We start from the raw sequence: 72,089 nt of genomic DNA, 5'->3' as shown, positions 1-72,089 counted from the left end.
CTACAAAATAACTTTTAAACAATACATTATAATCTCAATGTTTATATAACAAGAAATCAAAATAATGTAGAAATAAAGTTAACTAGTATTTATTGTATGAAATAATATTACAACCACTCACAGAATAACCCTCAAAAATGAACCGAGTCCAAAGCTAAGGATGAGTCAGTGAGGCTTTATGGTACTCTGTCTCTCCACTTCTGTGCATATTTGAACATATTTTTGGAAAGTTTTTAGAAGATGTGGGGCAGAATATAGGCCCCAGAAAGGTGTCCACATTCTACTGTGAGAACCTATGAATATGTCAGATTACATGGCATAAAAGAATGAACACTGCTGACCACTTGATCTTGAGATGGTAGATTATCCTGGATTATCTGGCTAAGTGTAATGTCATCGCAAACGTCCTTAAGCACAACAGGGAAGCCAAAGAGTGAGAGTCAGGGAAGGATATGTGAAGCTGGAAGGAGGGTTATAATGATTCAGTGTGAGAACAATTCGATCACACATTTCTGGCTTTGAAAATGTAGGAAGGAACCATGAGCCAAGGAATGCAGGTGGCCTCTAGAAGAGGCAAAGAAATGGATTTTGTGCTGGCACCTCCAAAGGAATGTAGCCTTCCTGACATCTTGGTTTTAGCCATTTCAGACTTTTGGCCTACAGAACTGTAAGATGATAAATTTGTGCTGTTTAAGCCACAAAGTTTTTTGTCAATGTGTTATATCAACAATGGGAAACTGGGACTTTCCTGGCAGTCCAGTGGTTAAGACTATGCACTTCCAATGCAGGGGATGCAGGTTCGATCCCAGGTTGGGAAACTAAAAGCTTACATGTTGCATGGTGTGGCCAAAAAAGAAAAAAAAAAACAATGGGAAACTAACACAGGGAGAAACATGTGTCCTTTTCCTTCCCATTTGGACAGAAGTACAGTAGGCCCCTCCAAAGATGTACATATTCTAATCCTCAGAAACTGTTACTACGTTAATGTTACACAGCAAAGGGGACTTACAGTTGTTTCATCAACTGACCTTGCAAAGGGGAGACTACCCTAGATTATCTGGATGGGCCCACTGTCATCATAAGGGTCTTTAAAAGTGAAAGAGAGTGGCAAAGAGAGGGCAGAATCAGCCAAGTTTGAAGATGCTCTGCTGTTGGCTTTGAAGATGGAAGATGGGGTGACAAGCCAAGGAATGCAGGTGGCCTCTAAAGGCTGGGAGAGAGAAGGCAGTGGATTCTCCCTTAGACCCATCAGAAGGAACATGGACCTACTGACATCTTGATTTTAGCCCAGTGAGCCTCATTTCAGACTTTCTGTAAGATAATACATTTGTATTGTTTGAAGTGACTCCATTTTAGTTATATATTATAGCTGCATGAAAAAACTGATCTATGAAAATATTTTTGTTGTTGTTGAATATCTCTCTGTGCTTAGCACTGTGATGCTCACTTAGATGCCAAAATGATTTGGTCCATGCCTTTAAGTTGCTTTCCATCAGCTCAAGGCTTACACAAGGAATGCCTAGGGGGTAATAAAAGATGACAGAGTGTTTAGAGATAAAATGAAGGATGAAGAGGATAAATCCTCCTGGAATTCTGACCACATAAACAGACAGAAATCACAGGACCTAGCTTGCTCATAACAGAGAGTTCTGTAGGTGCAGGAGGATGGTGTTGGAGAACTGCTGACACAGCTGGGTTATCTGTACAAGCACACATTGTACTGTGTGCTTCAGGCCTGTCATGTTACAGCTGAGATCCCTGGGCATCTCAAGGGAGCAAGGGGTGATGGGTGACTCTCACCTCCCCACTGATGTGCTGCCATACACCATGACAAAAATAGTCTGTTAGCCTATGCTTTCCTGGCATTCTTAAGAATCCCTTCCACCCCCTAGACATCCCCAGCTAACACTGCCACACCACCTGTGGAATGTGTCTGTCCTTATGCCCTCATTCCAGCCCACTGCTCCTTATTTTCAACCTAACTGGTACTTCCGTTCACCTTTTCCAAGCCCCTGCAATTTGTTTCTGCCAATGGGAACTTAGCCATGGGAACTTGGGTGACTTCCCTTTTTTGTGCCTCCAATTCCTAATCTGTAAAATCTGGAGGCTAACAGCACTGATATGGTAGGGGAGGCAGCTCTGAGGATTAAATGACACACTGTAACTAAAGTGCTTAGTCTCCATCAAAGTGTAGAAAGGTTATTAGTATCATTCATTAGGACCATGTACTACTTGATCATAAATAGAGAGATCAAATGTCCAGTTTGCACAGGGCAGCCCAGGTTTATACCTGCTTTCCCAGATTAGTTATTAATAGCATCCCTTTTTGCTCACAAAAATGTCCCCACATGGCACCTTAATCATAAGGAATGAGGCAAGAAGTCAATTATTAGAATTCAGCCATCAGATCAGCATCAACAAAAAAGCTAATTTATAGTCAAACGTCTGGCTCATAGCTTCTCCATCTTCCCTGCCGAAGGAACAGCATTGGTGCTGGGACTCCAGAACAGGTCAAGGGCAGAGAAGCGGCTATGGACAGAAGGCTTCAGAGAGATGCTATACTTTTCTTCTCCTTGAACAATTTCTTCTTCATCTTCCCTAATCCAGGGAGAAAGCAGGGATTAGAAAGATCCAACTATGCAGCCATTTGATTATTTCAAGCAGGCGTTTTTGTCTGTCTCCCTAGAAAGAACAAAGTCAAATCCTTTTGATATCAAAATGCTATGATAGTTTAAAGCTCCAGAGCTGTGATTATGGCCTGAAAATAGCTCTTGACATAAAACACAGATTAAAGATTCAGGTGAGTTTAAAGATGAGTTTTCCTTAGTTCGAAGGAGGCTAAAACCAGAGTTAGACCAAACAACAATCTATTACAGAGATAAGATAAGGAGCTGTATCCAAGTGTTCCTCCTTTATAATAGCTTTTCTTTTAGAATGACCTCTCTTTCAACCTTTCCATTCATGATTTTATATGTATATGGATGTGTGTGTGTGTATATATATATATATATTCATATCTAAATCATCTTTATGTATTTATGTATTGTCAACTTTACCTCCCTGGAGAATTCCATGGACAGAGGAGCCTGTATGTATGTGTGTGTGTATATATATATATATATATACACACATATATATATATATATATATATATACACATACACACACACATACACACAAGACTTTGACTCAATTTCTGCAAGAACCTGTGCCCCTCAACTCCCTCTATGACTCCACCTGTAGCTGAAGGTCTGTTCATGCTCTGACTCACCTTGTCTCCAGCCGCCTGACCACCTTTCTCTTCCACATGAATCCTAGTCAGCTTCTCAGGCTATAGTGCTGCCTAACACTGGACATCCAACTCCAGGGGCTTCCTAGTGAGGAGTTGGAAGGTACTGGGAGCAGGAGAGTCATAAGCCACTAGAGCCACCCCTTTCTCAAATCACACCAAGTTACTAGCTCAATTCTGTGCCACTGTGCATATGACGAAGTGAAAACAAGGTCCCTCCAGGGGCTCATGTGAGCTTGCACTCCACTCTTGTAATCAACCAACTTTTTTTTTGAATGGCTGTAAATATTTCTCCTAATTTTAGTAAAAGCCAATTGACTTTTCCTGCCAGGCATTTTCCACTTACACTTGAGTGCATTTCTGCATTTAACCATCTAGTTGGTTAAGAAAGAAGAAAAGAAAACATAAGTGTGAAGCCCTCCAAAGGAAAAAAGCAACCCACTCCAGTATTCTTGGAAAATCCCATGGATGGAGGACCCTGGAAGGCTACAGTCCATGGGGTCACAAAGAGTCAGACATGACTGAGCAACTTCACTTCTCCAGAGTAAAACAGTAAAAAAAAAAAAAAAAGAAAAAGAAAGAAAAGAAAAGCAGCAGACTCAGTAACTGTAACATTGCTCACCATTAAGAGCTGTTCTGACTTTATTATCCATTACTAATGTAGCCCGTCATTTTTGCTGCAGTTTTTCATTAGTAAGCCTGTCTACAGTGTACTGTACATAATAGCAACACTTTACTCACTCTAGGACATGGCAATCAAATGTGAATCATGATGCTCATGAGTAAATACCAGTAACTTGTGGTCATTTAATACTGGTGGGAGGGGGGTTCAGGATGGGGAACACATGTACACCCATGGTTGATTCACGTCAATGTATGGTAAAATCACTACAATATTGTAAAGTAATTAGCCTCCAATTAAAATAAATTAATAAAAAAATACTAGAATGTTAAACTCAATGTTCTCAGTATTACTTTGTATCATGATTCAAAACAAAATATGTGATTATAAAAAATAAACATTGACATTAACTGCAAAACTCTTCCACTAGATATTCTCAGCATAACTCTTACTCTTAATACTCTGGATTCACATACATATTTCCACGTTCTTCCTGGAAATGAACACTCTTGATAGATAATTCATTAAAGTTTTATTGTCATCTGACTACCAAATGTCACCAGTTCATATTAACTGCAAAGAAGATTAGTAAGAATTAATTTTAAAAAGGTAAAGAAAAATACTTTCATTACAATAACATAGAATAAGACAAATTTCCAATTATAATATTTCTAAGCATTTGCCTCCCTGGTAATGAAAATAATGCTGCCTTTCAGGTGTTATGAGCAATACATGAGATCATGTGTATCAACTGTTTTACACAGGTGCTAGAGTAGATATTGGCAATGGCACCCCACTCCAGTACTCTTGCCTGGAAAATCCCACGGATGGAGGAGCCTGGTAGGCTGCAGTTCATGGGATCGCTAGGAGTCGGACACGAATGAGCGACTTCACTTTCACTTTTCACTTTTATGCATTGGAGAAGGAAATGGCAACCTACTCCAGTATTCTTGCCTGGAGAATCCCAGGGACGGGGGAGCCTGGTGGGCTGCTGTCTCTGGGGTTGCACAGAGTCGGACACAATTGAAGTGACTTAGCAGTAGCAATAAATATTCAAGAGAAACAGTATTTATATTATTATGAAACCCTAGTGCTCCCACTTTTCTAGCCTTCTAAGCATCATCTTTCTTGAATGTCTAAATAAAAAATAACTTGAGAACTCATCCTGGGTAAGACAGAGTCCTCCTGTGTATTTCAAATCATTCCTGGGGAGTATAAATCTATCTCTCCTGAGCCAACTAAAAATTGGCACTTGCCATCTGCCTCTACAAGGACTTATTGACAAGCCACTGCAACTACAGGCTTCAACACCCACTGAAAAGAGTTCAAGGTGGAGATAAGGAATGAGGCCCTCTGCGCTAGGAAAAACTGGCAGACCAGGTCTTTAGACCGTTGGATATACAGTTGGATATTTTCAGGAGACAATTTTATGAGTCCAATTCTTGCATCTCCCCATATCTAGAAAAACACTAAGATCATTGATGGTGATGTCTGTTCCTCATGACTAGCAGCAAGCCTCTGCCAAAATGTGTGCTTGACTACACATACTCCCCATCTTCACTAAAACCATATGTAACACTGACCTTACTCCCTGCCTCTTTGAAGCAGTTTCTAAGACCTACCTGAAATGGTGTCTCCTGGGTGACAGTCATTTTCCCTCAAATAAAACTTAACTCACACTTCTCACGTTGTGCATTTTGTTTTTCTCAGTAGACACCTGCTTTTTCCTTGTGACACTTGGCTCTAAACTGATGCCTGTGAATTCTCTAATTCACTCTAATTTTGGTTCATCTCTACTTACCACTAAGCCATGCCACTCCAGTTCTCAAAAACCTCTTTCTGAATATAGAAACAGAGCCCCTTCCTCCCCACCCCAAGGAAATACAACACAAGAGGCTGTGGTGGTTAACACATTGTGCTGGAAACGTGATTACAGTGCAGGAAAGGATAATTGAGTTCAGTATCAGACATCAAATATGGAAGGTCTGTAGCAGACCAGCTGCCTGTGTTTCTTCTCCCATCATCTCTCTCTTTCCAGTTTCAAGGTTCTTCAGCTTTTGCCCAGAGCATGCCAGATGAAAGGGAACATCCCTAGATATCCAGGAGGGACTGGGTTCCCATCCCTCCATCCTCATCCCACCAAAAGTAAACTTTTGCATTATTAGAATGTTAGCATTCCTCTCAGAATTATTTACACTTATATTACTTCCAAAATCAGAGAACAAAGAATAAGTACTTAGCTTACTTCTGCATGTCGATAAAGCTCAGGATTAATCCCTTCCAGAACAAAGAGAAAGACTACCTACTCCCAAAGCACATTCCCACTTTCACTCTTCCAGCCCTAGGAAGGAAATTTTCTGCAACTTTAAAAGAGCAGTTTTTTCCCTGCTGCTAGTCATCAAGGAAGCAGAAATATTGAGTTTCAGTTTTGGCCCACCTCGATACAACATGAGTAACAATAATAAGGTCTTGCCAAATTATTTTAGTAAATAAACAATACAATATTGTAAAGTTAAATAAAATAAAATTTAAAAAAATAGATTTTTAAAAATCATTTAAAATTAGCACATTAACTGTTTCTATGCAAACATGAAGCTGCCAACTTTCAATTAGAAAGCAGTTGGTTTCCCCATCTTGAACCCTGTGGTGGATGCATGTTGATGTATGGCAAAACCAATACAATATTGTAAAGTGAAAAATAATAATAATAAAATGTACACACCAAAAAAAAAAAAATCCTAAAGGAAATCAACCCTGAAAAAAAAAAAAAAGAAAGCAGTTGATTTTTAGGTAAGTCAACAATTACCCTGCATATTTGTTGGGGAAATTTTGTGTGTGTTAGTTACTACAAAGATAAACTGCAGCCTAGATTGCACTCAAATCATCCCCACCCCTCAAATCAAATTAATGAGCTTTTGCCAAACTGTAAAGACAGGCTTTGCTTCTTACTAATATTAGTTAAACAATCCAGAGTGGTCATATTTAGATATGGTCACAGAATTCTCTAGTAGACAAAGTTCTTATATATTCTTAAGCTTAGCCTGCTGTTTTGTAGGAAAAAAAAAATCAGGTTTTACACAACTCCCGTGTCAAGGTGTATGGATATTTTTTCTTAAATGGCAAAATTCTTAGGATGGTATTGCTTTGGCTAAATATATCTGTTTGGATTGATATTACCTGGGTATAGATGTTTAATGCTCACATTAAACACACACACATACACACAAATAAACAATTGAGGGCTGGTATGATGGTTCAACATGGTACTTAGGACCTTAACACCTTCTAGGAATCTGTTCTACCACTCCCAGAGGGTTGTTGTGGCTGTTTAGTCACTCAGTCGTGCCTGACACTTTGTGACCTCACAGACCGTAGTCCTCCAGGCTCTTCTGTCCATGGCATTTCCTAGGCAAGAATACTGGAGTGGGTTGCCATACCTCCTCCAGGGGATCATCCAGATTCAGGGATCAAACCCGAGTATCCTGTATCTCCTGCATTGGCAGGCAGGTTCTTTCCCACTGAGCCACCAGGTAACTTTTGTCTTTGTGATCCAAGATGACTGTAGGAACACAATCAAAGTAGGGCAGAATAAGGGGATTCACCTTGCCTCTTAAAGAGATTTTTCAGAACCCCCAAATGACACTTTCCACTCTCACTGACCAGCACTCAGCCAGATGGTCACATGTAGCAGTTCAGTAATGATCATCTTGATTCTGGGAGATAATGTGCAGAAATCAAAAAAAAAAAAAAAAAAGAGTTTCTTAGACTAAGCAAGCAATGGCGAGCAGACACCAAGAGGCTACTAGCAAAATCTGTGGCAGTAGCTTTTGCTTGTTTGAGGTCTGTTTTAAGACTTCCGGGGACAATTTTATCTTCACAAAGAATGACAGCCACTTTTATTCCCAGTGACTCTAGAATTCAAGGGAATAACATGTCCATATGAGGTCTGGTTTCTTGGTAGATTACACTGCACCTATAAGAACCCTGAGCTTAAAGCTTAGCCACATTGGTGATGCAGAATGAGACAGGACTGCATATTTTTAGCTGACCCGAGGAGCAGGCTTGCCAGAAGTCTATTTGTGGGAAGGACTGAGGAGATTCCTGGCAGCAAATTCACCTTAAGAAAGAAGTGATTCATTTGTTGTTTCCATTTATTCACTTATTCAACAAATATTGATGAAGTATACACTGTATGTCAGTCACAAAACATATACACATTGGTGAACAATAGCAATGACAAATACCGTGCCTGCATACACACCTTTCGATCTAATGGGGTACATAGCTATTTTATAAAGTAAATAATGAATAAGATAACTAAATACAATGTTATAAATAGTGTTAGATGCCATGGAAAAAATAAATAGGACGCTGTAATATACGAGAAAAACAAGCACGTACTCATTACAGTGAAAGCAAGGTGACAAGAGAAGGTGTTTATCACAAGGATGTGGCTTGTTTGCATTGGTGAAAAAATTGAAACCAACTTAGATGACTATCACTCTTGTAATTGATAAATATAATTTGATAGATGACTATAGCAGTCAAGCTGAATGAATTAGATTTCTATGCATCCACATAGGAAGATCTAAAAGAAATGTTACATTAAAAAATAAAAAATACTACATACAGTATTTTCTCACAAAACAGGCCTATAGATTGTCCATGTACATATATTTTTTAAATTTATATTTATACATACACACACACACCGATGTCTTTGCCTTTGGGGAGAGGTAAAAAGAATACAACCGGGAATGAGATACAAAAGTGGCTTCACCTGAATCTTCACATATTTTATATTGATAATATTGTTCCTATTTGCTTTAAGTCTCTCCTACATCATCAATTTGGGTAATGGGAACAAAGGTGTTTGCTGTTATATTGTTATTATATTCCATATTACTCCTTTCTCTCTTATTTTCTCTCCTTTTTCAATCTTTCATTCTTTTATTTCTCAAAAAATAAGTGATAAATTTAATTTTTTCGCCCACCCAGAAGAAAGGAAACTACTGCTAATATTTTCCCTTGGAGACATACATTTCTGTTCTGCCACTGACTGTATTTATGTCACAAAGCATAAATGACAATTAAATTCACACACACACACATACACTCAAACACATTTTTACAAATCAGGCTAAGCTGCAACAGGAGCATTGGTCTTGCTACAATAAAAATTATTACCTCATAATGCCTCTAAATTCAGTATCTTTTGATATCTCAGACATTTGCTGAGTTTAAAAAGAACACATACAATGTATGACTAAGCAGAATTGACCTTCAGGAAGCATCAAACAAAGCATTTCCTCTGCTTTGAAGTTGTAAAAAGGATTTCGGTTTTGACAAAGTATAGGCTAAATCATGCTACTCAGATAAAAGAAACCAATGGTCAAGTTTTTCCTCCCAATTAATGAATAAAGATTTAGAACATATAGTAATGTCCCATTAAAAAATGTTCACTAGGTTACAGACATTTCATATTTTGAGTAGACCAAATTACTATGAAAAAATGAAGATGCCATCAAAACCCCCATGAAAACAGTAGCTATAATTTATTGACTCTCTACTCTTAGGGATTTGGGGGTGATAGCTTTTCCCTCCTTTAAATCCACTGTGGGTTCATGACTAACTGAGAATAAATGAAGATACCATATGGATGGGGATCAAAATACCAGCTTCATACTATTAAGCTTGAATTGAATAAGTTGTGGTCTATGGCCACAGCTAGGCTTCACAGAGAAGACTTCTGAAGTGGATAGGGCTGCCCAATCCCAGGCAGTGCTTGGCACACTCTGAGGATAGGCGACCCTGAAAGAGCAAACACAAGATGCATAGAGGTGAGCTTGGTCAGATTCTTCACTCAAGGTCAGTAACAAGGTCACTTCTCTTTCAAGATTGAGTGAGAGAGACAGAAACGCTCTTCCTGTTACTTCCAAGAAGGATAAGAGGATGGTATTCCTTACTCTGTGGACCAACCTAAGGACAGTGGAAGGAGAACATGGTTCCTGCTTCACCTATTAAATGTGCACAGCATGAAACATTTTATATCTATTTTCCATGTTTTTCACAACAGCCCTCACAAAGTCAGCATAATAGGCTTTACAAGAAAGCAAAGTGAGACTTGGAGAATTTAAGCAGCTTGCCCAGTACTCACACTCTTGTTAGATGGTTGAGTTGTGGTTCAAACGTAGGTCTATATGACTCCAAAGCCCATACATTTTCTACTATCCCCACTTCATACCAATGAGATCACCTGATTTTTCTTGAAAATAATTATAGTGATTCAGACAGGGCATAAAAATATTATTAGTCCTTTCAAGTTTTTTAGATAATTGGTGCTTGTTAATCACATGCATTTGATTCTGTATTAGATTAGGACAAATGGAATGTCTCTTCACAAAAATGTATTAATTTCAAGTTAATTCACCTTTTTAATGCTGAGAGGTGAAGTCCTGTTCTGCCTTGGGTGTGTACACACAGTACCTATTAGCAATTAAAATGAGTTACAAATGTGTCAAGAAGAGATCCTGCTGCTGAAATCCAGGTCAGGTTACTTGAAATGGATATATATCTTCCTTTTCTAAATGTTAATTAGATGTTCTATTTTATCTTCAAAAGTTTCTAGCAGAAATTTTCTTGAAGTAGACACTTATAGGTCAAGAGAGCTTCTAGAGTGCATCCTCAGTCCCTAACCTAAAGGGTTTATGTAACTTTACTCAAAAATTTGAAATGAAGGAAAAAGCAAAATGAAACAAACAAACTACTATGGAGTCTGATTTACCTATCATATCCTCAAAATGATTCTAGTATATGATAACATGAAAAGTAAGCTACTTCAGATTCCATTAAATTTGACATTTTAGCATCTCTGTGCCCATAATAAGGTAAATCTTTTCAAACTCTAAACCAAAGTTGGGGCTCATTTTTTTTTTCAATTCAATAAGTATTTATCAACCATTTTATTCCACTCTATATAGTTTATCACCCAAAGTACTAATAAATAGCAATAAACTTTTAGTCCAAAGAGTCTGGAAACAAAATGTTATTTCTTCTTGTGGCTGACCAACAAGCCACTTTTTATGGGCATTTTGTAACATGGTTCATAAGCAGACTGTACTGAGCAGCATTAAATTTTAACACTGATTGTCATTGAAAAATACAATTCTAAAACTAAAGTATCAAAACATTATACAACTTAATATTTGCATGACAGTTGGGAGATCTGAGTTTGGTTCTTGCTTTGTCTGGTTGACTATGAAAAAAGTTACTCAGCTTATCGGATCATTAGTTTCCCTGTCTATAAAATGAAGATGCTGGACTATAATTGGCCCTGCAAATTGCATCAGAATCCCTTGAGAATCCTATAAAAATGCCATTCCTGGACATTTTAACACAATATCACATTCCACCTCCAGAAAGTTTCATTCCATGAGTCTGGGGTGGGACCCAGAAAACTGCGTGTTTTCCAAGGGACCAGGAGGTAGAGGCTGGAGGCACACCCAAACCACACACCAAAGTCCTCTAACTTTAAATCCCTTCTGGATCTACCATCTTCCCAGTCTAAGGAAAATTCAGTAAAAAGAGAACCATGATGGTGTCTTTCTGACCTATGTGGTCAGAAAGCTCTATGTGGTGTTGGGTCAGTTCAAATCATCATTTTCTCAGGATACAGACTGCTGAAATACCTAATTGTGGATGAATGAATTCCCAAATCAGAAAAAAAGGAAGAGAAGAAAGGAATGAAGGAAGGAAAGAAGGAAGGGAGGGAGGGAGGAGGGAAAGCAGGCAAACGTGCAAAATAGAAATTCTTAGGCTATCAAGTACTTTTAGTCAACATCGCTACCCAAAATACTCACTGACATTTGGCAAGTAGAAAATTCTTAAAGATGACTAATTACTTTGGTATTTCAATGAAAGATAACAACTGAACATGCGTGAAAGCAGCTTGGGAAATCTGCAGAGTTTAACTATAGATCACTCATCCTACACCCTTATATTTTGAGGTCTTTCTACAGAGAATTTGGAGAAGGGAAAGGCTACCCACTCCAGTATTCTGGCCTGGAGAATTCCATGGACTGTATAGCCCATGGGGTCACAAAGAGTTGGACAGGACTGAGCAACTTTCATTTTACAGAGAATTATTTGTTATATTAACATATCATGGTAGTTTTAAAAAATGACTTAAGGTGCTATTGCATATTAATATTGAAAACAGATCAAGAAATTGGATAACTTAACTCCATATAGGCATTATGGGTTATTAGCATTCTAGGATTCGTTTTGGACAAACCACTTAAAAAATCAGTGGAGAAGTACAATTTGGTGAAGTCAGGAAGCCTGTGATTAATATCATTACTACAGTTTGAGACTGAATTTGGCTAAGAGCCATAGCAGGGGTAACGAGCAACTCCATTACTGCCTAATACACCCCAATGTTGTCAACATAAATCATAGCAAATCTGTTCTGACCCCTGAGTAAATCATATGCTAGAATTCCAAGCAACTGAAACTGTAAATCAGGGATTGTTCTATACTATTTATTTGCATTTGAGAGTTAGGAGTTATCTTAGATTGAGTGGTTATATTTTATAAAAATTGTAAGAAGGGCATTGATTCATTAATTTGACAATTGTCCTTTCTTGCTGTAAATAATAGCTAACACAATCATTTAGAAATACTGTACACATGTCCTTAATATTAGTATTTCTATTGAAAATAATCTATTAAAATAAACCTATTCAATATGTTTAAATGATGACAAAGAAGTTATCTAGTTCAAATAGTGCTGTTTCCTGACCTGTACCAACTAGGTCAGTATGTAAACAGGTAAGGGTACAGCATACTGAACTCATTATTCTGAAGCAATGATGTGTAGCAAAGAACGAGCTTGCTTTTCCCTCCTTTCAAAATATTAACAAAGTGACACTGACCCTACTACAGTACTTGAGTTGCCGTGGCAATGTCTAGGGTGGGCGACAAATCTGGTGATGATTATGCCTACAATTTTGTCATGGCGTCCTGGAGTTGCCACAGACTGATGTTTTTGAGACACTCCATATGGTTCCTCAACCCCAGATACACATCAGATTATTTTTCTGAGAGGACATCAAAGATATCTAGGTTATCAAAAGTGTCATAAAATTTGAAGGTTTTTTTTTTTCTTTTTAATTAGCCTAAGAACCATGGTATGAACAGACAAGTGCAGAAGTTGTTTGATATATGTCCTGGAGTCATTACGTTTGACTTAAAGGTGACCTCAGCTGCAATAATCAGGTAAATCAGGGTGTGTGCCAGGTGGCATTGTAATATCACTTAGATAACTTCCTGGAAGATGAAAAATAGAAGGAAAATTTAAAAGGAACTGATATCACATATGAGTAATAAATCATCAAGATTCAAGGTAAAAAACAATCCTTTCTCCTCTCATTGATTTGCAATGACGGTTGAATGCTGCATCTAGCTATTACTTGGAAATGATTTTATTTACTTTCTAAATCTTACCTTCCCTCTGAATCCATAATTTCTAAACCCTGTTTCATTTTGTGCAAATCACAAGTTCAGGATAGATTTGGAGTGTGTCATTCTTGCTATTTTTGAATATTAACGGCCTTGTCATCTTCACAAATAATGGCTTTTTAAAAATTTCAGAAATACTTAATGCAAATCCTTAGTAGCTGGTCTTCTGACTGTAACTCTTTAGAACTGGGCAACTTGTGTGCAGACACTTTTGAATGTTCCAGCAGAGTCAGCATTAAACTCTCTGCCACAGCACATACTTTACCATATATTTATACTAGCCAAACATAAATACATAAATAAAATAAACAGAACTTAGTACAGAGGCTCGACTGCATTATACCGCTGCAATAATGTGCAGTGTCAAACCAATAAATTTGGTTTCCTTCTGAGCGCATTAGGTTGTAACTCCAGACCAAAACATAACTTCCAGCTGCAGCGAGATTAATAGGGAAGAATGTGTCAGGATAAATGAAATACTTACTAACGCTGTCCTAAGTCTGATCTGTAAAATCTATGGCTTTTGCAATGTATATTCCCTCCCAAGTCCAGTAAGCTTAAATATGGTTCTAAGTGATGAATCACTCTACTTAGTCACCATGGATGAATGGAGATCTGGGACCCTCAGCGAACAGGTGCCATCACTAAGTGACATTTGATTTGAATACAATCAGTTGAGAGCTCTAAGTTTTACTGTAACTTTGCACCATATGCACTTCTCTTTTCCCTCTATTTCTAGTCTCTCTCTTTTTCTTTACTGCTTCCTTTTCTTTTTTCTGGCTCACTGTTCCTCCTTGGCCCGATCCACTGTATCAGTGTTTTTTAAACTGTGAGATACAACCTATTAGTCCTTTATGAAATCAATTTAGCAGACCATGGCCAGCAGGTTTTAAAATCAGCTACAAGAGAGTATTTCAGGGTGCATGGCTATGACAAGAGGAATACTGCTTCAGAAACTCTGGTTTCAACCCATGACAGTGCCCTGGGTCATGATGGAAAATACCTTTCTTCACAAAGAGCAGCACCAGTATGTGTTGTCTGCCTCCAGTGATAGTACTTGGGGTCATAGAAGTGGCAGGCAGGCTTCAGGGTGAGGCAGACCAAGAAGCAGGGCATCAGGGAGCCTGGGCTCTTGGTCTTGCTCTGTTGCTAAGTCATCATGTACATTATGTTACTCCATTTTGTTTAAGTGTGAAATAAACATATCATACACACATACCATATATATACATATACACATATACATACATAAAACATATGTATATATATAATAGATAGAATGCATATACTACTTAGTTGCTCAGTTGTGTCTGACTTTGTGCAGCCCTATGGACTGTAGCCTGCCAGGCTCCTCTGTTCATGGGGTTCTTAAGGCAAGAATAGTGGAATGGGTTTCCATTCCCTTCTCCGGGGGATCTTCCTGACCCACGGATTGAATCCAGGTCTCCTGCACTGCAGGCATATTCTTTACTGTCTGAGCCACCAGGGAAGGCCAAACATATAGTACATGTATATAAATATATAACATACTGGTGCTACTGGAAATTGGGAGAAGCCAGGGATGCTTCTAAACACATTAAGTACACCAGCCCTCCACAGCAAACACTGATCTGATCCAAGAAGTCAACATCCTGATATACACATAAATCTATGTATTTGGAAAAAAATCTAGGGAAAAGATGAAATGTTTTCAAGTTTTCATTTGAATGCCTGACATCATACAGCTCCAATGAGAAGAGTAAAACATCTTTCAAATCCTGATTCTATTATCCAATTTCAGGTAAAATGATGCTTTCTCACTAAAACCATTGCTTTGCATCAATTACTTTTCTTAAGAAAGGAGTTTAGGGATTTCTCATTTCAATATTTCACCTCACATATGGGTACTCATCCTTACTGACTCCATAGGACAAGTGGTAGTACCCAGTTTTGCACATGGGGAAACTTAGGGACAGGATCTACCCTGGAATTTGAACCCAGGTCATTGGTCTCCAAGGGTTTGGATATGAGTTTGATTAAAAGACAAACTGCTCTGGGTCCTGGCCCAGCACTATTCCAACCAAGCCAACATGCCTGCCAAAATAATCAAAATAATTGCATTGACTTTAAAAATATCCAGACTTTCAATAGCATCAGAGAACCAACGTATACAATATCCTTAAAACTATAATTACCGGTATTAACCACATGTCCTCTGCGTCTCATTTCTTTATTTAGGAATTTGTCTGTCTCCGTCTGAACACTTCTTTGAAACCTTTGGTTTAAAGGGACACTATTTTCAGAAAACACCTCACACTGGTCTTAGATTTACTGACTCTGCATGAGGTCTCTACTTGGTCTTATTTTGTAAAATTTTTAAAAGCTTTCCAGCCCTGGATTGTTGTGTAAAGGTGGAAAAGCAGCATTCTCAGGCAAACTGTGTACTCTCAGTAACTGGGCAACATTTGCATTGTCTTGGTAATGTCTTCACATTTCAAAACTTCATCCTATGTGAAGCTTCTGACTTTCTCCTAAATTTAGCTTGAAATTTCAAAAGCCCAAGCAAAATTTAACAAAATTTTCTCTATTGCCCCACCAGCATTGCAATCAGGGATCTCTAAGCCCTTTGGTGACATAAACTCATCAACTGAGTTCAGCAGACAAACACAGAGATGCATTTACAATGCCACTACAGCAAAGAATCAAGAATGTTATTTTTACTAATTCACACACATACATTAATATGCATGTCTTTGATATTCAATTACATCAGGAATTTTCCCTGTAACACAGAAACTTTTAGAAAAATCAGTATGAAACAGCTTTCCAACAAATTGGTACATTTATATCTTCCACACACTTAAAACTCCCTTCTGTAATTATCTATGCAACAACCCTCACAGAAAGTTCTGTATTGCTCCTGATTTTGTGTGCTTGTGTGCATTCAGGGTATCCTTTGAAATAGCTATTCACCTACTTGAAAATGTTATGCTGACAAAAAGTCTGCTCTTTTTCATCTTACTATCAGTGTGGTCTTGTGCAGAAAGGCAGGCTGCTAAGTGCTTTTCTGAAGGCTGATAAAGATATTAGACTTGCTTACAAGGCTGATTAAAATGAATGCATGCCCATTTTACAAGTTTCTGCTGCTGCTGCTGCTGCTAAGTCGCTTCAGTCGTGTCGGACTCTGTGCAACCCCATAGACGGCAGCCCACCAGGCTCCCCCGTCCCTGGGATTCTCCAAGCAAGAACACTGGAGTGGGTTGCCATTTCCTTCTCCAGTGCATAAAAGTGAAAAGTGAAAGTGAAGTCGCTCCGTCGTGTCTGACTTTTAGCGACCCCATGGACTGTGGCCTACCAGGCTCCTCCGTCCATGGAATTTTCCAGGCAAGAGTGCTGGAGTGGGGTGCCATTGCCTTCTCCGTTACAAGTTTCTACTGGACCAAAATAAAATAGCATGTTCCTCATCTCATCTGTATATGTCATGGCTTTTGTGTGTGTCCCCTATAGCGAGGGATACACCACTCTTCTCAGTAAACTGTGTCTTTTTTTTTTCAGCATGAATGTGTCATTATTTCTGCCTTTGAATAGCCCCTCAGCTCTGTGCCTTGTAGTTGTTTATAGCCCCCATTAAATGACTACACAAAAAGATGACACCGTCCGAAATGAGGTAAAGACAGATGAAGAAACAGTATTAAATGTTCTCAGTAATAATATAATGAGTTCAGGCTGCTGCTATAGTCATAGTGAACAGGTTTTACACGAATAAGGATATTAAAGAAAAGCAATGTTTCTGACTATGTAACTGTAAATAGCCTGCCCATGTGCATATGTGAGAACTCTATTATTCTGAAACTGCTTGTCTGAATGGCAGGGGAATATCAAAAAGGCTTTCTCAGGACTGAAGTCAATAAAAGGAACAGTAATGCTCCTTACAACCTCAGAGACATATGAGAAAATTCTCTGGACTATTACTAAAATAAAGTCTGCCTACGTGCATAAGATTATCAGTAATTTTCTATTAAAGAGGCCCAGAGTGGTCTGCTTAGAAAACCATTAAGAAAAGAAAGCCTAGAAGAGAAGAAAGAAGCACAAAAGATTCCCCAGGGTAAGGACAAGAATGAAGTGGAAGTTTGTGCCAGGAGAAAGTGGTTTAAACGTGCAGGAAATAACCTTGAAACAGACAAATTGCAGTGCAGATTCATTAGCCCAGAGCTAGTTTTTGCTCTGTTGCGTCTGTCTCCTCCCCTCAGCTCTCCTTCTCTGCCACCAAGTGAGTGGATTTCTGAAGAACTGGGGTTTTACAGACCCTGTAGAGAGGGAATGAAAAGGATAGGGGACAGTAATGACTCTCCTTACGGCTGCTCTGCTCCAGGACTGAGGGGAGAAAGTCTCGGTGCCAACGCCATCTACTACCTGCTCCCGTCTTCAGTGAATACAACTGCAACTTTCTCCCGGAGACCCAGGGAAAGCGGGTGTGGAAGGAACCGCGACGCTCTGGGCTTTTGCGCATTTCCCTCTGGGGCTACCATGACCCTCGCCTATAGCATCTTCCCGTGATCAAAACACAACCACCTGGACTACTAATCAGAGAGGAAAGAAAGGAGAAAGCAGAAAGGCGGGTGGCCCCGAGTCCGCTCCAGTCGATCCAGGCAACCTCGTGAAGAATGAAAAGAATCAAACGGAACCAGGGATTGGGCCGTGGCGAAAGGCTGGCTCTGGCGCACGCTGGTGTCGCCCGGCTCCACGTTATATGGAAATGCCGTGTCGACTGCCTCGTCAGGGGTCCTTACACATCTGCTCGCGAACGGCGAGCCCCGGGCGCTCACTAGTTAAGGGGGCAGCCGTCCTGGACGGTGCCGGCTCGAAGAGCTGGCCGCTTTCAGTTGTCCGTAACTTCCACCCTGAGGTCTCAGTGTCCCCTCGCCTACGGTCCGGACCCCGTGCCATCCTGATGTCACTTGACCGTGTCCGCGCCGCAGCCCCCGGTGAAAGCTGCAGGGGCTGGGCAGATTTCCAGGCGAGGGGGGCCGCCGGGAGGCGGGAGCTGCGCTCCGCGGCACAGGTCAGAGAAGCCGAGCCAGGCTCTTTTGTGGGCCGGTCCATTGCCATCCGGGTGTAGCGCAGTGACACCTGATCTGCGGGGTGATTGATAAGCGCGGGCGGGGGTCTGCCGGCCCGCCCTCTACCTCGCCTGCCTCCTCCCCCTCCCGCCTCCTCCCCGCCTCCCTCCCGGTTCCCTCCCTCCTTCCTGCCGGTAGCGCTGCCCGGCGGCGAGCGGCTCCAGTGGGGATCTGCCTGCCCTTGGGGGCGCCGCCCGCGCTCTCCGCCGAGCCTTTGCTCCCGGGCCGCGCCGGGCTGAGGCCGCGCCGCCTCCCGCGCCTCCCCAGCTCGCGGATGCCGGGGGCGCCTCCGGGGGAAGCTCCGGGCGGCGCGTTCGCCGGGTAAGTTCTGAGCATTCGGGGACGCCGCGGCGACGCGGCCGGCCAGCCGGCTCCCCCGGCAGAGGGAACGGGCAGGGAAAGACGGCGCGATCCGCCGGGGACCGCGCTCGGGTGGCCGGCCGTCCCCGCTCCGGCTGCCCGGCCCCGGGACCGTCCGTCCGCGCGGGCGGGCGTGGTCCGGCTCCGGGCGTCGCGCGGCCACCGCTCGGGCGGAGGACGCAGCGACCCGGGCCCGGGAAGGGGGCGGCGCGGCGCGAGCGGCCGTCGCGGCGATGGAGACGCGAGAGCAGGAGAGGGCTGCGTGAGCGGTCGGGCTCGGGGCCCGGCCTCGGGGGACTCGCCGGGTTCCTGGGTCCCGAGAAGAGCTCTCGAGAAAGGCTGGGCCGCGGGAGGCGGAGCGGGGGCCAAAGGCTGCTGGCTGGCGGGCGGCGGAAGCCTCCTCCCCGGGCCGGCCGGGCTCCGTGAAGCCCCTGGCGGCCGGAGAGGAGGAGGGCTGCGCGCACGCTCGCACTTGCCGCCGGCGGCCCCGAAGACCCGAGTCCCGCTTCATTTGGGAAGATGCGAGGGAGACCGAGGCGGCGGAGTCCCAGTTTCTCCCTCCATCGCCCCCGCGGGGACAGGGAGCGTTTGCCCGATTTTAGCGTCCGCCTCTGCCTCCCGCGTGCTCCGCGTTCACTTGGCCCCTTTCCGCCGCCCCGGGAGCCGCTGTCCCCGGCGGGGAGCCGCGGCGGCGCTTCCCGACTCGCGGGGCTGAAGGAAACTTCCTTAAAGTGCTTTCCGGCGTGGAGGCTGATTTGTTCCCCTTCACTGTGTTTGGGGAAGCTGCTGCAGCAGCCCGGGGACCGGCGGGAGATGCGGCAGTGGTGGGAGGGTCCACCGACCCGCGTCTGAAGCCAACCACGGGAGGGGACCGCTGCGGCCCCCGCGGGGTCCCCAGTGCCGCTCCCCTAGGCAGCCTACCGCGTCGTCTCCCTCGCCCCGTGATGTCGAGGACTTCAACCGCCTCCGTCATCCATTGACGACCCCCCGCCCTAATTCCTAGTAGATGCTGTCCTAAAACTGTATTGACAGAGTCATCCGTCTCCTGCAGGAAATTACGATCTTTGGAAACTAAAACTCATATTTGGTATTTCACTTTCAAAATTTTTGTTTTTAAGAACACATTTCAGTAAATCACCACCACCACCACCACCAATTCACGGTAAGCAGGAGTGAGTTTTTTGGAGAACTGCTGGCCTGGGACTCAGAATCCCTGGGTTCTGTTTCTAATTTTATAGATTCTTGAACTTAAGCAAGTCAGCACTTCCCCTGGTTGAGGAAATATCCTCATCTAGAAAATGAATCTGATTGCAAAGGTATTGTCCAGCTCTCATGTTGGCTTCCACTTCAGTGAAATATTAACCTAATTAATAAATGTTTGTTATATGAATGACAGAATAAACCATCTCTCTCTAGGAACTCTATATATTTAACATTTGGAAATATGTAGAAACAAATGCCCCTCTGCTCTGGAAAGCAGTTTAATCGTGCTGGCACTGCACCATTCCACTGGCAATGATGTAGTTGCCAGGGTGGGTGGGAGGCTATGCCCTCCAGCTCTGGGGCAGTTCCTCTACTGTTGCCCTTTAGCAGAGAAGAAGGAAATTTGAGGGCCCAGAAGGAAACAGTGTTGCCCAAGGTGAAGCCAGAATTATTGGATGGGGATGGGCTCTTCCCCAAAAGAAAAGGAGGGGAAAGGCGAAGGCCTGCTACCAATTGTGGAGGAGACTGGCCAAAGCCACAGGTTGCTTGAAAGCTGTTTATAAACTAGAAAGCCCTTCTTGGGGAGGGAAAAACTTGTCTGGGTGGGACAATTCTAGGACATCAGCTTCACAGGAAAGGAGGAGGGGAGAGGCAGGAGGCTTGCTGTTCTCTGAAGGCTGATGACCTCTGCCAGAACCTCTCTGCCACCCTTCACCCAGCCATGGGACCCTGTGTGGACTGTGGCAGGCAGGGCCCAGGAGGCAGGGAAGAATCGCTGAAGTGTCTGGCTGGACTGGCACATAGCTCGGTCAACTCTTCCCATTCTCTTCCATCCATTACTTTTGCTGCCTCATCTCCCCCATTCCCACCAGAGGCAGTCCCTGGCCCTTCTGGGCCATGGGCAGACATTCCCATTTTGCAAATGGACTCCAACTGTGCAACTTAAAAGTTGCCTTAAAAGGGGACCTTAAGATAATTAGGGGAAAACAGAGATACTGAAGGCAAAAAGCCAACACCTGGCCAATAATAATCCTGAGGAAAGGTTATCCGAATGCAATTGATTATCAGACCTGGGAGGGGCCGAATAGTCCACCCCCTTGTGCCAGTGGGAACGGGAAGATCCAGAAACAAAGCGACACACCTGGCTACAGAACTGAACCAGAGGCCAGGTCTCCTGAGTCTCAGGCCAGGACTCTGGTCATCCCTTTTCTTTCTCAGAAGCAAGTCTTCCTGCATCGGCGGCTTCTGTCCCCCTGGGTCCCTGGCTCCTGCAGCCTGGAGGGCTCTGCACCCTTGTGGACTGGACTCCCAGCTAAGGCGCAGCCTGGCCGTGCCTGTCTGACACCCACCCCTCTTCTCCTTCCTTCAGGCTAAGAGTACACGTTTAAACCTCATTATCTAGCTAAGTATAAACCTCAGGGGGAGAAGGGTTTTGTTGTTGTTTATCTCAGTCTATAGGCTAATGTTGGGCTGGCTGTCAGAATCCAGGCAAATATCTGGCCAGTCACCACCCAGAAAGTAATTTTCTGCGCACTGAAACAAAGCTCTGAATGCAAAGCATAGAACCCCCGGGAGAACTCCTCGTCCTCCCACACAGGCTCATTGGTGCACACACAGCCCGCTCTCCGCACCAAGAGCATCTCAGCTAGGAGGCTGGCAGGCGGGCTCAGTTCTGTAGCAAAGAGGCGCGCGAGCGCGGGCACGCGCGCGCGCGCACACACACACACACACGGAAGATGGGACACACTCGGAAGATTTGACACACACACACACACACAGAGTCCTGTAGCAAAGAGGCACACACACACACGGAAGATTTCACACACACGGAAGATGGGACCCCTGCTCCAGAATCTGTAATGAGACACCAACATCCCCGCCCCCCAACCCCAAGTCCCAGTGGAAGGGCCAGGAGGGAGGGGCAGGTGGAAGAAACCACTCGGAAGGGCCCGAGGCGTCCCGGCGGTGCCAACCCCATAGTGGGGCCGCTCCTGGAGAACCCCCTCTCCAGGAGCTCCGCCAGCCACCCGCCACCCGCCGGGCTGGAGGTGGAGGAGTTCAGAAGCAACTGACGCAGCCGGGATTCGAGCTTGGCGAAGCCACTCGCTGGGAAAGGGAAGCGTCTGCCCCTCCCTCCCCCGCCGCGCGCCCTCGCTCCCCGGCCTGCCCCCTCCCCCGTGACGTCACCCCAGCCCTGTCCCGGGGAACCCGCAAAGCCTCTCAAATTCAAACTGCCAGGCGCACTGCTGCCACTGCCGCGGGACTGGAAGTGAGCGCCCAGGCTCGGCCGTCGCCGCCGCCAGCCGACCGGGCCGGCCGGCTTCGCCAGCTCCGTGCGCAGTCGCACCCCCCGGGGTCCCCGGAGACTCAGCTGCCCGCCGCTCGGAGCGTCCTCGGCCTCTCCTGTCGCCTGCCAGATTCCGAATTCGTGCGCACCCCCACCTCCCCACCCCCCAGCAAAATTAAATCAACCAGCAGAAAACAGCATCCCTCCGGAAGCAGCGGCGTCCCCTTTTACCTTGCTCTTCCTCTCTTTCTGAAGATGCTAAACTACCGGCGGACTGCAGAGGAGAGGGGTCCCGTCTTCTCCTGATGCGTGAGTAACAGACCCCCGCCCCAGCACCCCGCGCTGTCTTTGCTCGTCCACCCTCTCCCTTCCCCCCGCCGCCAGTCCCCTGATTTTCCCACCCCCTTTTTGCGCAGTTAAAAAAACAAAACAACAACAAAAAAAAGTAGAGCAATTTCTGCTGCGAGCCCAGGACGGTCAAGCCGCCCGAGATAGCTTCAAGATATCCCCCAGGGGCGGAGGAGGAGGCGATGGGCTGGATTTAGTAGGACAACTCGGTTACTAATGACTTCGTGGCTGGCTGCGACCCGCTGGGAAATCAGGTGCAAGCATGTGGGTGCCGGGACGCGTGGGTGGGTCGGTGGGTGGGTGGGCTGGGAGTGGGGAGGAGAGCAGAAACCGCTGGGGAAAAAAAAAAACGCAGTGATTTCATTCTGCCTCGCTGCCCACTTCCCGCCGTCTTCCTCCCTCCCACGTCGCCCCCTCGCTTTGCCATTTTAATCGGGCCTCCGTGTTTCTTTCTCCCCCGCCTCCCGCTCTCTCTTGCCCCCCCGCCCAAGGTTTGCCTGTAGGTACCTGAGCTGACCCCGACGGCGCCTAAAGATGCTGAGCGGCGTCTGGTTCCTCAGCGTGTTAACCGTGGCCGGGATCTTAGAGACGGAGAGTCGCAAAACTGCCAAAGACATTTGCAAGATCCGCTGCCTGTGTGAAGAGAAGGAGAACGTCCTGAATATTAACTGCGAAAACAAAGGATTTACAACCGTCAGCCTGCTCCAGCCCCCCCAGTACCGAATCTATCAGCTCTTCCTCAATGGCAACCTCCTGACCAGACTGTACCCCAACGAGTTCGTCAACTACTCCAACGCTGTGACTCTCCACCTGGGCAACAACGGGCTGCAGGAGATCCGTACAGGGGCGTTCAGTGGGCTGAAGACCCTGAAGAGGCTGCACCTCAACAACAACAAGCTCGAGGTGCTGAGGGAGGACACCTTCCTGGGCCTAGAGAGCCTGGAGTATCTGCAGGCTGACTACAATTACATCAGCGCCATCGAGGCGGGGGCCTTCAGCAAGCTGAACAAGCTCAAAGTGCTCATCCTGAATGACAACCTCCTTCTGTCGCTGCCCAGCAATGTGTTCCGCTTCGTCCTGCTGACCCACCTAGACCTGCGAGGGAACCGGCTGAAACTGATGCCTTTCGCGGGGGTCCTCGAGCACATCGGGGGCATCATGGAGATCCAGCTGGAGGAGAACCCCTGGAACTGCACATGCGATTTACTTCCACTCAAGGCTTGGCTGGACACCATCACCGTTTTCGTGGGGGAGATTGTCTGTGAAACCCCTTTCCGCTTGCACGGTAAAGATGTCACCCAGCTGACCAGGCAAGACCTCTGCCCCAGAAAAAGTACTGGTGACTCGGCTCAGAGGGGTGGCCACACCGACACACACATCCCGAGGCTGTCACCTACCCTGAATCCTGCTCTCAACCCGACCCGGGCTCCAAAAGCCAGCCGGCCACCCAAAATGAGAAACCGTCCCACCCCCCGGGTCACAGTGTCAAAGGACAGGCAGAGCTTTGGCCCCATCATGGTGTACCAGACCAAGTCCCCAGTGCCCCTCACCTGCCCCAGCAGCTGTGTCTGCACCTCTCAGAGCTCCGACAATGGGCTGAACGTCAACTGCCAAGAACGGAAGTTCACCAACATCTCCGACCTGCAGCCCAAACCCACCAGTCCAAAGAAACTCTACCTGACAGGGAACTATCTTCAAATGGTCTATAAGAATGACCTCTTAGAATACAGTTCTTTGGAGTTGCTGCATCTAGGCAACAATAGGATTGCAGTCATTCAGGAAGGTGCCTTCACAAACCTGACCAGTTTACGCAGACTTTATCTAAATGGCAATTACCTTGAAGTGCTGTTTCCGGCTATGTTTGATGGGCTGCAGAGCTTGCAGTATCTCTATTTAGAGTATAATGTCATTAAGGAAATTAAGCCGCTGACCTTTGATGCTTTGATTAACCTACAGCTGCTGTTTCTGAATAACAACCTGCTACGGTCCCTGCCTGATAACATATTTGGGGGCACGGCCCTCACCAGGCTGAATCTGAGAAACAACCATTTTTCTCACTTGCCAGTGAAAGGAGTTCTAGATCAGCTTCCGGCTTTTATCCAGATTGATCTCCAAGAGAACCCCTGGGACTGCACCTGTGACATCATGGGACTGAAGGATTGGACAGAGCATGCCAATTCCCCTGTCATCATCAACGAGGTGACCTGTGAATCTCCTGCGAAACACGCCGGGGAGATCCTGAAGTTTCTGGGGAGGGAGGCAATCTGTCCAGATGGTCCGAACTTGTCAGACGGAACCGTTTTGTCAATGAATCACAACACAGACACACCTCGCTCGCTCAGTGTGTCTCCCAGTTCCTACCCTGAACTGCACACTGAAGTTCCGCTTTCCGTCTTGATTTTAGGATTGCTGGTTGTCTTTATCTTATCTGTCTGTTTCGGCGCTGGCTTATTTGTCTTTGTCCTGAAACGCCGGAAGCGGGTACCCAGTGTTCCCAGGAGTGCTAACAACTTAGATGTAAGTTCCTTCCAGTTACAGTACGGCTCTTACAACACTGAGACCCAGGATAAAGCAGACGGCCACGTCTATAACTACATCCCTCCACCTGTGGGCCAGATGTGCCAAAACCCCATCTACATGCAGAAGGAAGGAGACCCGGTGGCCTATTACCGAAACCTGCAAGAATTCAGTTACAGCAACCTGGAGGAGAAGAAAGAAGAGCCAGCCACACTTGCTTACACTATCAGTGCCACAGAGCTTCTGGAAAAGCAGGCCCCGAGAGAGCCCGAGCTGCTGTATCAGAATATCGCTGAGCGGGTCAAGGAGCTGCCCAGTGCGGGACTTGTCCACTATAACTTTTGTACCTTACCTAAAAGGCAGTTCACCCCTTCCTATGAATCTCGACGCCAAAACCAAGACAGAATCAATAAAACCGTTTTATATGGAACTCCCAGGAAATGCTTTGTGGGGCAGTCCAAAGCAGACCACCCTTTACTGCAAGCTAAGCCGCAATCAGAACCAGACTACCTCGAAGTTCTGGAAAAACAAACTGCAATCAGTCAGCTGTGAAAGGAAATCATTGACAACCCTCTGGCATCAAAGGATGCTGCTCCAAACTCTTGGAGGCTGGGCGTTTGCTTTTGTGTGTGTCTGTTCTCCGTTTCTCAGCCTCAGTGGGGGACTTTGAAGATGTTTGGGGGATGGGGTGAAGCAATGATACTGCTTTTTCAAGTTTTCCTTTAAATTATTTCTCTCCCACCTTCCCCCCACTTCTCTCCTTAGGAATCATCATTGAACATGAATGTTTCTACAGTGCATTTTTTCATATACTTTATGGTTGTGTTTCCTTTTTCTTCTTTTATTTTTCCAGTGTGGGAATGGGAAGAGGAGATTATAGTGAATGAAGAAACAGTAAGCAAACTTTTAAAATGAAAATGGATATTTAGTGTATTTTGTAGAAGATCTCCAAAGATCTTTTGAGACTATAAATTCTTTTGTAAATAACGATATATGGTATTTCGAACTTCAGTTACCAAGCATAGCCACTGGGCATCACTTCTTCATGTTAAAGTGCCTTTGCACTTTAAGTACATTACTTAAATGTTGCTTTTAGCTTTGATAAATTGAACATATTTTAATGTGTTGTATTTTTGAAATTAAAAACACTGTAAAATAGATTGAAATGTCAGCTATATTAAGTCAACGTACAGTTTGCTTGAGTTATAGAAACCAGCTTGTCATCAAATGATTCTAGTTCTAGGACTTTATAGATTTAACTGTAAAATGTTTCCTTTCCTTTGGGTTTGTTCTAAATGATTTTATTTAAGTCAACTAAGGGGATTTAACAGTGGACTAGAGGTAATAAACCACCTCAGTTGGGATTAGTAATTCATTAATAAAATATATTTAACCCAATATGAGTGAATTGAACAATTAATGCCCTTCCATAAATCATTATTTTACACTAACATGGTCAGTGTTTTAGATTATTTTCCTAATTAAAGAGTACATTACACAACTTGTAATATATTTTTCCTGCATTAAATTAGATATTTTTATATTTAAATGAAAGAGTCTGTATTTCTAACTTTTTAATTGAAATTAATATTTTTTCTGCCTATTGAAACATTTTCTATAAACACACACCAGTAGAGGCCGCCACACACCTCATTTAATAAAGACATACGAGCCATTAAATGCCTTGAAGGAAGACTTCAAAGGTGAGATTTAAACGTCCCAAGTAAGTTCTCTGCAAATTCAAGGCAACAGAGACAAATCTATACATTACTTGCTATTTCTTTTAGGATTAAAGGTTAGACTCAGAATCCATCTCAATTTTCCCATTTTCAGAGAAAGCAGTGTTTTCCTCTTGAGTTTATGGAAGCGTTAACAGGGAGCTATCAAATGATGTACCCTGTGTGTCTCCAACGCAATTAATAAATGCCTAAATGGAGAAAGTAGCCATCTTTTCTTCCCCTGCCTTCTTGAGGCAAGTGTTGCTTGAATTTTTCCTTGGCTTGACCAAGCTTTTCGTTTTGGTGTTAGAATTAAAATGATTTGAACTAACCAAGTCTACATAACATTTATGAAGCCTTATTAGCCTGTAAATAATTTTTAGATGCAAATATTATTGTGTGATTTAAACAAACAGCCCTTCTTTACAACAAAAAATAGTTTTGTTTTGTCTATTGTAAATCCTTATGCAACTGGGGTGGTGATCTGCATATAAAGTAGTCCAGCTTTTCAGTTCCTTATTAAAGCAATTGATGGCATCTGAAAGAAGCACACTGTTTCCTTTTCATAAATAGGTTACTGCACATAATAATCCTTTATTATCATGTGGAGATTGAAGTGGATCCTGATGACTTACTTTTAAAGCTTTAAAATGACTAATAGTTTATTGTCTGTCACTATAAACAATTCATGTGATAGGCTTTCAATTAGAAATTACTTAAATCCAAATTATTTGGATTAATAGCTACTGGTGCAAAATCGTTTTTTTAACAATAGAAGGTAATTGTGTATATATAAATGTAAAGGGCATTCAGGAAAGTAAATGCCTTTAATACCCTAAAATCTCTGAACATCTACAGTGACAAGCTTACGTGTTCATTCTTTGATTAGAGATCATAATTCTTATTTAAATCCATTAGATGGAAGTTTAAAACGGTGGGCTGAAATGATCTACAGGAAGGTTAATGTCCAGAGATTTTACATTTCATAGAAGAGGAACAAGAGTGATATGCCAGTTGAACTTGGAGATAGCTCCCGGAAACCATCTCCTCTTATATATATAAGAATTACAAAAGGACTGTCAGGTCTGCTCTCATTTGGTGCAACGATAAATACAGAACACTGAGGTAGGTATTTGAGGGAATGATTATGAAGGCAAATTAATATCCATCTTCTATTAAGAGAGTTTTTTGGTTTAAACTGTATGCCTAGAACCACTGATGTGGTGATTCCACTTCAATGTTCGTATTCTCCTGAAAATAAAATCATTCCTGTAAAATACTAGTCTCTATAGAAAAACTAATTCATTCATTTTAAGCAGAGATTGCTTACTATTCATTTAGTTACATGATTTTAAAGCGGCCTCCTGGAAGAACTCAGATTCATAAACTCTTTTGCTTAATAACTATGGTTTAATTTTAAATTCTCATGCTTCTTAGATGTGTACTTTATTTTGTTTTAGGTTTTAAGATGAAATTGTTTGAATGTGGTCCAGACTATTTCATTTAAAGGCATAAAACACCATATACTGTGAAGCTTTATTTTTTTAATGCAATCACAAACACTTTGTTTTTTAACTTATTAGCATCCCCACTGATTGTATTGTTTTGCTTTATCCATTCAAGTGCTTTAAACCATATTTTATTTTAGGATTTTTATTTTTATCTCCTACAGCTGGATTTTGCTATTTCACTTTTATTTCACATGCAGCTTGTAATGGGTATGAGCACAAGCACAGCAAAATGGTTCCAGCCAGCAGAATGTGATCTCCCCTGGCCCTGCCTGAAACAGATCTGTATATCTGGCAAATGGTAATTCCCTCTGATTCTAGCTCTTAATTAGTTCCTTCTGCTGTTTCTGAATATACCTGTGTCTAAGTTTGTATCAAAACTCTCAAAAGCACCACTTCTCAGTCTGGACACAATTGCCAAAAGTCTAATTTGCTTCTGGACTTTGGTCAACCTGTGTGCCTTGTTACTTCCCTCCAGCAGTTGGTGAGTAAGGAAATGACCCTTCAGTTTCCTCTGCTTTATCCTCTGGCCTCTAAGGTGATTTAATTTTTCTAAATATTTTCATTTCATCAAGGGCTCAATATTCTATGGATTTTACAAAAAGGGTCTAATGAAAAAGAGGGACATTCTGTGATTTCTCAGACTCTGGAAATTCATTTTAGCTGTACACATTTCAGAAACATAACTGGATTGGAAGCTAGACTGAAGGAAGTCTTCTAGACAATTCTCCTAATCCAGTCATTTCTTCATTCATTCACTAAGTAATTGAGTGTTTGCTTCCTAGGGGCCAGGCTTTGTGCTGTGTGCTAAGAGGGTGCAGAGATACAGTAGTCAGGATCTCTGTCCACCCCCTCACCCTCACACCCTGCAGAGAGCTTAGTACTAAAAAAAGGAGAACCTTATCTGAATGACCATCACCTGAAAAAACAGTGGGGACAGCAGTGAAATGCAGGAAGTTGAGTTTTTGAAGATGATTTTGTGCAGTGAAATATAACACTGACACATCATGTGCTAGTTACTGTGTAACCACCATTAACATCATTTTAGAGTTACACAGTTAAACAGGGAGAACACCCACAAAAATAAAAACAAATTTCTGCAGAATAGGGCCCAATATTATGGCCTGAAAATAGCTATATACTTCTGCTATCTAAAGATGTACATTATAAAAATGAATCCCCAAATTGTAAATACAAAAAATCACAAACATACTTATAATTTTGGAATATCCATGTTTTAAAGGCAGTATTGACTTTCTATTTCAGTGGCTTAAAATATAACATTTGGCTTAAGTGTCTTTTAAAAAGACAATAAGACACCTAAATCCTGAGAGAAAATTAAGTACTGTATATAGGTGTACTTTGCTTCCCACAATGGTTGTGCAAAAAGTCACATATAAATTGAAGTTTTGTAAGTTAAATTGTATTTTAAAAGCATTAGGAGAGCTGCCATTTAGAGGAAACTTGTGAATCAATCTTTTTATAAGGCAGAAAACCATTTTATAATACAAATAATCTGTCTAATTTATCTTTTTTGTATGTTTGGAGTTTCAATATCGACTTTGCTTAAAACACAGCCCACCTGCATAATAAGAGTGTGTTTTTCCAGTGCTGCTTGTGCTACCAGTTTCTTGGTTGCTAAGGGCTTATACTTGAAAATCCGCTGCAGTTTTGTGTGACTGGAGCTATCAAGCAATTCTCTGAGGGCGCAGTAGCATTCCTGAACAGTCCGAGTAGCCAACCCATTTCAACTCCATTGACCACAGGACTTTTCTGCTCCGCAGCATTTTCTCTGTCAGACGTGGCCATGATTCATTAGACGGTAGAGTGACTCCTGTATTCACATCCTATAAAGTGCTTAGAGTCACAGGTTTTATAATAAATATATGTGATCATGTAAACATATTAAACTGCATGCGTGTTGTAATTTTTTAGCAGTATTTTAGCTTGAAAGTACTTGTACAAATACTGTTAGATTTAGTTGCAAATAATTGTTCTCAAATTACTGGAATAAATGGAAAATGAAATGCACTCTCGTGTAAATAGACTTCTGTGCCAAATAGTGACATTGTTTCAAAAAAATGAGTGCCATATTTTGGGCTGTTAATAGGGAAAATGAAATACTGAAAATGTGATCAAATGATACTGTGTTTTATTGGATAAACTTTATATAAAATTATTTTTTATGCTACAGTTAGCTTTCAATTAATAAATATTCACAAAAAATGAACATTTGTATTAGTTAGAAAAATTCTTTAGACTCTGAGAAGAGTTGATGACAAAGTATTGCTGGAACCATTCTCTTTGCCTTGGTCTATACTGTTCAAATATTTACAAATTAAGGTCTTCTTTGTATGATTAGAATTTACATATTAAGGGTAAATGTCCTTTTAAAAACATACTAATACTTTTCTATGAATACCCATTGGTATCAGCCTTAAAAAATTAAAAGTAGAAAGAACAATAAAACAATTAAAATTGAGATCTCTCTAGGAATTGAAAGTCTGATTTCACACTGCCTTCACCACACACACCAACCCACACAACAGCCAACTGTTTTTCATTACAAAATTCTGTCTAATACCATAGGTGATTTAATACTTTTATATCTATAAAATGAGAAAGATTGGCATGCAAATCCAAGAATTAGAAATTATGAATTCATTAAAGAAGATGTTATAACTGTATTCACAGAGACTAGAGTCAAAACGAATGAGAGAGAGATGCATTTGTTGCTGTAATCATGGTAATACTATAGCAAAGTGACTTATTTGGTATTTGCATTGGTTGGACATCAGAATATATCTGCCAGGTATGCTCCATCCACAAATGTACAACAAAGGACTTGAGATTTGTGTGATGAACAAGAGGATTTGCAACTAATTATCCCCTCTTTAGATTATTAATTTACTGTCTTCACCATATATTCAGATTATTCATATGGCCTTCACAAGTCTGTGAAAACAATTGGAATAGTCTCATTCTAGAGTGTTTTAATGAAGAATGAGAGTTGGTGCTTAGTACACGAAATTATCTCATCCAAGTGAAAGCTGCTCAGTCGTGTCTGACTCTTTGTAACCCCATGGACTATATAGTCCATGGAATTCTCCAGGCCAGAATACTGGATTGGGTAGCCTTTTCCTTCTCCAGGGGATCTTCCCAACCCAGGGATTGAATGCAGCTCTCCCACATTGCAGGTGGATTCTTTACCAGCTGAGCCACAAGAAAGATAAGTTGAAATGGAATGGGAATGAAAGGGATATACAGCCCCCCATTCTGAACACATGTCATATCAGACAGCAAATCATATGTGCCTGTTGATCCCAGGAAAAGACCATCAAAATAGATGTTGTCATTACTGAATGGAGGCTGGAAATGCACCTGATCCGTATTTCCCTGGGCAATAGTATGTGATTAGTTATACATCATTTTTATTAATTTGATTTTTCAACCATTATTTTGTGTTTGCTATCAACATTACCCTAAAAAGGAACATTAGAGCTAATTATCTGTCAGATCTAGTTACCTGGCATTTTGGGATACATTTGATCTTAACAGAATGTTGGGTACAACATCAAATATAAGGTAATTTCTGGCTCACAAAAGTGACTGTTGGGCAAATAGGAGAGGTGAATGGGGTGTGCTCTGGGTAATCTTTAGCCAAGTCGCTCACTCCTCAAGCCCCTTTCCCTTTCACAGCATTAACGCCTGCCATAGTGATTTGGAATATATAACCCTTCAATAAATATTTCCATAATGAATGAATGAATAATACTGGCTCTCATGTGAACACTGAAGAAGGGTGAAAAACTGAAGGATCTAAGTTCAAAGCAATTGTAATGGGTTTTTAGCTGTTCCAGGAAGTACTAAACAAATATTTACTGGAACGATTTTCAGAGCTTATGAAGAACACACACATGCACACTGTGATGATGGTAGAGAAGTTACAGTAACACACAGCTAAGATCCAAAGTTTATTACATGCCGGCAGGTCCAATTTTAAGTGATGCCCGAATCTGTCTATTGAACCCAGCGATCGCATTCTACACTTAAAAGAAGCTTTACTGCTGAGTGCTGAGATTTCCTTGTTATTGGCTTTTGGCATCAGGAGATTCCGAGTTGAGAGAAAATAAACTCCCTGACAAAGCTTGAATGATGATTCAGAGCTTATCATTTAGGTCTTCCTAGGACCTGTGTGTCAGAGAAGGCAATGGCACCCCACTCCAGTACTCTTGCCTGGAAAATCCCATGGATGGAGGAGCCTGGTAGGCTGCAATCCATGGGGTCGCTAAGAGTCAGACACGACTGAGCGACTTCACTTTCACTTTTCACTTTCATGCATTGGAGAAGGAAATGGCAACCCTCTCCAGTGTTCTTGCCTGGAGAATCCCAGGGATGGAGGAGCCTAGTGGGCTGCCATCTATGGGGTCGCACAGAGTCGGACACGACTGAAGCGACTTAGCAGCAGCAGCAGGACCTGTGTGTTTGGTTTGTTTCTTAAGTCTTCCATATAGAAGAGAAATTCTTTGTGTTCAGACTACATTAAGTCATATTTCTGTCAGAACACAGTTGTTTCATAAAGTCCGACTTGTCCAGAAAAGAACCTAGAGGTGGTATTTCATAACAGAGTCCCAGGATCTGAGGTTCTGATCTTTGTACAGCTAAGAAGCTATGAGAATAAGTCATAGTTCTCACTGGGTCTCAGTTTTCCTATCTGGAGCAGTGTTGGCCTGTATGAACTCAATGGATATGCTCTGATTCTAGGTTATTTGGGGAGTGACTGCTACACACAAAATGGATAATGCATGAAGTCAATTATTTAGGTACTTCAAGCCTGAAAATCTCTTACCCTTCTCCTTTCCAGTGTCTAATTTGGACACAGCCATCTCTGATTTTATTTTTTACAAGATTCAAATGTAACATTTGTCTCAGGTTAGTTTATCTTCCTAAAGCTTGACTTTTAAAATGCTTAAAACATTTTTCTTCTTTGTAAATCACAACATTCTACTGCTTTGGGGGGAGGGGAGGAAGGTGATGGGATTTTTCATTTAGCTGTTTGGTAGGGGGAGTTTTCTATGGGGCTTATTCTGTGTGATAATTAGGAAAGTTAAACTATGAATCTCTCTAGGAAAATCATATTATCACATTTCAGGGCACAAAGCAGTTTTCCCATTTGGTTTGTTCATCATCCTACCCTTTTATCCAACACTGCCAAGTTTCTTATCATCAAGGAAACTGACAGACCCTTGGACAATTCAGTTGAGCTTCAGAAATTCAACGATTCATTCCAGTTAGCAAAGCTCTTAGCTGACAAGTGTATTTGGCTTCTAACTGATCATAGACTTCAGCCATAGTTTTATTTCTGGGCCACTGTGTCTCTAGTTGGTCAGATTGATTTTAACTGGAAACAAAAAAACAAAGCCCTCAATCCTGTAATATTTGGCTGACATAAATTTTGCAAGGGTAAAAAAGAGAAGCAAACATTTACTCAAAAACTTCCTCTGCTTTCCAGGTGTCTGAAGGGCTTATTAAAAGCCTTAGTGAATGCAAGGAAAACCCATCTACACTTTGCTTTCTGTTTTCTTCTGTCATGTTACAGAAGGTTGTGGAAAAGGACATGTAGACTATCTTGTCTAAGCCATTCTCTTAAAAGATTTAAAAAATAGGATGCCACTGAGATACTCAGGATTTACAGTATAATTACATTTCAAATGTTTAACTCGAAATTTTTGAACAAAAGCTATTTTATGTACTAAATAGATCTCTGCAAAGCAAGTACATTTTAACCATTAATCTGGACAGTTTGAGAGCAGGGCTTGTTGAAGGAATCTTACTCTTTTTAAATTACATTTATTCAGATAGAGACAATCTAATTGTTTTGTGCAAATTTCTCAGAAAGTTGTTCAGTTCTACTACTCAAACAGTTCAAATATTATAAAATTTTAAAAATATGTTTATTATTCTGTTCTTACATATTAAAATGGATAAGGCTCTGACTGTGTTGATGGAGTTTGTGGTTTTCCAGTTGGACTTTCTGAGTGTCTGTATATAGGGATGGATATTTGTACAAAGACAAGGTAAAGTCTTAGGGGTAAATAGACACTTTCTAGAGTGATTTATAACAGATGGCCAGGAAATGGGGAGTTTCACAAAATATTGCCTTGTGTCAGAAATCTTTCCCCAGCTTTGATTCCTTATCAGGAGACAAACATTTTCCTATGGCAGTAAGACTGTGGGTTTTTCTGAGTTCTGCTTTGTTTTGGTCTTCAATCACATTGATTCTTTCTGATTTGCTGATGAAGGAGGATCTGACGACAGTGGGGGAACATTCCCCAAGGACAAGGTGCCCTCAGATTTTGCCTCCATGCCTCTGCTAACTCTCCATGTGACCTTGAACCAGTCCCTTCTCGGAGCCCCAGTTTCCTCATCTGAAAAAGAAAGTAGACAGCCATGCCAGTCAAGAAAACAATTGAATAAAAAGGAGCTTACTACTGAAATCCACTTTGATTTATAAAAAGTAGTAAATCATCTGCAAAGTTGACAGGTTAATGATCATTAATAACAAATTATTTTCAACAATCCTCACACCTGTTCTGTGACACACCAGTGAAAACATTTGAACTAGAAGTTCTATAGTTTCTTTCAGCTTTAAAAAAAAAAAGAAACCAAAAACAGTCTCATGCTTTTCTTCCCCTCATCCTTATTCCAGCTCCTAAACATTTTAATTGTATAAATCCATTTACACAAAGAGTATGAGTAATTTCTGGTAGTCCTTATGTGGTAACAGATTGTCTCTAAAAATACAACTTATGGAGTGCTCATTGTGTGCCGAGCACTTGAGCAGATGCTGTGCACATCTAAAACAAATCCACAAGTTCCTGAAGGCCTAGTGCTAGGAGGAGACTCCGTTGGGGAGAAATGAAAAAACTGGCTCCTGTATGTCGGGGAGACATAACATATACACTAGAAGTAAGACGTGGCTCTTGCCCTCATGGAATATAAAACTAAATTGGGAAGATGAGCTGCTCGTCCTTGAAAAGGAGAGGAGAAATCAGGGTCACAAAAGAAAAAGATCAATGCAGATTAAATTGGACTTAGCTGAGAAGGCTCATGGGAGAAGGCAGGGCACAAAAAAAGAGCCGTAAGTTAGGGAAAGGCTTGGGGAGTCACCAAGCTTGACAATATAAAGACAAATAAGCCTGTGAAGAAAACAAATGGTTACTGCTGTGCTGGAGGGGTGGGGATAAATTGGGAGATTGGGATTGACACATACACACTGATGCTGATAAGTCACTTTAGTCGTGCCCAACTCTGTGCAACCCCAGAGACGGCAGCCCACCAGGCTCCTCCGTCCCTGGGATTCTCCAGGCAAGAACACTGGAGTGGGTTGCCATTTCCTTCTCCAGTGCATGAAAGTGAAAACTGAAAGTGAAGCCGCTCAGTTGTATATGACTCTTAGCAACCCCATGGACTGCAGCCCACCAGGCTCCTCGGTCCATGGGATTTTCCAGGCAAGAGTACTGGAGTGGGGTGCCATTGCTCTCTCCTACATACACACTACTATATATAAAACAGTTATATATATATGTGTATATATATATATATATGTATAATATATATATAGTTATATATACATAACTAATAAGGACCTACTGTACAGCACAGGGAGCTCTACTAAATACTCTGTAATGACCTATATGGGGAAAAGAATCTAAAAAAGAGTGAATATATGTATTGCATTGGCCAAAATGTTTATTTGTATTTTTCCATAAGATGTTATTGAATACATATATGGAAGATATGTATAACTGATTCACTGTGTTGTACACCTGAAACTAACAGAACATGGTAAGACAACGATACTCCAAAAAAAATTAATTTAAAAAAGTAAAAGGCAATGGGATGGGATAAAGATACTGCCCATATTGACATATGATATAGCAATTTATTTGAAAATTCAAGAGAAGTAACAAATGATAAAAACTAATTAAAAAGTGAAAAAGAAAGAAATAGGCCTGTGAAGGATAGTGAAGAAGAGTGTGGAAAGCTGGCTTGATGCACCTTTTGATGACTTTGAAAGCCACAGTAAGAAATTTGGACTTGATTTCACAAATAATGCAAGTTTCTTCAAGCAAAGTAAAAATTGTAGAAGTGTTACTATTTGTATAGGACTTCCCTGGTGGCTTAGACGGTAAAGCATCTGTCTACAATGCGGGAGACCTGGGTTCGATCCCTGGGTCGGGAAGATCCCCTGGAGAAGGAAATGGCAATCCACTCCAGTACTATTGCCTGGAAAATTCCATGGACAGAGGAGCCTGGTAGGCTACAGTCCATGGGGTCTCAAATAGTCAGACACGACTGAGCCACTTCACTTTCCTAATAGGGCTTTATAAAGCATTTAACATGCATTTCCAACATTAATCCCTACATTACCATTTGAAATGATTATATTTGGGCTACAATGATGAAACCTAGATTAGTTTTGGTATTTACCCTGGTGACCCAGTGAGTATAGGCTGAGTCCGTCTACTTCACCGAGTCAGCACAGAGACATGCTCCCAAGCAGGCAGGTACTCTGCAGCCCATGTGCTGAAATTTGAAACCCAGGCCTGCCACTCACCCACTGTGTGACCTTGGGCAAGTTGTGAAACCTCTCTGGGCCTCAGTTTCCTCATCTGAAACAAGGAAAGAAGGATCGTATTTGCCCTAACAGTGTGGTTATGAGAATCAGTGACTTAATATTTGCCAAATAAAGCAAAAGGTGGCAAAGGTGTACTTTGAAATCAGTCCTGACTGACTTGAAACCCATGTCTTGTCCACTCTATCACTCGGTCTCCCTGGATAAACAGAGTGAGTCATCTGGCAGAACAAGTGATCTGAGCATTTGGGGAGAGAGATTAGGGCCCAGGAAGCTGCTCTGGTGACTCAGGATGAAGGAAGCAGACCCTGTGATGAGGGGAATGGAGAGAAGATGAAGCCAAGAGGCCCTGCTCTCTAGTTCAACTGCAGACTGTCCAGGAGCTGGGAGTCCTGGCTGATGGTTTAGAGAGCCAAATTTAGTAACACATCTGTCTTTTATCTTCAGCAGATTCTTAATAATATTTTTATTCTCTAAGGAAAAAGCGTAAGGCAAAAATGGGTTAAAAAAAAAAGTCTGTTTCTTCATGGATCCTGAAGGGATAGAGGCTCAAAAGGCTTGGTTGTGAGTGGAGAAACCTGAGGCCCCTTGGGGAGGCATTTCCGGCTTCCCAGAGCTTCACACAGGCCTCTTGGGTGGGTGGGGGGAGACCTGCACAGTGTCAGGACTAATGGCAATCCTATATGCAAGGCAGCAAAAGAGACACAGATGTAACAAACAGACTTTTGGACTCTGTGGGAGAAGGTAAGGGTGGGATGATTTGAGAGACCACTGTTGAAACATGTATATTATTATATGTAAAATATATGACCAGTGCAAGTTCAATGCATGAAGCAGGGCGCTCAAAACGAGTGCTCTGGGACAACCCAGAGGGATGGGGTGGGGAGGGAGGTGGGGGGGTTTGGATGGGGGACACATGTACACCCGTGGCTGATTCATGTCAATGTATGGCAAAACCCTACAATATTGTACAGTAATTATCCTCCAATTAAAATAAATAAAAATTTTTAAAGTACCTAGAATTGTCTCACATGTAGTCTAAAGCTCTGCCACTTTGACAATTCTTGAAATTATGAGGAACTTTTGAACAAGACATCCTCCATTTTCATTTTGAACTGGTCCTCACAAATGATGTCAAACCAGCCCAGGGTTTTTGACACCATGGACTTGATGAACATGCCACCAGTTACTCCTCAGGCAGCTCTGTGTGTCCCAGGACTCATACCTTCTGAGCAGCCTGCCCCATCTCATCTTTCTGGCCAAATATCTCTCTCAGGCTGTCTGACACTGAACAAAATTGTGGATGCTTCTCCTTTCATACACATTTTATTTACATTTGACGCACTTTTTGATTAATTCAGAATGTGTGTGTGTGTAAATGAAAGCATCCAGGGCTAAAGCAGAGGCAGTGTCAGGGGTGGCTGTTGTTATCTCCACAGAGCTGGTGAGAGCGGTCGAATGAGTTTGCGGTGTGAGAAAAGCAATTTGGCTTTTGTAGGGCAGGTTAAAAAAAACAACTTTGTATGATTTGGTTATACTTTGTGGGAAAGAAATTGTGTACTTTTTAAAACTCTTCATGTACCTCTGTCATCTAAGCTGTGATCACAAGAAAAACTTCCAATGGGCCCAGGTTTCATTCATCATCAGAACAGCCTTAAGAGGAAATTGCAAAGAAGAAAGCAGAATTTTCTCCATTGAAGAACATAAAGAAACAGAAACATTTTGAGGGGAAGTAGACACAGTTAAGTTAGAGCAGGGCTGGACGATGATGAAAGCCTGATTCACGGCATCAGGATATTTAGACTGTCTTCTATTCCTTCATTGTAAATAAAATTGTTCCAAAGCCTTTGAGGATTTCCAGTAAATGGTACTTAGATAAATTTTCACAGTTATTCATAGCAAAACTCTTTAAATAGTAGATGAGAAAGGTCACGTCATGACAGCATTGTACAAGCAAAACCTCCCCCAACGCCCATGCACAGATTTCTATCAAGCACTTGTCAGGCACATAGGAAGAGCTCGTAGGCAACCCTCACAGCTGTCTCTGAAGCCCACAGCATTTGGAAGCCTGAGATATTGGGCCACATATCAGTCTTCTGTTTACATCTGACCCACAAACCACGGGTCTTACTTGGAATGCAAATGAATGAGCCTTAGGGACAACAGGACCTTTGACTGATGTATTTGGGCTTTCTGACCTGAAAATGCATCAATTATGAAGGGCTGTGTGGGCATGAGTGGGACTTAGAAAACTCCACAGTGTATGTTGCGTTCAAAGCTTGGGGCTTACATTCTTCTTCTTCTACTTTTTTTTTTTTTTTTTTTTTTTAAGTAAAAGCACTCAGAACATTCCCCATTGATTCCTTGGGCTGACAAAATTTCAGTAGTGCCAAGTAGTGCAGAAGCCCGGAGCCCTAAGCAGACAAGAGAGACAGCCTTCACCGTGGGGCTGGCTGCCTTGCTTCCTCAAGCATGGAAGTGTGGATTCAGGCACCAGAAGACTCTCCTTGAGCTCTGGAACTGCTCGCATGGTCACAGATTCAGAAAGCTTTGTTCTGCAACTGTTAAAAGTTGCCGAATTGCAGTAGAGAGAGCTAGTCTGTGACAACCTCTGGCATTATTTGTTTTGTTTTGCCAAATAATCTTCATGTTATGAAATTTCATTCATGATTGTTACAAACACTCAAGCCAAGTAAAGATCATAAAAATAAATGTTAAAGACTGACTTGGAAAATACATACAAACGTATCTGGCTTGATGCTTAAATAGACAAATCAAGAACTCTTTACATTTGTATTTGGTTATCCCTAGAACTGGTAGACTAAAAACTGCTGTATGGCTTTTTACAAGCATCTCATCTCACACAGCCAATTACTTTTCTATAAGGAGTAAGGACATAAAAATCTCCTCAAATCTGTTACCTGCATTGGACAAAAATTGTCCTAAAACCTCTTTTGATCAAAAATGCATGAATCTATGGCTTACTTTACAAATTGTGCCATGATTAGAATTAGAATTATACTAAAGTAAATCTGTGCATTAAATTTTGGATGTAGAGGTTTCCACAGTTTTGTAAATTGAACAAGTATTTTTTGCCTACAGCAAGCAATTTACTTTTTATTTTTATTTTTTTTTAATTTACTTTTTAAACCATGCTACTACATTTGTAAATTCACCTGATCTTCATAAAATTTTGAAAATCAGAACAATATGAAAGTCTTTCCTTTTCACCTTTTAGAGACCAGAAATCTGGATGGAAGAATTTGATGGGGTTTTTTCATCTGGTAAACACTGCAGGGAGAGGACTGAAATAGGGGTTAACATCACCTTATGGCTCCCAGGGTTAAAGACAAGAACTTTTAACTTCTAGCTATTGTTAAACAAACCATGTTTTCAACAATCTCATTCCTGATATTTTCCAGCAGGTAACGTCTGTCTTTAAAAGGTTTCAAGCTAATGCCCACACGTGTCTACTTTAAAATACTTTCTCATTTATTACATTTCCTTTCCCCAGACCTCTGGTAGACTTAAGAGCCCTCATTATACCATATGGCAATAAAGAGATTCCCAAATGGAAAAAAGACTGTTTTGAATGCTGACTAATGTCCATAGCAGGGGGAAATAATTAGCTCATTACCTCACTCATTCACTCATGTAACAAACATTTATTAAACACTGTGAAGAAACTCTGGTTCTAATCCTCCAGGAGTTCACAATCAAGTGGTGCAGAAAGTCAAGCATAAAACGAATGCTAATGCAGAGCTATAAATGCCACGTTAGAAGGATACATAGAGCGCTCAGAGAAGAGAGAGGAAGCAACCACTAACTTCCTCCGGGCAGGAGGCCTAGCAAAACTTACCCTAGAGCTGGTAAGTAGAATTGCATTGGCTGCAAAAGGTGGAAAAGGGAACTGAGAGTCTAAGGCACAGAGAGATGTGAGTGTATCACCTGTTTTGGTCTATGTGAGACATCTGGTGGCGCTAACTCTAGGTTAGAGCATACAGCGAGAATGGCCAGGATGAGACTGAGAAGGTAGGCCACAGTCAGCTCATTAAGGCTCTCAAATGTCATGCTAAAGAGACTGAAGGCATTACGGGTTTGAGCAGGGTAGTAACAAGATTAAATCTGTATTTAGAAAAGTCTCTCTTTTTTTTTTTTTTTAAGAAAAATCTCTTTGATGCCTTGAATAATGGAATAAGGCAGGGAGAAAGTAGAGATGGGAAAACAATTTGGAAGTCAAAACGAGCTTCAGCAGCTGAAAGTAGGGTATGGACGTCCCAGTGAGAAAAGGAATTAGTGATTTTTGCAAGGTGAGAAAAATGGAGGGATCAAATCTTTCTAGAATCGTACGTATTTCTATTGTATGAGATATTCACATATATTTAATTAAACCTTTGTATAATAAAAAGTCTTGGCCTAAAAAGCATTTGTTAAGCCCATATCCCTATTTGTGTGTTATCCCAAAGCACCTATGAGAAGCATAGACATTTTTACTTCTTCACATGCACCGAAGCCTTTTGTAGCTAAATAAATGGCTGTACTTCCATCAGAAACATGTATAACTGCCCTAATTAATGAATGTTTTAGCAGAGCCTCCAAATCCTGAACATTAGCTGTTATCTATTCTTTAGGACGGACATGCATGTGGTGACTGTATGAATATATGAATTCTATATGGACTATGGGAACCCAGTAACATGTGAATTTATTGTAAAGCTCAGATGATTTGGGAGTGGAAGTTCAGTATAGTTTTGATGTCAGTCATGTCTTACATACAGCAGTTGGAAAGCATTCAAGTAGAGAACTGTAATTGAGTTATCACTTACATTTGAGTCTTTCTCCATTTTGTTACTTAAAAGGGCTTGCATGATTTATATTGAAGGGAGCTATTTTAAAACCCGTAGGTCTACTATGATTGCTTTACTAAATGATTTATATAATGTATTTATTATGCTGTTACATCAATATTCAAGGACTTTCCCCATGCTAGGTACCAGAATCCTGCATGGATGGAGAAAGTAGGCAGTAGCCCTCATAAAGGTCAAGGGGATGTGGAAAAACATCACCTAGGAATATATTCTTATCAGTTGCATTTGAAATCACAGCCACATAGCTCTCCAAAGAGCTGGTGCTGTAATCATTCATTCAGTCAATTCTTTGGGCACTTCCTCTGTGCTGGGCACACAGTGGTAAATAACATAGACAAGGTTTCTGTCCTCATGGAGCTTACTGTGTCCCAGGGAGTACTTGCAGTGCAATGCTCTAAGTGCTAAGGTGGGGTTAACTAGAGACTGAAAGTTCCCAGGATACAATGGGCACTTGAAATTTCTGTGCACTATGTATACGATTGACAGAGAGAGAGAAGGAAGTAAAGGTACTCTTACCCTAATTTTACCTAAATATAACCACATTCTTTCAGAAGTCTGTGAAAGCAAACAAATAATGAAACAGGAAGAGGAGAAAGAAATGTGAAAGTCACACTTCCTCCGTGAAGTCTTTGCAGCTTCCTCCAAAATGGAAGTGATCTCTCAATTCTGGGCCACTCCCTCCAATTTATGGGCATGTTCTTTCTTGATTAAAACTAAAGAAAATCTCACACAATATCAAGTTATTTCCTAGTCCTACTTTTATTTTTTCCTACTCCTACTTTTAAATAAATCTGGGAAAAAACTTCAATCTTTGTCCTTCCTCAATGCTTTTTCTGAAAAAGATTTAGCAGAATGGTGTGTAAAGACTGAAAAAAAGATGAAGACCACGACTTGTTCAAGCTTTCTCTTCTGTGACTATTTATGCTCCTTTTTCTCCACCTTTGCCTGATGTAATCAGCCTCATCCTGAAGTATGTTAGAGAGATGCTGATTACATACAAGTCACAGGGTAATTTACCCTTTTGACCTTCCTTGAGCTCTTATAAATCTCTCCACTGCTGGGAGGCCAGGGTTTTGTTCTTCCCTCAGCAACAAAGGGCTATTGTTTTGTAAGCTGCCTCACAGAGCAGCAGAGAGGAAACAGTGAAAACTGTGTGTGAGACTAGCTGGGGGAGGGTGACTTTGACCTTGGCCTTTCTGAGAATGTGGGGAACCGCTTACCATTTTCCCAGTGTTAATAGCCCTCATCGTGCCAGAAGCAACGCTGGTGACAAATTGGAATGCAGTTATCAGTTGTGAGTGTAAAACGAGGAGGCTGGACCAGTGGATCTCAAATGCCCCTTCCGGCCCTCATGTTCCAGGATTCTAAATGTGTCTCAAGGGTGATAACTTGAAGAGAAAATTGAATAGGGCCATGAATTAGGCTTATGTGTGAGAAGCATCCCAGTGGATAGAGCCATTCACAAATCCCAGCTCTTGACAGTCTCTCCTGAACTCAGATGTCAAATAGGGAAAATTCGTTCTGAGTTGCGTTAAAAAAGACAAACAGCCTCACCTCTCTGCTGGCTAAAGCAGGGGAATCTGACCACCCAGGAGAAGTTAGGCAGATGGGAAAATCATTTCAGCATTTGATTTCTCTAACTCTGAGAACCTTTAACCTCTGTGATCACATAGCTGCTCACAGATTCCGACTAATCCTCAAGAAGGAGAGGGAGGTTCTATGAAGGTTTGCCATAGTCCAGTGATCTCATTTGGTCCACTGGTACCTGCTGTCCTCTGGGATGCTGCTTATGGTATTATCTGACTTTCTGTTCTCTATTCATACCTTGATGCTGATTGCTCCCATTAATTCTTTAGTTTTTCTTTCTGTATTAATTTTAATGTGTAAAGGTGAGACCTCTTACAACTTGATCTATTTTTGTCAAGACTGTGAAGCAAATATCATGAGCAACGCAGTGTGTTTTATTCCTTTGGCCTGATATGGACATAGGCCTATCTTCATACAAGTAATAATAATAATTACATAGCACTTAACCTGTGTCACCGGAGAAGGCAATGGCACCCCACTCCAGTACTCTTGCCTGGAAAATCCCATGGACTGAGGATCCTGGTGGGCTGCAGTCCATGGGATCGCTAAGAGTTGGGCACGACTGAGTGACTTCACTTTCACTTTTTGTTTTCATGCATTGGAGAAGGAAATGGCAACCCACTCCAGTGTTCTTGCCTGGAGAATCCCAGGGATGGGGTAGCCTGGTTGGCTGCCATCTATGGGGTCACACAGAGTTGGACATGACTGAAGCAACTTAGCAGCAGCAATCTGTGTCACATAATATTCACAGTGCTCTGCATAAATTCATTCAGGTCAAATTCTCACCTGCCCTGAGTGAGTGTGTGTGTGTGTGTGTGTGTGTGTGTGTGTGTGTGTGGCTGATGATACACTCCCCCTGTAGGGCTTGTATTTTGAGTAGTTCATAGTATCCTGTGTTTTATTTTTAGTTTGAGGTTCTGAGAAAAGAAAAGAGAAATTCCCTTCATTGGTTCATTTCTCTCCTCTCTTACTATGGCATGCCGCCCTGGCCTGGCAGCCCTTTGTGCCCAATAAATATTTTGTTGGTGCCAAGTGCTCTAGCAGCTGCACTGCTGGCTTCTGTGGTGAGCACCCATCTGCCTGAGCGCAGGCCCTGGTGGTTCCGCCTGGCACCAGGCACTTGCTGTGCCTCTTTTCCTCTCACTGAGGGAGGTATGCGACCTCAGGAGGGCCTCGTTTCAGAGGCGACCTGGGCGCTGTTCTAACCCAAGTCCCTGAGAGCAAGTTCTCCATGAAAGCTGGGCTGCAGCTCAGATTCTCAGCCTGGGTGTAGGAGGGCGACGACAGGGACACAGGCTGCAGGGCAATCGCAGAGCACAGCTACTGGGCCATGCTGGAAACAGGTAGCACGTTTTGTAGTTTTATGAGAAGAGTTTTTGGCCACCTGCACAGCACCCTTGGCCTGGTCTTTCCCAGCACTACTTGTATCAACACAGGCTTATCCAAGCCCACATGCTAGATGATGCTTGAAATCCGCCAATAGAATACAATAGTAAAACCAGGTCTGAACAGTCACTAAGACGGTGAAAGGAAATTCAACATTATCTTGTGAGACGCTAATGACCCTTTATCTGCTAGAGCTTTGGAAGATCCATTTGACTACCTAATTTACTCTGGCAACCTGAGCACAGAGGCTTCCTCCTTCAGCTAAGGGGTTACATGAAATGACAGTGGTTGTTTGTTGTCATGAGTTTATGATTAAGATGACATCTCAGCCATCCTACTCCCAGCCTGAATATGAATGACTTAGCAGGGAGAGGTATATTGGGTTTTACACATGCCCCTATTCCCCAAAGTCCACAGTGCAGTCTAAACTACACATTTTGTGAGACTGGGTCTGTGTCTGTCTGGGTGTGAATATCTTGGGAGTCTTGTGTGTCTCAGTGTGTTTTATTCTATAAAGCTTCTCATTCAATGGCTTCTAAACCCTGTTGTCAAAAGGGAAGCTGGCCTGCAAGTGGTAGCATCTTGCAGGCAGCATTGTGACATTTACTTTTCCCTCCCAGTACCTATAAAAATCCCAAGATTAAATTTGGTTTCCTTTTGTTTCTTTGACACCCTATGCTGGCTTTTCATTGCAGAGACTTCTCAGGAGCATTTTGGATGTGGGAATGGGCTGCCAACAGATGAAATTAAAAACACTTGCATCATTCTTCCTACCACCTCTGAGAAGCAGATGAAAATACTTTGAGACCAGGGCTTAAGTTTTGATAGCATGTACACAGTACACAGTATGTCACCTGGGTGCTTTTTGACTTAAATGCAGTCAACACAGCCGAGCACAGTGTAATCTGAGAATTTTGGTTACTTTAGAAGAGAGTAAATACATATTTCAGTTTTCAACAACAAAAGAGCAGAAATGTGCTCAACAATGTCTTGCTAATTTCAAACCATTGTAGAGAAATGTTTGTTTGTGCTTGCTAATGTTCAGTATAGACAGAAACACAGCATGCATGGAACTGGTTCCATGGGAGTCATTAGAAGGCTTGCTGAGAATGTGTGCTAAGAATAAGACACAATTCTTTGTGCTTGTTCTCTGACAAAACTCATTATGAGAAGTGATTCCAAAGTCATGGGAGATGATGTGTTCATCCCTCCTGGAAGAGGGAGGTTTGAATGGCAAGTGTCTTCCTTTGCTCCATCTTTCAGGACAGCACCTTTGGCTGGTACAGCAGGAAGACAGATTGGAAGCAGGCAGAGAAGATAAGGGAGAACAAAATCAGGGTGGAGGAGACCAGTCTAACATGTTATTGATCAACAATCCTGACTGTACAAGTTCCATTACACAGGACCTACGAGCATATCCCATCTATTTTATAAAAGGGCATTTCCTTTGCAACATAATGTGGTGGAAGAGAGTCTCAAGGTCAGAAAGCACACATTTTAATCTTAGCTCTACCACTTCCTCTGTGATCTCAAGCAAGTTTACCTCCTAGAAGTATCAGTTTTCTCAACTGGAAAACGGGCATAATGATAGCACCTTCCTCACAGTGATATAAGAATTAAATGCACTCATACATGTGAAAGTGTCTCTTGTATGGCTTGGCACCCAACTGTCAATTCATAAATTTTTAAAAAATCAGTATAAGAAATGAGAAAGTATTATGTTGTATTGTTTGACCCACTCCCAACTGTGCTAAGCTGTGAGTTCCACTTTAATATATTTTGGTTGGGGAATTCCCTGATTGGTGGCTAAGACTCCACATTCCCAATGCAGGGTGCCTGGGTTCAATCCTTGGTCAAGGAACTAGACCCCACATGTTGCAACTAGGAGTTCACCTGCTGTAACTAAGTATTCTGCATGCTACAATGAAGACAGAAGTTCCTGAATGTGGTAATTAAGACCCGGTGCAGCTAAATAAATAAACAAATACTTAAAGAAATATTTCGGTTCTTCCTAGAGCCACTGACTCTCCAGCCAGGTTTTCTTTAACTCGCAATGGCAATTTCCTGCTAAGCCCCAGATGCCCAGGCCACACCTGCAGAGATTCTTATTCAGCTTGTCTAGGGTGGGTCCTGAGGTATATTCCACATTATCATTTTTAAAAGATTCCAAGGTGATTCTAGTATAAAACCAGAGTCGAGAACTGATTTACAGGGTTTCCCTTGCTCTCCCCCATTGTCCTACCTTTTCTAGTAACAGTGACTAGGGATTGCTTGAGCCAAGAACTTCTTATTTTTCCTCATCTCAGGGCTTTGCATGGTGCTTGGCACCTGGTAAAGAAAGTGAAAGTGTTAGTCGCTCAGTTGTATCCAACTCTTTGTGACCCCATGGACTGTAGCCTGCCAGGTTCCTCTGTCCATGGGATTCTCCAGGCAAGAATACTGGAGTGGGTTGCCATTTCCTTTTCCAGGGGACCTTCTTGACCCAGGGATCGAACCTGGGTCTCCTACACTGCAGGCTGATTCTTTACTGTCTGAACCACCAGGGAAGCGGCAGGGGGTGGGGATGTTGGGGGGTGGTGGTGGTAAGTGCTCCATAAGTATTTCTTGAATAAATGAATGAATGAATGAATCATCAGTGATACCTGCTTGCAATGTTGCTTGCTGATATTAGTGAGTGATAAAATAAAATGAGTGCTGACTCAGGTCATAGAGAACTTGGGATTTTATTTTGATTCAGTCACAAACTTGATGGGTGTTCATGGTTAACTTATCTATTCCCTCCAAGCCTCAGTTTCCCCATGTGTAAATGAGAGGAACAGATTAAATGATGCCTGGGGGCTTTTCTAGCTCTAACATTGTTATCCTATGAGTCTATGAAAAACCCACAGCACTAATAGCTGTATTTCTGCCACCCTGATAAAATGACATGTACATGGGTAAAAGGAGTTTAATGAATCTTGTAAAAAGCACTTTCTGGAACTAGAGCAGCCATTTTCATAATGGCTTTTATAGATGTAGCTGGATACACATATGCACCTCTAGCCTTTAACACAGTGAAAACCCTGTATAGGCAGAATTGTTTCTTTATGCATCAAGCCATAAAGGCTTTTTGCAAATGAGAAGCTGGTCTTAGAAAGCTTAATTGCCTAACCTCCACAGCACCGAGCCCACACTGGTGCTCAGTAAAATTGGGACAGGGCCTGAACATGTGCTTTGCAATTTTTCTAGGTGATAATACTATGTTCCCTGGTTGAGATCCCCCCACATTCTAGTTCAAAACCCTACTGTACAACTGGGGAAACTGAGCAAAAGAGTAGTGAAAATTTATTCAAGCTGGTATCTGAAGGGCTCAAATCTAGGTCATCTGATTTCAACTACAGTTCTTTTTTTCCTGCTTGCTAGGCCCAAGTAGATTGAGGGCTTTGGGAGCGCCCACATTATTATACTCACATAAACCAAGGTCAGTGTCATAGCTGAGTTGTCTTTATGAAAGGTTTTGCTGTCTAGTGGTCGTCTGCTCCTTTCTGAGATAGCATTTTGGGACAATTAGAAAAGCTCTCTCATGAAGAGGCAGTATATTATGGTGCTTAAAAATGTGAAATCATGAAAAGATGCTTGACATAGATAATTATTAGAGAATTGCAAATCAAAACCACAATGAGATATCACCTCACACCAGTCAGAATGGCCATCAACAAAAAGTCTATAAACAGTAAATGCTGGAGAGAGTGTAGAAAAAAGGGAACCCTCCTACACTGTTGGTGGGACTGTAAACTGATACAACTATTATATGGAAAACATATACCATACTATATGGAAAACAGTATAGAGGTTCTTTAAAAAGCTAGAGTTGCCATATTGTTGTTGTTGTTCAGTGGTAAGTCGTGTCCAATTCTTTGCAATCTCATGGACTGTAGCATGCCGGGTTCCTCTGTCCTCCACTGTCTCCGGGAGTTTTCTCAAATTCATGTCCATTGAGTTGATGATGCTATCTAACCATCTCATCTTCTGCCTTCCCCTTCTCCTGTTGCCTTTCACATCTCTTCTTTTCTTAGCTATTTGCAAAGCTTCCTCAGAGAAACATTTTGCCTTCTTAGATTTCTCTTTCTTTGGAATGGTTTTGGGCACCACCTCCTATACAATGGTATGAACCTCTGTCCATAGTTCTTCAGGCACTCTGGTCAGCAGATCTAATCCCTTGAATCTATTGGTCACCTCTACTGTATAATCATAAGGGATTTGATTTAGGTCCTACCTGAATGGCCTAGTCGTTTTCCCTACTTTCTTCAATTTAAGCTTGAATTTTGTAATAAGGAGCTCATGATTTGAGCCACAGTCAGCTCCGGGTCTTATTTTTGCTGACTGTACAGAACTTCTCCATTTTTAGCCACAGAGAATATAATCAATCTGATTTCAGTATGGACCATCTGGCGATGCCCATGTGTAGAGTCGTCTCCTGTGTCATTGGAAGATGGTGTTTGCTATGACCAATGTATTCTCTTGGCAAAACTCTGTTAGTCTTTGCCCTGTTTCAGTTCATACTCCAAGGCCAAACTTACCTGCTACTCCAAGGATCTCTTGACTTCCTACTTTTGCATTCCAATTCCCTATGAGGAAAAGGGCATATATATATATATATTTTATTTTTGGTGTTAGTTCTAGAAGGTCTTATAGGTTTTCACAGAATCAGTCAACTTCAGCTTCTTCAGCATTACTGGTTTGGGGCATAGGCTTGGATTATTGTAATATCGAATGGTTTGCCTTGGAAATGAACCAAGATCATTCTGCATTTTTGAAGTTGTACCCAAGTACTGCATTTCAGACTCTTTTGTTGACTATGATGGCTATCCCATTTCTTCTAAGGGATTCTTTCCTACAGTAGTAGATATAATGATCATCTGAATTAGTATTAAATTTTCCCATTCCCATCCATTTTAGTTCACTGATTGCTAAGATGTTGATGTTCACTCTTGCCATGTTCTTTTTAACCATATCAAATTTACCTTGATTCATGTGCCTACCTTTTCAGGTTCTTATGTAATATTGTTGTTTACAGCATTGGACATTACTTTCACCACCAGGCACATCCATAACTGAATGTTGTTTCTGCTTTGGCCTAGCTGCTTCATTCTTTCTGGTGCTACTAGTAATTGCCCTCTGCTCTTCCCCAGTAGCATATTAGACACCTTCTGACCTGGGGAGCTCATCTACCGCTGTCATATTTTTGGGCCTTTTATAACTGTCCATGGGGTTCTTGGGGCAAGAATACTAGAGAGTGTTGCCATTTGCTCCTCCAGTGGGCCACATTTTGTCAGAACTCTTCACTATGACACGTCTGTCTTGGGTAGCCCTGCATGGCATGGCTTATAGCTTCACTGAATTATGCAAGCCCCTTCACCATGACAAGGCTGTGATCCATGAAGGGGAGAGTTGCCATATATCCAGCAATCACACTCCTGGGCATATATCCAGAGAAGGCTATAATTCAAGATGATACATGTACCCCAATATTCATAGCAGAACTATTTGCAATAAGCAAGACATGGAAACAATGTAAATGTCCATTGACAGAAGAATAGATAAAGAAGATGTGGTATATACACACAATGGAATATTACTCATCCTTAAAATAGAATGAAATAATGCCACTTGAAGCAACATGGATGGACATAGAGATTGTCATACTAAGCGAAGTCAGCTAGACACAGAAAGACAAATATGATATTGCTTATATGTTAAATATGAAAAAAAGATACAAGTGAACTTATTCCCAAAACAGAAAGAGACTCATGAAAATAGAACTTATGACTGCCAAAGGGGAAAAGGGGGGGTGGAAGAAATTAGGAAGTGGGATTGACATATACATACTATTACATTATAAAATAGATAATGAACGAGGATCTACTATATAGCACAAGGAGCTCTACTCCGTATCTTGTAGTAAACTATAATAGAAAACAATCTGAAAATGAATTATATATAGATATATATTATGCATAACTGAAACGAACACAATATTGTAAAGAAACTATTACTTCAATAAAAAATAATCAAACAAAAAATATGCAGAGACTGAAGTGACACCAGGTGGTTTTACATCCTGGTTTCATCACTTTCAAGTTGTACAATGTTGGGTAAATTTCTTAACTCCTCTGAACTACAGTCCCCCCATGTGGAAAATAGGTATAATATTTGTCAATGTGACAATTACATGAGATCATGCATATAAAGTCTGAATTTGTTTAACGAGTTCATGATCTGAGCCACAGTCAGCTCCCAGTCTTATTTTTGCTGACTGTATAGAGCTTCTCCATCTTTGGCTGCAAAGAATATAATCAATCTGATTTTGGTATTGACCATCTGGTGATGTCCATGTGTAGAGTCTTCTCTTGTGCTGTGGGAAGAGTGTTTGCTATGACCAGTGCATTCTCTTGGCCAAACTCTGTTAGCCTTCGATCTGCTTTGTTTTGTACTCCAAGGCCAAATTTACCTGTTACTCCTGGTATTTCTTGACTTCCTGCTTTTGCATTCCAGTCCCCTATAATGAAAAGGACACCGTTTTTGGTGTTAGTTTTAGAAGGTCTTGTAGGTCTTCATAGAACCATTCAATTTCAGCTTCTTCAGCATTACTGGTCAGGGCATAGACCTGGATTGCTGTGATATTGAATGGCTTGCCTTGGAAATGAATCAAGATCATTCTGCATTTTTGAAGTTGTACCCAAGTACTGCATTTAAGACTCTTTTGTTGACTATGATGGCTACTCCATTTCTTCTAAGGGATTCTTGCTCACAGTAGTAGATATAATGGTCATCTGAGTTAAATTCACCCATTTCAATCCATTTTAGTTCACTGATTCCTAAAATGTCGACGTTCACTCTTGCCATCTCCTGTTTGACCACTTCCAATTTGCCTTGATTCATGGACCTAACATTACAGGTTCCTATGCAATATTGCTGTTTACAGCATCAAACCTTGCTTCTATGACCAGTCCCATCCACAACTGGGTGTTGTTTTTGCTTTGGCTCCATCCCTTTATTCTCTCTGGAGTTATTTCTCCACTGGTCTCCAGTAGCATATTGGGCACCTAACAACCTGAGGAGTTCATCTTTCAATGTTCCATCTTTTTGCCTTTTCATACTGTTGATGGGATTCTCAAGGCAAGAATACTGAAGTGGTTTGCCATTCCCTTCTCCAGTGGACCACGTTTTGTCAGAACTCTCCATGACCCAACTGTCTTGGGTGGCCCTACATGGCATGGCTCACAGTTTCATTAAGTTAGACAAGACTATGGTCCATGTGATCAGATTGGTTAGTCTTTTGTAATTGTGGTTTTCATTCTGTCTGCCCTCTGCTGGAGAAGGATAAGAGGCTTATGGAAGCTTTCTGATAGGAAACTGGGCCTTGTTCTGATGGGCAGGGCCAAGCTCACTAAATCTTTAATCCAATTTTCTATTGATGGGCGGGGTTGTGTTCCCTTCCTGTTCTTTGACCTGAAACCAAACTTCAGTGGAGGTAATGAAGATAATGGCAACCTTCTTCAAAAGGTCCCATGCAGGCACTGCTGCACTCAGTGCTCCTGACCCTGTAGCAGGCCACCACTGATCCATGCATACACTGGAGACTTGTGGACACTCATGGGCAAGTCTGGGTCAATCTCTTGTGAGGTTACTGCTCCTTTCTCTAGGGTCCTGGTATGCACAAGGTTTTGTTTGTGCCCTCCAAGAGTCTGTTTTCCCAGTCTTGTGTAAGGTCTGGGGGCTCTATTGTGGGGTTAATGGCAACCTCCTCCAAGAAGGCTTATGCCATACCCAGGTCTACTGCACACAGAGCCCCTGCCCCTACAGCAGTCCACTGCTCACCTGTACCTCTGCAGGAGACACTCAAACAAAGTTTTAGCTCAGTCCCTGTGGGGTTTCTGGGTCCTGGTCTGCATAGGTTTCTTTGAGCCCTCCTTATTGCCCAATTCAGACTTAAATTGAAGAAAGTAGGAAAACCACTAGATCATTGAGGTGTGACCTAAATCAAATCCCTTACAATTATACAGTGGAAGTGACAAATAGATTCAAGGGATTAGATCTGATAGACAGAGTTCCTGAAAGATCTGATAGACAGAGTTCCTGAAGAACTATGGGCTGAGTTCGTGACATTGTACAGCAAGCATGATAAAGACCATCCCCAAGAAAAAGAAATGGAAAAAGGCAAAATGGTTCTCTGAGGAGGCCTTACAAATAGCTGAGAAAAGAAAAGACAGGAAAGGCAAAGGAGAAAAGGAAAGATATACCATTTAAATTCAGAGTTCCAAAGAATAGCAAGGAGACTTAAGAAAGCCTTCCTCGGGGATTAATGCAAAGAAATAGAGGAAAAAACAGAATGGGAAAGACTAGTGATCTCTTAAGGAAAATTAGAGATATCAAAGGAATATTTCATGCAAAGATGGGCACAATAAAAGACAGAAATTGTATGGACATAACAGAAGCAGAAGATATTAAGGAGAGGTGGCAAGAATACACAGAAAAACTATACAAAAAAGATCTCCATGACCCAGATAACCTAAATGGTGTGATCACTCACATAGAGCCAGACATCCTGGAATGTGAAGTCAAGTGGACCTTAGGAAGCATAACTACGAACAAAGCTAGTAAAGGTGATGGAATTCCAGCTGATCTATTTCAAATCCTAAAAGATGATACTGTGAAAGAGCTGCACACAATACACCAGCAGATTTGGAAAACTCAGCATGGTCACAGAACTGGAAATATCAGTTTTCATTCCAATCGCAAAGAAAGGCAATGCCAAAAAATTCTCAAACTACCACACAATTGCACTCATCTCACATGCTAGCAAAGTAATGCTCAAAATTCTCCAAGCTAGGATTCAACAGAACGTGAACCATGAAATTCCAGATGTTCAAGCTGGTTTTAGAAAAGGCAGAGGAACCAGAGATCAAATTGCCAATATCCGTTGCATCATCAAAAAAGCAAGAGAGTTCCAGAAAAACATCTACTTCTGCATTATTGACTATGCCAAAGCCTTTGACTTTGTGCATCACAACAAACCGTGGAAAATTCTTAAAGAGATGGGAATACCAGACCACCTGACTTGCCTCCTGAGAAATCTGTATGCAGGTCAAGAAGCAAGAGTTAGAACTGGACATGGAACAACAGACTGGTTCCAAATCGGGAAAGGAATATGTCAAGGCTGTATATTGTCACCGTGCTTATTTAACTTATACGTAGAGTACATCATGCGAAGCCAGGCTGGATGAAGCACAAGCTGGAATCAAGATTGCCAGGAAAAATATCAATAACCTCAGATATGGAGATGACACAATCCTTATGGCAGAAAGTGAAGAAGAATTAAAGAACCTCTTGATGAAAGTGAAAGAGGAGAGTGAAAAAGTTGGCTCAAAACTCAACACTCAGAAAATTAAGATCATGGCATCTGGTCCCATCACTTCATGGCAAATAGAGGGGGAAACAATAGAAATAGTGAGAGACTTTTTTTTGGGGGGGGGTCCAAAATCACTGCAGATGGTGACTGCAGCTGTGAAATTAAAAGACACTTGCTCCTTGGAAGAAAAGCTATAACCAACCTACACAGCATATTAAAAAGCAGAGAAGTTGCTTTGCCAACAAAGGTCCATCTAGTCAAAACCGGTTTTTCTAGTAGTCATGTATGGATGTGATAGTTGGACTATAAAGAAAGCTGAGCACTGAATAATTGATACTCTTGAACTGTGGTGTTGGAGAAGACTCTTGAGAGTCCCTTGGACAGCAACAAGATCCAACCATTTCATCCTAAAGGAAATTGGTCCTGAATATTCATTGGAAAGACTGATGCTGAAGCTGAAACTCCAATACTTTGGCCACCTGATGTGTAGAACTGACACATTTGAAAAGATCCTGATGCTGGGAAAGACTGAAGGCAGGAGGATAAGGGAATGACTGAGGATGAGATGGTTGGATGGCATCACTGACTCAAGGAACAAGGGTTTGAGTAAACTCCAGCAGTTGGTGAAGGACAGGGAAGCCTAGTATGCTGCAGTCCATGGGGTTGCTAAGAGTCGGACACAACTGAGCAACTGAACAACAACAACAGAACACCATGGTCTGCGATTTTATTTCAGAACCAGATCATGTTGTTTCTATACTTTTTCCTGTTTCATCTTCCATCCCTTCTGTTAAGCTACTACGTCATAATTAAGCATTTTTCTTTTGACTAATATCTGACTATGTACGAGAGGAAGGAGAAAAGTAAAGAAGAGACTTTCTCAATCCTTTAATACCCAGCCCAGAGGTGCTACAGATATCAGTATTTACCCACAAGCCCAACTCCCAGAATACAAAGATGCATTTTCTAAATGCTCTTATTGTTTGTTTTTTTTTTTTTTAATCAAGAGCAATGTTATGACTTATAAGAAAGGCCAATCAGGCATCTATTGTGTGAATTCAAACTCATTGGACAGACTCATTTCAGTGTGTTTTCCTTCCTGGGTAGTGATGTCCTTTGAAGACCAGCAAATGAGAGTCATCCACAATCATAGTGATTCTCTTTTCCAGTGTCTAGAATTTTCAATGCTTTCCAGTCTCTATGATGAATGGAGGTTTGAGGAAGAGATAGCTTCTCATAATCCACATTGCATTGCATTTTTTATTGTTTAATTGTGCTTATGTTCAGAGATATTTTAAAAATAAAATCAAAAGCATTGGATGTCTTCCCAAATCAATAGTTCAATATCTTAGTTACAGATACTACTGCCATTAATCTTGTTCTGTTTATAAAGCTATCAGTTATACATGATGTGGCAAGTAAATAAGCATGTCCTTTTATTGGTTTAGAACTCAACAAGATAAGTATATTTTAGATGCGCTTCACTTTAGGGAGGTGAGTATCATTATGAACCATTTAAATAAAACTTTTTTGCTCAAAAATATAATTTTCATGTCACTCTTTAAAAGTAAATAAAACATTTGTAACTAACTTTATGGTATGCTCAGTACACAGTGATATATGACAAATTTAAATTTAACTACATCAGCTATAGCCCTATATCTCAATTCATTTGTACTTTAAGATATTAATTTGTATAACAGAAATCTAACCCTTTAATGGAATTCACTAGGCTCTGCTTGAGAACTTATCAATGTTGAGTGAATTTTGTAGATGGCCATAAATGTTAACCATTAATTTCCTTATCACAATGATAATCTTCAATTTATCAATCTGGGAAGCAAATTGCTTCTTTAAAAGCTAGGTGCATGAAATCATATTCATTATTAAAATGGCTAGTCGGGTTTCCAGGAAGTGATTTTTACAACATTCATCAAACTCTTTCCCCAAGTAGAGGTCATTTTAGAAGGGAAGTAGCAATGTGGATATTAGTGTCATGGTTATCCACAGACTTTGAAATAAAGAATGTTAGAGTCAGAAGGGGTCTTAGAGATCATATAGTCTTCTCCATCTTTTGCAGGGAGAAAGTGAAGGCAAAAGAGGAGAAGGAAGACACTGGCTAAGATTTCCCAGCTTAAGTGGAAAGAAGCCCTGTGTGTGTGCAAAGAGTCAGAGTCATAGGGAGAGATTTATCCAGTGGTAGTCCTTCCTTTCATTTGAGCAGCTAGTATTTTGGTGACTTAGGGCTTCAATGAACATAACAAAATCTGTTTGGCAACAACCAAATTCTATAGCTATTAAAAATGTGGGGAAATCCTGTTATGCTATCTGCATGCATTTTCACATCAAAATCAGCACAGATGCAGAATGATCCAAATTTTAGTATAGACTTCAATTAAGATCCAGGAGATTCAAGGGAGAAAAGAACCCAAGAAAAATCCTCAGGAAAGCATGTGTCTATTCAGACATGTATCTGTAACATGGTATAATTTATATTGCCACTGTTTGCTTTATTTAGTATGTAAATTCCTTGAAGATCCAAACTAGCTATTAATCTGAAGAACAAAATAACTATTTGAAACTTGTGTTTATGAGCAAGAATGTCTATAATACTTCATTGTAACTTGACATGTTCTAGGGCAACTCTGATGTATCCATCTGCATGGGTGAGGAAATCTAAGGACCTTTAGTTGCACGTCACAATCCACTGACATCTGCTCTTTCTCTCAGAGCCATCAGCAGAGCTGAGCAATGTTTATGAAGACACCTGGAGGTCCCGGGCAGGCTGAGGTAGGGCAAGGCAAGGAAGATGGAAGGGCTAGGGAGAGGTGAGGGGTGGAAACTGACTGTAAAAGGAGACAGCAAAATAGAGGTGAGAGAGAATACAACAAGGGGATTAAGAAAGGGCATCAAATGCCAGGACATGATGTTACATCAAGTTGAAAATCCTGGCACTACTATCCTGCTATGAACGTTTTCACAGTATTTCCAAAATTTCCAAAAGACCATTTTTTTAAAAAAGGCCAATATTTCAAAACATAAGCTGTTTTGTAAAGAATGAAATGTTCATAAATGCTATTAAAACACCACTTTTAACCCCATAATACAGCAAATGCCTATATCTTTACAAGGTGAACTTCCATATGAGCCCACGTAATTTATATCATCAAAAGCATGAAGTTAGGTGTTTCAAGTGTTTCAAGAGAGAGCTTATGCTGTTGGAGCTTTGTTGATTTTAAACTAATGATTATTACTCTGGTTAAAAAAAAAACAACTATTATCAGAACAACAAGTAATCAAGGAAATGCATTAAATGAGTACTGTGTTACTGCTTCCCACCAAAGAGCAATTACGCCATGAGGCTTTTCTGTCCCTTATGTTATTTGCTCGGAAAGCTAAACTGTCATGAATAGGACTTTCAATGGTAACCCAGGAACTTCTCTATTTTGAAAACCTAGTACCAGATAGCGGAGAAGGCAATGGCACCCCACTCCAGTACTTTTGCCTGGAAAATCCCATGGATGGAGGGGCCTGGTAGGCTGCAGTCCATGGGGTCGCCAAGAGTCAGACACGACTAAGCGACTTCACTTTCACTTTTCACTTTCATGCTTTGGAGAAGGAAATGGCAACCCACTCCAATGTTCTTGCCTGGAGAATCCCAGGGACGGGGGAGCCTGGTGGGCTGCCATCTATGGGGTCACATGGAGTCGGACACGACTGAAGTGACTTAGCAGCAGTACCAGATAGTGTCCAACAATCATCTGGCTTTCATTTAGAAATATGCCACTGCATCTCAAATGTCCATTGATGAATGAATGGATAAAAAAAAAAAAAAATGGTATATCCACACCATGGAGTATTATTCAGCCTTAAAAAGGAAGGAAGTCCTGACACATGCTGAAACATGGATGAACCTTGAGGACATTATGCTAAGTAAAATAAGTCAATAAAAGATAGACAAATACTGTATCCTTTGACTTATATGAAGTGCCTAAACTAGTCAAATTCACGGAGACAGAAAGTAGAATGGTTACCCAAGGGTGGGAGAGTGCATAACAGGGAAGCATTTATGGATAAAAGGTTTCAGTCGTGCAAGATGAAGAGCATTCTTCTGATGGATGGTGGTGATGTCAGCACAACAGTGTGAACGTACTTGACACCACAGAGCTGCACACTTAAAACTGTAAGATGGCAAAAGTTATGTGTATTTTACCACAATCTTTAACAATAAAAAGAAATCAGTCATAGGAGCTCCTCTAGGGCTCCTGATTTTCACCTGTTTTCTTGAATCCTTCTCAGTTATGTTAAGACATTGTGAATCTTAAAGAACCTCCCCTAAAGTCTTCAGTGCCAAGTATGTCCTCACTGCCAGTTCTAGAGCTCTCTTTGTATAACATGTTCTTCTTTGGAGGCTGAGCATTAAAATTGAGCTCATTAGAGCCTTGCTCCAGTCAGACCTCTCTCAATTAGCATCCTGCTTATAATGACATACTCTCTCAGGTGAGAGGCCTTCCTTGCTGAGGGGCTGGGGCATTAATGGATGGAGTGGGCGGAATGGAAGCTTTCTCAGCATAAGGAACAGTGTGATTCTGAGTCATCTGGTACTTGATTGCTTCATGGAGTTCAAGGGATGGCATCTAACTTTGGGAATAGTTGTTCATCTGCTTTGTTTCTGTCTATAGAAAGCATTAGTCATTGTCGTCCCTGATTTGAAAGGTCAGACCCTTGAAATTCTGCTTTACAAGAAACAGCCAGTTTGCCTGCATTCTGTTCCAAGGCTCTTGATCATGTACAAATTACTGCCTTGATACTGGATCTGTCCATTGCTGAGCTATCATGGCACCCAGGACAGAGCCAGTTCTACTCAGGGACTTGAAGGGGTTATAGAAACTAGGCACCTGGAAAGTTCCCACTTATCAGCCCCGTCATTGTATCATTTCTTCTTTATTCAGGCCTATATGAAATCCTTGTTTTTTTTATGAAAAAAATCCCATTAAAGCAGAAGGATAGACGTGTTATTAAGCAAATAAAACAGATTTCCATTGAAACTCACTGGAAAAGTGAGATAAATTAACATAAGAAATTAATTAATTCCTGGATTGACACCGTTAAGGATTGTTTAGACACAGCAAAATGGGAGGTATCTATTTTTTAATAATAAAATAAGCCTATATATCAATATGCTTTTTCAACAAACAGAAAAAGGGCATTATGATTTAGATACTTTGAGCATACATGCAACGATAAATTTAGTAGACTTGAAAAAAATGGCCTGAAGATCTCACAGTGGGTGTCATGTGGAAGAGACAATGGGAGGCACCTGGCTGATGAACTAACTGTGAAGCCACAGCTACACAACTGGAAGCAATAAACACCTATGATCTTCTCTCTTAAGCATTTGTGCCTCATTCCTGCATATGAGGAAGGTTTTTAAGTTTCAGTTGCCCAGAGTGACAGGTACGATTGTTGCCTCCACTATTTTTGAGGCACTGTGTAAAGTTAAATAAGAAGGGTGAATTGTTACTGAAACCAGTTCTCTATAGCCTTATTTCCATTACAGATTAAAGTTCTGCACACTTGAACTGATGCTGAGCAGGGTGTCTTGTGTTATGTTCATACAAGTGATTGCCTTATATAAATATTAGTTTTAATTTGGGCACAAAAGGGACCAGATATTTTAGTGCCAAATCCAGGCAGTTAGAAAAGCAGCACACTTCCATGTCACTAGGGCCATTGCTTAAAAGATGAAAGCAATGTAGTGATTTTCAAATTGATTTGAAGGAAAAGGCATGACTTTGCAAAGTGCCAGGAATCTGCTTGAGGCTTTGGGTTGCAACTCAGTCACTACCAGGGAGTAAACCCAGATGGTACATCTAGATGCCAGCACCCTCTTGTCTACAGAGTAAATGCAGCCCAGCACAGATGGTTGGGAATCCTTTCTCTTACTTATATATTCTATAAAATCCAATCACTTTTTGTCATAGGAAAAATATCACAAATTATCCAGAAAATATTTGGCAGAGGAGGGTTGCAATAGCAACCCTTATTCTACATGGCTGTCAACACACTTGTGGGTCTTCAGCAATTCTCAGTGAAATGACCCTTGTTTCCTCCTCAGAACCGCCTTTCCCACTAACATGGGCTCTTCAGCTTTCATTCTAGATTTTTAAATTAATGTTAAATGGAGTCACAAAAATGTTGAACCTGGGAATTACACATTCCAACATAGTGTAAGCCCCTCATTTTGCAAATGGCAGAATATATATTAGGTGAAATGACTTGCCTAAAGTTGTATAACCAGTTAGCAGTGGAATCTCTGTTCACTGCTGCTGCTGCTGCTGCTAAGTCTCTTCAGTCGTGTCTGACTCTGTGCGACCCCGTAGACGGCAGCCCACCAGGCTCCCCCATACCTGGGATTATCCAGGCAAGAATACTGGAGTGGGTTGCCATTTCCTCTTCCAATGCATGAAAGTGGAAAGTGAAAGTGAAGTCGCTCAGTCGTGTCCGACTCTGTGCGACCCCATGGACTGCAGCCTACCAGGCTTCTCCGTCCATGGGATTCTCCAGGCAAGAACACTGGAGTGGGTTGCCATTTCCTTCTCCAATGCATGAAAGTGAAAAGTGAAAGTGAAGTCGCGAGTCGTGTCTGACCCTCAGCGACCCCATGGACTGCAGCCTGCCAGGCTCCTCCATCCATGGGATTTTCCAGGCAAGAATACTGGAGTGGGGTGCCACTGCCTTCTCCGTCTCTATTCACCATCCCATGATTAATCAAGTTGTGACAAGGCACCACTGTGTAAGAGTCATCCCCTCAAAATCACCTGTGAAGGGTGTTTTCTAATGGAAAATAAATTTACAGGATTTCAGGAAGACTCACGTACTACGTTTGTGTGTATATTTCTTTTCAATTTTTAAAATAACATTAATGTTGTTACAGGAACCCAATATCAAATATTTAAAACTATACAGAGAATTTAAGCTAGATCCCAATTCTTGCCTCCAAATTAACTGACTTAACTGTTTCAATATGACTTTTCTATAGGTTAATATGTATATACCAAAATTGTGTGTTTATGCTTAATTATACTGATTTTATTGAAATTAGCTTAAAACTATGCAGTATGGAAAAGGCTTCAATTTACAAACAAGATGCATGTCAGAAATGTTTTGCAACCTAAAAAGATAAGTTCTGATCAATTATATTCTATTTTCAATCAGATAAGCTGGAAACATTGAGGGTTTTATTAAAGCTGTATTTTGTTTGCCTGCTTTCAAAGATTATTAACTAATATATATTTGTTTTGTAAAATAGAAAATACAGATTATCAATAATGAAATAAAAGGAATAAAATCACCCCAATCTCAGAGAAAATCTCATTCTTTTGTCTCTATCTATATGTTTTTGCAAACCCATAAATACATGTTGTGAGGTAGTCCAGTTAATTGCTTTAAAAGTCAATACTAGAGATATTTTTAGAGAAGAAAATAGTATTTAATTAGGTAAATGCCTTGATAAGTACTCTGGAATGAAAAAGATGAGGTCCCATGCATATGAATTGAAGAAAGAAATAAAATAAGAAAATGTTCTGGAGAATCAAAGAGAAAAGACAGATATTTGACGTGAGACAGAGACAGAAAGACAGAGGCAGAGAGAGAGAGAGGAAATTGAAAATTGCGTAGTCTAGGAGGAGGATGGCACCTGTGAGGGAAGGGAAATTAGCCAGAGAAATTTAAAGAACAAGGATGTCAAATGGCTACCCCTGCATGCAGTCAAGTCATCAATAACACAATGCCTTGGGTAAGAATATAAGCTCCAGTAGAGAGTAGACTCCTCCTTAACCACGGTAAACACAAATACTGTGTCTGTGACAGTTTGAATGGATAAAGTGATGGTTTGGGAGAATAAAGGAGCCTGGGAAGGTTAAGCGCAAGAGTTAAAAAGAAGCAGGAATTCAGAATCAGAACTGAGAATGGGAACATAAATTGTCAGGAATTCAAAGAAATATTGGGGCAGACTGGACTTCCCACTGGACACTGGATGGGAGATTAAAATTTGTCTTCAAATTTCAAATGTTAGAATGACTTCATCTAACATTGAGATTTTTCTGTTTTTCTCTGCTTGTATATAATTTTACCCAAAATTTTAATGGTCATCTTGCTATGCCATAAATATTATAACATACTTTTTTTTTAACTTAGAAATAAATATGGATTTATGTTCATTTCAATGGCCTCATATTTTGTTATCATTGTTTAGTCACTAAGTTGTATCTGAATCTTTGTGACCCCATGGACTGTAGCTCACCAGGCTACTCTGTCCATGGGAATTTCCCTGGCAAGAATAATGGAGTAGGTTGCCATTTCCTTCTCTAGGGAATCTTCCCAACCCAGGGAGCGAACCCAGGTCTCCTGCACTGGCATGTGGATTCTTTACTGCTGAGCCACCAGGGAAAAACCAGCCTCATATTTAATGGATATAAATAATTTAGTTAACCTTTTATTAGTCTTCCATGTTTCATTATGGAAAACAATGTACTACACATTCTTGTTAAGTAAAATGCTAACACAATTATTAAAAAAAGGGAAGTCTGTAACATTGCTGGAAAACAAAAGGAATCCATCAATAGGCAAGAAACTGAGGATGTTCTAAAAGCTGTGATATGGTCAAGGGAAATACTGTTCTGTTCTTCTTCCACAGATGAATAAAACCCCAGTTGAGGAGGAACGCTGAGCAGCAGTTTGTAAATCCCCACGTCCAGTGTTGGCATGCAAATAAGCTCCTGGAGCTATGGGGTGGTGTGGGGGCATGGACAGTGCAACCATTTGAAAATGACTCCACTCCCCAGACTGCAAGGCAACAGGTCAGGGAGCTCATGCGCTTACTTTCTGTCCAATATGGGTGAAGAGAGAAGAAATGGCTGCAACAGGCTCAGAAAGGGCAGTCTAGACCATTTGGCAAAGAGAAGGTCCTCTAACTCCATGCCACCATCACCAACAGAGCAAGAAACTGCTGGGAGCCGTACTGTTCACAGGCATTCATTCCCTCCATATTTACTTATGAGCAACTAGATCCTCAATCTAGTAAAATACAACTACAAAAATGTAAAACCCCACTTGTCAGAAATAAAGTATTTATATAGAAACCCATCCCAACTAGCAGAACTCTGTAGAGACCACTCTGGTTAGGGTGTGAAAACAGAACAACTTGACAGACATTTGAAAAGATGTAGTCCCAAAGAAAGCAGCTAGATCAAGGAATAATATTTCTCCCAATGAAAGAGATTTAGTCCGTAAAACTGGAGAAAATCATTAGATAAATTCTATTTTGTGTTTTCCAAGAATCCTGAGAGAACATTTCATAGGTGAAGACAAAGCAAAATGAAACCTGTCAAGATTGCTTTCAGATAAAAAACAAAAAATCAAACACACACACACACAATTACAGAATGAAAAAAGAATACCATGGAGACAGGGAACAGGAGATAGATTATTGCAGAAAGCCGAATCTGTAAAGTAGAAATCAGAAAATTCTCCCAGCACCTAGAAAAAATTTAGAGACAGACATGATAGGCAAAGAAATAAAGGCCATAGAATTCTTAAATCCTGATGATTGTAATTCTTAGAAGAGAAAAAGGAACAAATGAAGGAGAAGCAATAGAGAAATAATAAGAACAAACTCTGAGCTTAGGCTAATTAAGTTTTAGCTAGTTAAACCTTCTCCTGATTGGGGGGAAAATACAAGATGCTCATTCATGCTGCTGAAACGAATACATAGTGTAGCCAGTCTTTTTCTTTTGACATTTGCCAAATAGCAGAGGAAATCAGCATTTTTCCCTTGGGCAAAGAGACAGGAAGCTGAAAATATCAGCTGGCACTCCAAAGGACAATTATAGTGATTCCTTGGATGAGGTTATAAGGAGAAAGATAAAGAAAGATCTGAAAGTGGGATGAAAGCCTGAATGGAAGCTTACTGGTTTTCTGCCAAAGGTAAAAGTGTCTGAGGATCACGGTTTACCTCCAGGTGGACTATTTCAATTGTAGTTTCCTCCTAAGAAATAAGGAGTCCCACAGATGTCTTATCAGCTAAACTAAAACAACAAACTGACAACATATGTCACAGAATTTCTTTATATTATCTATAACAATACGTAGAAATAGACATATAGATATTATACATATATATATGTATATAATCAATAGTGATGAACCATATCCTCCCATGTAAATATTTAATTTATGTCGCATGCCTTTGTGGGTTATATATTATTTGTCCTGTAATAGTATCTAGATCCCAATGAAATTTAGTTCAATTATCTGTGTGCTTACTATATGCCAAACATGTATATAACTTCTGTGTTTCACACTCTTTTTCTATGTGGAAATCAATGAGAGGCTAATTATCAGGAAAAGTACAGAGTCTCATCAAATGTTAGTGTGAAATCAAGGGAAACACATTAGTTCTCATTCCTATAAAAGATATTTCCATAGTTATTTTTGATATTCCTTCATAAAATTATTTTACAATGCATTTTAAAAAATTCTGTTTGAAAGGATAATTTTGAAGAAAGTCTCATATAAGACTTTCTTGTATAAGACTTATATAAGACATTTAAGGTCTTCTTTCACTTTAATAACAAGATAATACTGGCTTGATGCCCCTTTCCATGTCCTATTGAAGTTCAAGATTTTCCCAAGAATGTTATGACTTTCAGGATTATGCGGCTGGGAGGCAGGGGACGTGTCTCAAATTCCTGTGGTGCTCAATGGTTTCCAGCCCCTGCTGTATTTGACCAGTTGATGGGTTGTCTCACTCTTCTAGGGACACCTTCACTGGTTACACAAGATGACAATACACAGAAGGAACTTGTTTTTTTTTCTTTCAAAAAATAAAAAAAGACCAAGCCACACAAAGATGCTTCCTGCAGTGTCTCTCTTCTAAAAGGACAACATGGAAACTGGCTTGCCCTCCCAGATATGGGCTCTTCTTAAGAACTCACAGGTCACCTTGAGTCACTTTTATCCTATGGAAGAATGAGTGAAAATGCCAGTGGACAAGAATGCTGTAACCCAACTGCCACTGCTCAGCAATGGGAAAGAAGTATTCCACTTCAGAAGCCAGAGGAGGGGCCAGGTTTCCTTGATTACCATTAAAAACTATTTACTTTTAAAGATAACTTTCATGTCTATTTTAACACTTACCATCTAACACATATGAAGATCTGGAGAGCCTTATTTCCTTCCTATGTAGATGTTTCCCCATGATGAGTGACTGAGACCTTGCCTGGGTTTGGAGGTTTTACAGCTCAATGACACAGGCTCTCCCTATACCTGTGAACTTAAGAAGCCCTTGACTGGGTCCTCTGAATATTCTAAAGAGTAAAGAGGAGTGAGTACAACCATGACTTTTTTTTTTCTAATTTTATTTTATTTTTAAACTTTACATAATTGTATTAGTTTTGCCAAATATCAAAATGAATCTGCCATGACTTTCACTTTTGTCTTCTTTGACACTGAAGGACTGCCTAATTGAATCTTTTGACTATATGCCATGTAGACACGTGGACTGATCAATAAAACTCAACAACTCATAGGATTAGTTAACCAAAGTTAAGGCCATGATTGCAGAAATTAGATTGCTAAACCAAGTACAGCCCCAAAGATTCTCCTTCAGTTCTATTCGCTGACAATATGATGCCAGCATTAAACTATAGACTCCAGAGGCTAATTAACTGGAATCCTGATGTTGCAACTTACTTGTGTGAGCTTGGAAAACTCCCTTCACCTCTGAGTCTCAGTTTCTTCATCTTTAAAATGGGGATAATAATAGTAACTACATTAAGGTTTCTGTGAGGAAATAAATGACTTAATATACATATTCAATGCTTAGAACAGTGCCTGGTAAACAGTGGTAGCTATTATTATTTACAAAGGAGGGAGTTCCCCATCAGAGTTACATCCTAGGAACAGAAGACTTGAAATGATGTCACTGCTGAAGTACTTGGCCACTGCCCCTCTCATCGTGTATACTAGAATATTTGAGCATATGGCTCCACCACTAATAGATGTATGAGTTTCAATAAAGTATATCATTATCAGCTCCTGGAAAAGACCCTGATGCTGGGAAAGATTGAGGATAGGAGGAGAAGGGGACGACAGAGGATGAGATGGTTGGATGGCATCACTGACTCAATGGACATGGGTTTGGGTAGACTCTGGCAGTTGGTGATGGACAGGGAGGCCTGAAGTGCTGTGGTTCATGGGGTTGCAAAGAGTTGGACATGACTGAGTGACTGAACTGAACTGTCTTGTAAAACTGAGATAACAAGAGTACTTGTATCACAAGGTTGTTATGATTTAATAAGATATTGAATGTATGAATGCTTTACAAATGTTAGTTATGATCGATATTAGCTGCCACTTTTGAAAATCCACAAGCAATTAAGAAGTTACATTAGGATTGAAAAATGGAAGGCTTAACTTGTGATTTGAAAGACTTAAGTTTAAATAATAAAAAGTCTTCTTATAATGAGGATCATTAGACACTAAAGTAGAATCTTCTCAACATTAATAGAGTTAATTTTCTTAGGACTGACATACTAAAGCCCTTTTACAGGACAATGGACTTGACATCTTTAAGATTTTATGAAAGATTTTCTGCAATATGCTTAAATTCTCAGAACTAAAAATTCAATTGCATGACTGGTTAAATCAGTTTTTATCAAACATCTTTAGTAATTTCTGTATGCTAGTTCTAGATACTGTGTTCTATGCCTCAGACCTTGAAAATTCATTTGGGAAGTATTTTTAAAAAGCTTTGATACTTAGGATATGTTCTTTCTAAAGTAATACAGAACAGATATTTGTAATTTCAATTTTATGAGACTGGGGATTTTCTGAAAACATTTTATAAGGGCTCAGCTCTGGACCACCTGATGTGATTATTCAAAACAAATCCTGGGAGTTTTACCCAATAAATGTTGAATATTTTGAGTCTCAATCTATGCAATTTTTGCATAGATTCTTTGGTTATCATGGTAAAGTAAAGAACCCCAATGCAGGTAGCTTTCATATATCTACAATAATAGAAATAGTCAAGGTTGATCAAGCACTGTTGGAAGTTACTCACACACTCCACTGGCTTAGGAGAGAGGAAAAACTTATCCAAAGGCCTCTTATTACTGGTTTACTTTTGGATCATGGTGGCCTCATACTGACTCTCTTGATCTCAGGAATCCAAGCCCTTGGCTTCATACCATATCCTCCTAAACCCATCTTAATATTTCCTCAGTTTTGCCAACCTGCACAGCCTGGAGTTTCTTCATTTCATAGAACTCATTCAGGCCTCTTCACTCTCAACTTGACTAACCCCTTAGCTCAGTGCTCCAAAAGCTGCAGATAGGAGATGCTACTGACATTACTTCCAGTTCTACAGGAGAAAGAAATTTAATAAGGCTGGGGTAAGTAAAACATAAATTATTTTGTACATTATGAGAAGCAACTTATGTTACCTTAGTTACTTCTAAGAGTTAGTGATGGAGAAGGCAATGGCACCCCACTCCAGTACTCTTGCCTGGAAAATCCCATGGATGGAGGAGCCTGGCAGGCTGCAGTCCATGGGGTCGCTGAGGGTCAGACACGACTCAGCGACTTCATTTTCACTTTTCACTTTCATGCACTGGAGAAGGAAATGGCAACCCACTCCAGTGTTCTTGCCTGGAGAATCCCAGGGATGGGGGAGCCTGATGGGCTGCCGTCTATGGGGTCGCACAGAGTCGGATACGACTGAAGCGACTTAGCAGCAGAAGCAGCAGCAGGAGTTAGTGAAATTGTTTTTCTCTTTACCATGTCCGATAATTAGAACTCTCTGATTTTGTTCACCATTATTTGGAGAAATATACACATATGCACACACACACATTCTGAGTTATATACAGAATGTGTATCACAGTTATAAGAAATAATATAATACATGAGATATGCTTATACAGTTAACTTACTGAGTTGAATTGTTAAAACAGAGCCTGGATAACTATAACAACTACTATATAAAACTTTGGGGCATGAGGATAAAAATGTTCAGCTTTACAAACATGGCTCTTGTGTGCAAACAAATCCTATATCATTATTCTCCATTAGTAGTTCACCAAAAGACTTAGTTGTCAATAGAAGACATAATTGCTTATCTTCTCTATTAGTTCCCTGTTGTACAGTAGGTGAAATACATTTGTGTCTCTGTGTGTGTGTGTACTCAGAGAGTCTTACATGAAACATAACTTCTTTTCTCCCTGAAATAAATTTAGACAGCAGGCCATCAAGTGTACTTTTTATTATCTTCAATTAAAACATTCTTCAGTTGTACTGATGTAAGATAATGTGCACTTTTTATATACCCATAAAAGATTTGTCAAGTCAAATGTACATGTTGCTCAAAACTGGCTCTAAGTTTTCCCTAGTGCCTAAGTCATTTCTTGTTGGTTAAGAAAGCATATGAACTCTTTCATGTCACTAGAAAAACTACCTACTCCATTGCCATACAATTTATTTGAAAAAAATCAATTGGTGAATTTTTCAGAGAACAGTTCTTTAATGAGTTCCCAATTAAAGGGGCAAATCTCAGCAATGATCTCTTAGTGAATCCTGAAATCTCTAGAAAATTCAGCTACTTAGACCTTACTTTATTTGTTATTAGGGTATTCATTCAGATGGACTCACTGTAATGAGTATGGATGATGTAAATTTAGCTGAATCTAAGGAAATTAAACTGTCTACTAAAACACAGTAACCACTAGCAATTAATTTCTTTCAGTGTTTGCACCGTGTCTTTTTCCTAAGCTGTTTGTCAGACAAAATGTGAATATCTACTGTTAAACCTCAGTCATTCCCAAGTCTAGAGTAATGCTCAAATGGCCTGTGTAGCCATTAAATACACCCAGATGCAAAATTACTTTCAAATCAGCACTATTCACTTTTTTTTACATAAAAGGTTTGTAAATAAATGGGTGAACAGTGAAATGACAAAGTTTTTCTCTGGGTCCTAAATTGCCTGCCCAGTGGATGTGTTTCCCATTTCAAGAGCTCTCCTATAAGAAACTGTGGACCTTTGCACAAGGTCAGCCATTGTCTACTTCACCAGAAAGAACACCGGTTAAAAATTCTAAGGTTGGTATGTGGGAATGAGTAAGATATGAGATAGTTGTATTTGTCCAACTTGACTTAAGATGTTACTGTGAACTAAAGTGCACTTAATTGCCACTGGTGATAAGAGTGTCTAAAAGAGAAATGATTGCAGAGGAGCTCCAAACTGTGCATGAAAACACTACCACAGATGAAAATAGTACCTTAAATGAAAAAGGAAAGTTGCTTTTTACTTGCAGGAAAAATTATTTGGTGGAAAGTTTATTTTTCTTTTCTAAAAATACCACAGTTTGGTTGACACCAGTACCCCAACACCATGGTTCAAATTTTAGGTACCACAGTAGATTAACTGTGAGTAAATGCTTAAAGAATGAACTTGCTACAAACTGTACTGCTAGCTCCACAGTCCACCAATCATCACGTTAATTCAAGACATCATGCTCAGTGACCAGTGATGTCACTTCTTGCAGAGGCTGTCAATGACTGATCACAAACAGTCTAATTAAGGAGCTAATTCATGCACAGACAGCAAAGCATGTGGTTGTGTTGCCTCCATGTCTCTCAGTGATAAACTCATATGACAGTTCACAAAAATGGATCATCCGATGATGCAAGTACAGTAAAAAAATGAAAACTGGAAACACTAAAAGTGAAATTTAAATCCATTTAAATCCAACATAAGAAAAAAAAAAGATAAAAAAAATAATCCAACATAAGATATGTCATTCAAGAAGTAACTGACTGTGGGAATGTCAGTATTGCTATCATTCCAGACACTCAGATGTGTAGCCAGGAGAACATAGTAAAGATAAATTTATCAAATACATAAGGAAAATGTTTGTGACAAAAGGAATGACGATGTTCCGGAAGAAGGGACACCAGCAAAAAGTCACATTAAAGAGACGTGGAGATAGTCCATGACATTAAAAGAATAAAGGAGAAAATGTTAGAAGCTAATGCAGACTTAGAAAGGAATATTACAAGTTGTCAAATAAGTTATATGAAGAAGACAAGTACTGTTCAAATGACTCTGGATACATTTTTACAAAGACTAAAAGCACTTTAATCCTCAGTGCTGCTAATGTTTTCAATTATAGTATACAAAATGAAGGTTAATTTTACTGCTTTGCTCATTTCCTTATACATTTATAAATGGTAGTATGCATTTTTAATGTATTGATGAAAATTTCTAGAAGTCAGGGAAAGTCATAATTTTCCCCTTCATTATTAAAATCGTATGGCACAGTTAAAAAAATAAATAAAATACATTTGAAGACACTTAAGCCAATAGTTTCTAAATTGTGTTCAGCAGAAACCCTCATTGGCCAACTTATTGGAGAAGGGCCCTGGAATGGGGACAAACTCTTAGCCCCCAAAGCAGCTTTCTACTCTTTTTTACAATATTTCAATGAAGCCCATTACTAAGAACACAGAAACCATCTCACTGAATAATTTCCCTTACTAGAATCCATAATTTTAATTTACTCAAGATTCTCTTAGTTGTGAATCATTTGTTCTCAATATAGGCTGTGTAGAAATTAGTGGACATAATTAGGGTGCCTGCTCTACAAAGAAGCTATTGCTTTTTGCAAAGATGAGACTTGAATTCAGACTGAAGTTTTGGCTTTTGGCATTCTGCATAATCTGTCTGAAAAGCCTCTTCTTTCCTCTTCTTTAAATTCTGGGAAGGCATTTCTAAATGACTGGAATGCCTCAAAAGAAAATTTGGATATAAAATATCACCTGGGTTTCCTCTACCAATAAAACTACCAGACAGTTGAATGAAGATGTGTGACTTGAATAATCTGCTATTTAATTCCAAGATTGTCAGACAGTCTGTCCACGTGCTAGGCTTATTGATAATCTACATGAGCTATTTAATTTGCCATGACCTTAGTTTGCTAAAAACCAAGATTCTTTACTCTTAATTTTTAAATAGTTTTCATGAGAGCCACTGGAGGCTATTTGGAGCTGGAAATTATATGAATTCCAGGATCCAAATGTGCTCTTTTGTTAATTTACCTTGACACAAGGTAAATTAGAGTGGACATTGCCTTGTTCCTGCCCACTGGATTGGGCAAGTCCTATGTATGGGGACATGGCTCAAAGTTTGATCCTAAGGTAGGAGGGTTCTTAACTAACTCAACTCTGAAAGAGTGCCTTACCCAAGTCAACTTGAAACTGCATAGTTTTGGTGGACAACCAGAATTACTGTTAAGAGAAGCCAAGGTGGAAAACAAGAAAATGGTGCAAACTATAAACCTGATAGGAAAAGTGAAGACAAGAGATCACCAGCAGTAGATTAGGTAACCTGGAGAAGAAAGGTTAGAAGCAGGGTCAAGTGTGAGTAATATGTATGGTTCAGATGTAATGCAAACTTTATGATGAAGGAAGCTGTGTGGCCTCTTTCAAAATCATGTTTGACTCAAAGTCAATACTTACAGTGCAGCTTTGGGTTTATATAAATGACTCCTCTGTGCACTGACTTTCACATCTTTAAAGTATGGATATTGATGTCTCCTTACAGATAGTGTTTTTAAGGAGTCAATGTGTAAAGGTAACTACTAAGCAGTAGGATTGTGATGGGCTGCCGAGGTGGCTCAGTAGTAAAGAA

General features: G+C 40.8%; 1 protein-coding gene across 3 annotated transcripts; it reads left to right on the top strand.

Annotated features, from left to right (window-relative positions):
- Positions 1 to 22,843: 22,843 nt before the first annotated feature.
- On the top strand, positions 22,844 to 30,501 carry SLITRK2 (SLIT and NTRK like family member 2). 3 transcript variants are annotated; one of them, XM_086388333.1, is made up of 2 exons: positions 22,844 to 22,981; positions 23,219 to 30,501. In XM_086388333.1, the coding sequence occupies exon 2, from the start codon at positions 23,262 to 23,264 to the stop codon at positions 25,794 to 25,796; it is 2,535 nt and encodes an 844-aa protein (XP_086244459.1). In that variant the 5' UTR covers positions 22,844 to 22,981; positions 23,219 to 23,261; the 3' UTR covers positions 25,797 to 30,501. The 3 variants fall into 3 exon arrangements, with proteins under 3 accessions (XP_086244459.1, XP_086244461.1, XP_086244460.1); XM_086388335.1 differs by having other exon boundaries at positions 22,846 to 22,981; positions 23,231 to 30,501; XM_086388334.1 differs by having other exon boundaries at positions 22,855 to 22,991.
- Positions 30,502 to 72,089: the final 41,588 nt, after the last annotated feature.

Source organism: Bos grunniens, chromosome X (genome assembly GCF_055505025.1).
Source record: "Bos grunniens cultivar Pamir isolate PY7600 chromosome X, Bosgru_T2T1.0, whole genome shotgun sequence".
NCBI classification, from domain to species: domain Eukaryota; kingdom Metazoa; phylum Chordata; class Mammalia; order Artiodactyla; family Bovidae; genus Bos; species Bos grunniens.
Note: the sequence above shows the minus strand (reverse complement) of the source record. Positions and strands in the feature narration are given on the sequence as shown.

Bases quoted from the DNA above. Each gene is read 5' to 3' on its own strand.
- SLITRK2 (XM_086388333.1), top strand. From the start codon at position 23,262: ATGCTGAGCGGCGTCTGGTTCCTCAGCGTGTTAACCGTGGCCGGGATC.